General features: G+C 32.3%; 6 protein-coding genes across 6 annotated transcripts in view; 5 read left to right on the top strand and 1 right to left on the bottom strand.

Annotated features, from left to right (window-relative positions):
* SCAMP5 (SCAMP family protein) overlaps positions 1–4,448 on the top strand; it is a 6,595-nt gene extending 2,147 nt beyond the window's left edge. The window contains exons 5-12 of the mRNA XM_020370284.3: positions 1–19; positions 1,276–1,338; positions 1,428–1,521; positions 1,813–1,858; positions 1,958–2,025; positions 2,598–2,646; positions 3,460–3,525; positions 4,190–4,448. The exon at positions 1–19 is cut by the window's left edge and continues 104 nt beyond it. Of these exons, the coding sequence (XP_020225873.1) occupies positions 1–19; positions 1,276–1,338; positions 1,428–1,521; positions 1,813–1,858; positions 1,958–2,025; positions 2,598–2,646; positions 3,460–3,525; positions 4,190–4,222 (438 nt within the window). The 3' untranslated portion in view covers positions 4,223–4,448. The remainder of the gene's footprint in view (positions 20–1,275; positions 1,339–1,427; positions 1,522–1,812; positions 1,859–1,957; positions 2,026–2,597; positions 2,647–3,459; positions 3,526–4,189) is intronic.
* Positions 4,449–8,945: 4,497 nt separating this feature from the next.
* Positions 8,946–12,782, top strand: PRK (phosphoribulokinase). Its single transcript, XM_020371944.3, has 5 exons — positions 8,946–9,617; positions 10,884–10,968; positions 11,052–11,136; positions 11,292–11,536; positions 12,239–12,782. The coding sequence occupies exons 1-5, from the start codon at positions 9,049–9,051 to the stop codon at positions 12,488–12,490; spliced, it is 1,236 nt and encodes a 411-aa protein (XP_020227533.2). The 5' UTR covers positions 8,946–9,048; the 3' UTR covers positions 12,491–12,782.
* A 13,629-nt stretch (positions 12,783–26,411) lies between these two features.
* LOC109809553 (early-responsive to dehydration stress protein (ERD4)) lies at positions 26,412–34,859 on the top strand. The gene is made up of 11 exons (XM_020372892.3): positions 26,412–26,871; positions 27,850–28,002; positions 29,045–29,180; positions 30,279–30,380; positions 30,538–30,657; positions 30,867–30,947; positions 31,119–31,459; positions 32,172–32,417; positions 32,703–33,027; positions 33,539–33,772; positions 34,222–34,859. Exons 1-11 carry the CDS (start codon positions 26,558–26,560, stop codon positions 34,585–34,587), a joined length of 2,418 nt encoding a protein of 805 aa, XP_020228481.1. The 5' UTR covers positions 26,412–26,557; the 3' UTR covers positions 34,588–34,859.
* A 999-nt stretch (positions 34,860–35,858) lies between these two features.
* On the top strand, positions 35,859–40,975 carry LOC109808553 (AMP-dependent synthetase and ligase family protein). Its single transcript, XM_020371593.3, has 6 exons — positions 35,859–37,294; positions 37,582–37,771; positions 38,656–38,801; positions 39,851–39,918; positions 40,260–40,362; positions 40,526–40,975. The coding sequence occupies exons 1-6, from the start codon at positions 36,254–36,256 to the stop codon at positions 40,637–40,639; spliced, it is 1,662 nt and encodes a 553-aa protein (XP_020227182.1). The 5' UTR covers positions 35,859–36,253; the 3' UTR covers positions 40,640–40,975.
* Positions 40,976–42,727: 1,752 nt separating this feature from the next.
* On the top strand, positions 42,728–47,538 carry LOC109809671 (plastidal glycolate/glycerate translocator 1, chloroplastic). Its single transcript, XM_020373044.3, has 7 exons — positions 42,728–43,345; positions 43,831–44,092; positions 44,242–44,357; positions 45,343–45,452; positions 46,211–46,388; positions 46,570–46,699; positions 47,087–47,538. The coding sequence occupies exons 1-7, from the start codon at positions 42,922–42,924 to the stop codon at positions 47,235–47,237; spliced, it is 1,371 nt and encodes a 456-aa protein (XP_020228633.1). The 5' UTR covers positions 42,728–42,921; the 3' UTR covers positions 47,238–47,538.
* LOC109806890 (disease resistance protein RGA2) lies at positions 46,563–55,776 on the bottom strand. The gene is given in 4 exon segments (XM_083066221.1): positions 46,563–49,295; positions 49,505–49,573; positions 50,989–51,094; positions 51,177–55,776. Coding segments are annotated over 3 exon segments (3,453 nt in total). The 5' UTR covers positions 54,508–55,776; the 3' UTR covers positions 46,563–49,295; positions 49,505–49,557.
* Positions 55,777–72,089: the final 16,313 nt, after the last annotated feature.

A 72,089-nucleotide genomic window follows, 5' to 3' on the forward strand; every position in this document is an offset into this window, starting at 1 on the left:
GCCTTTGCTAGTTGGTTAGGTATGACTGCTTAATTATTATCTATTTATTCAATATTTGATTGGTTGGTTACTTAATTGCTGTTGGGAAATATAATTTATTATTATGTCTTTTTGGTTTAGTTAGTATTTAGTAACTGCTTGTAGTTCCACCAAAGCAAAGGGTATACAAGTGTTTCTTGATAATCATAATTTTAGGCAATTTTTGGATACCTAATGCTGGATTGTATACAATGGAGTGGTATAGATTGAAATACAATTACCTTATAATTGATCTGATATTTTATAATGGACTGAATGGAAGTTTCCATTGCATCATTTGGGAAGTGAATGGAATGGTAAAGAAACAATAAATTAATTCTTTCCCATACCCCCCGAATTAGAGGGGAAGAAAAATAGAAATATTGGATGGAATGGAATAAATTCCATCCCATTTCATTTTATCCTACCCTATTCCTCTGCACTAGAGGGGAAGCTAATGCCACCATTCCATTTTATTCCTCTGCATTACATTACTTTCCATCAGTCCAAACATAATCTTAGTAGAAATTGAGGTGCTAGGTCAGTGTTTTGTGTCACAATCATTCAGAGCCTTATTAATAAAATATAATTTTTTGTTCCGTATTTATACCCCTTCTAGCTAATTGATAAAAACTTAATAGTTGTTTTTATCACATTTTGAGTTCTTTTATCTGTGAATGTTTTCAATGTGTTATGAGAACCCTTCTCCCAATGTAGGAGTCCATATTATACAGTTGGTTATTTTGTTCTGTTATATTGATCATTTGGCATTAGCCGTAAATCTGGATGAATTGTGCACAATAAAGTGCTTTTAATGCAAGTTTTCTGACTCTTTTTTGGGAGTTTGAGGAATAACCATTTCATGTCAGGGCTTCCAATTTTATGTTCATTTTGGTTGATCTTATTTTGGGATATTTCATTAAAAACCTTTTGGCATCTTTTGCTCTGCTTGGTTACTTGCTTTTGGATATTGCGAATTGCTGGAATGGAGATATGAAAGTATGGTGTTTACGATAGTCCTGATTAGTGTATTTCGTGATTTAGTTTCTACTTTCTACACAGCTTTTTATTAAATATATTGAAGATATTTTCTTGTGGAGGCATCTAATAAACATCTCTCTTCAACTTTATATATATAGATTTCCACACAAAATCACTCCCTGTATAACTCTTGTTTATCTTTTTCATGTCCCTTCTATTATAAACTCATTTGTATCTAATTATTTTTCTTTTGTTTATAATGTGACATCTCTGCAGGAATTGTTCTCTGTCTAGTTTTTAATGTAGTTGCTGTTATTGTCTGTTGGATTAGAGGCGGCGGTATGCTCCTTCTTCTATGCTTAGAATTCTTCCAACTCTCTAGTTTAATGATGTGATTTGGATCTTAGTGTGAAGCTTACAATGTGCAGGTGTTAAAATATTTTTCCTTGCGGTGATATATGCTCTACTTGGTGTTCCCCTTTCATATGTTCTTTGGTACAGGCCTCTCTATCGTGCTATGAGGTAAGCTATGTTGTTCCTCCCTGCCTTTACAAGCATTTCCCCCTAAATACTGAAGGGTTTAGATCTACTTGGGCTTCTTTTAATTACAAGAAGGAGATACGATATTTAGTGCATGGTAGGGAAAGATTTTTTTCCTAGAAATAATTGCTTATACTTAAAATCTCTCTCTAGAAGCTGGTAAAAATAAGTGATTATTTCTCCAAAATAAGGTGAACTAAACATGCACGTAATACCCAATAACTTGATCATGCATGATGATGGTTGTTGCTTATGATTGTTTCTGATATGCAGGACGGATAGTGCACTGAAGTTTGGTTGGTTTTTCATGTTCTACTTGGTATAGTAATCTGTTATTCTATTACATTATATTACTGGCTTACTGGTGCTGAACTGTTGCCTTACTAATTCTTCTATTAATTACTTTGGCTTGGTGCAGCTTCATATTGTATTTTGCGTCTTTGCTGCGATTGCGCCTCCAATTGTTTTTCATGGAAAATCATTAACGTAAGTCCTATGAGTTGTATTATATATTTTATTTAAGTTCCATGAAGTTTTGATCTTTTTATCTGGTTTGTATCGGGTGTGTAACGGTCAGGTGAAGTATGGTTTAATAGCCAAGTGATCCCAAGGAGGAAGTTTTAAAAGCTTGTAGTTGTGAATGGATTTTTCTTTGTATGATGGGAGGAAGATTACTATATTTGGATGTTTTGAAACCAAATATTCCTTTATCAGCTTGTTCGGGAAAAAACACATGAATGTAAGAAAATGATAGAGTCCTTCCCTGGGGGGAGGGGGTTGAATGATCACTTTATTCCTCATTACATTATGTAGGCATATGCAAGCAATAGAACATTACAACGTGATTATATGTTTTGATGTTTTGTCATATCATTGAGATTGAGATTGAGTTGGGGAAGAAAAAACTGCCGTGGCTCTAAATTGGATTCCTCTTAAATGACACTTAAATACTTTGTTTTTTGTTAAAAGGTAGTTAGATGCCATTTTGTGCGGTTATGCCATGTCTTAGTCAGATGTCTTTGTGAATGTATTAAGTAAGTATATATTTTAAATTGCAGGGGCATCCTTGCTGCAATTGATGTCTTCTCAGACCATGTATTGGTTGGGGTAAGTTGTATCCTATACACGCAGATTGGCATTTATCTTCTTGTTTGTTGAAATTGTTCACTATGTTTCAGAATATCATCATGTAATATTAATGAGCCATGAACATTTTATTTTCTAAGGTTGTAACTAATATAGCAAGCTTTTTGTTGGTCAAATATATTACACAGGATATTTAGATATTTCTCTTCATATTTTTCATGCATTGCTCGAGTATTGGAATTTCACAAATGAGGTTCTTTTGCTGATGTAATATCTGTTTATCAAATTCTTATATTTGGCATTTATATATTTATAAAAATTTAAAGGTAAATACACATGGAGGCTAGTAGTCTTCTCAAGTTGATTGCCCCCTCCTCCTTTATAAATTGTAGTTATGATCATATGTACAAGCCAGTGGCAATAAGTTTCAAAGTTGAATTGAAGTTATTGATTTTGGTTGACTTTGTTTGAGAAATCAAAGAAAATGATAATCATGGACTAACTGGGGGGATTTTCATTAGATGAAGGGATGTAGACTTTTGTGGGAATTGGACATTTATGGAAATAGATTGAGTGCTTCTCAGCTTCTGTAAGGCATGGGTGCTGTGAGCTTGCTGTTGTATTAAGTTTTCATCTGATCAAAACAATCTTGATGCCCTGAACTATCAAAGGATAGGGGGAGAAACATTTGCTCACATTTAGTAACTCGTTGAAGTAGAAAATTTCCCAACGTTTGTTTTGAATTTATAGTCTATAGTGTTGGAAAAGTCGAGCTCCATAACCTTTTGCCTATTCTTACTTGTTTGGACCCATCCATGTTTTGTATTCTTGCAGATATTCTATTTGGTTGGATTTGGCATGTTTTGCTTGGAGGCTCTTCTAAGCTTGTGGGTGCTTCAGGTGAGGGACATTTTCGTTAATTTCTTTCTTTTATTTTATGCTTCTCAGCAATGGGAGAAATGATGAAATTAAAATATTATGAAGATGGACTTTCTTTTTGTGTGTGGATATTTTATTGTTTTTGTTCATGCGTTGTGATCTAGTGTATGTACTCCTATTGTAACAACTAACAACAAACAACAGGAAGTTGCTTTAGATGATGGATGGACTAAAAAGACCTGTTCAGTTTGATTGGTGTTTCTGTGGGGTGGATGGTTGTGTGGCGGTTTTATTTTAGTTCTTTTAACTAGTTCAAGATTTCTGCTTTGTATGTTCTGAAAAATTTCATGGTTCGCTCTTTTCTCTTTTTCATCCCAGATTAGTTTTTGATTTGTAAAATCAATAAACAGTAACTTTTTTAACGGTCTTTATATTTTCAATGCTATATAGACAGGAAGTAAAAAAAAGAGGGGGGAAAACTATAAAAATACATGATTGTTTTGTTTATTTGTGGAGCATTTAAAACTATTGTGATAAAACTCATTTGAATTATAGAGAGAAGAGGGAGGAAATTAAGTTTATCCAATGTTTATTTAGCTATTCTCATGTTAGGACAAACTAACTTTTTTTATACATGTTTAAGATCATTGCTTAATGATTGTTTCCTTCTCTTTTGTTTCTGCAGAAAATATACATGTATTTCCGGGGGCATAAGTGAGACTGTTCTCGGGATTTTGATCCAACGGCTTTTATAATGTCAGTCACTTCACAGTGTGGCTTAGCATATTCTTTTTGTCTATCTTATTTTTCTTCATGTAATATCTTTGTGTGATATTGGTGTTCATTGTAGTGATTGTACCAGGTTTAGTTTGTACGATACTATGTAATGAATTCTGTGAAGTTCAGTATATCTACTAGTGTATTGCCCTCCAGTGAAAAGAAAATTTACTTTCGATAAGCAGATATATAGGGGATTTCCTGTGAAGTACTACTGTTGTGGTGGTAATGCAGTTGTGATGCTCCCAAAGAAGCTAGTCCTCCAAAATTAAATGATTATGATTCCGATTAAGTTGATTTTTACTGGAATTAGAAACCACTTTATACATTATCATGATACTATCCACATCTTCCAATTTATTTACGTTTCCCAAGTAAAGCTATGGATAGTGGAGGGAATGGGAGACATTGTGATTACCAATCCTGTGTTGTTTTGTACTCTTACCCACTCTTAACAAGTGGAGTGATGTTTTAGGTTATTTTATACCAATACTTATTTATTTACATAACTAAAAACATTTTCAAGCTATGCCAATTTATATATAATTGAAATTTATATTAATTAGGTATATAGAATATATAAATTATATTATAATCATATTTTATAATAAATAAATATACTTAAATATATAAATCATACTTTAAATTTATAATAATTGAAACTTATTTAAATTTTAATATAAGTTTATTTTTAGTTTTTTATAATTATTTTAAAAGATTATTGAAGTTAATTTTAAGATTAAAAAAGAGCTATAATGAAAGAGATAAACAATTTAAAATACCAAATACATAAATAAAGATAGAAGAATGATAGTGTTTTATTTTTTGTTGTTGAGATAATTAATAGAATTTTTTTTGATTAGTTATAATTCTTATGCTGGCTGTTGTGAAATACTCATCCAACAGAGAGAGAGTATTAAAAATGTTTGAGTGGTGGAGTCTTTTATTCTTCAAAATTCAAATTATGTGATCTAATTTATAATATAAAATAGACATTATGACATTATGTCAGTTTTTCACGCGTTTAATAAATACGTACAGTTAGTATAAACACATTGTTAGTTAATAAAACCTTTGTTAGTATAATTCTTAAGATAATTATTTTATAAAAACTATGTAAATATTTAAATCAAATGACAACGTAAAGAAATCTTTACTGTAAATGCATACAGTATTTATATTCTTCTCACATTATATTCAACATAAATATTCACGTGATTAAATTCACTTTAAAAGCTTCTTTATGTTTTAACATTTAACCATTAAATCCATGTTATGTTCGTTTCCTCTATTTACAAATGATACTTCAAGGGTAACAAACCAAAGGATAAGGGCAAAACAAAAACTAATACTATACCAAAAAAAAAAGTAAAATGAATAAGCAAATAGGATCCTACCTTTGTGGCTTGTGGAAAGCATCACGCTGTTTACAAAAGTTGACTCATTTTGAAAAGAAAAAATGGGATCCGACTTTTTTTCATTTTTATTGACTCATTTTGTGTCACAGTTTGGTTGTTTGCGTTACCTACGTAAAGGGCTGAGTGGGTTAACCCTTAAAAGTTAAAATGTCCCAAAAAGCATGCACATGTTGTCCATTTACTAAGTACTAATAACCCACAGCAACGTTCTTTAGGTTCTATTTAATAATATTCTACGTGGGAAAGTGTAATATAATATTGCACGAGGCTTATGCTACTAGAATGTCTTGCACCAAACTTGCGTAGCATATTGAGATGTCATTTTTATAATAGTTTCCACTTTCCACAATCGCGTATGCTAAAACCATTCTCCTTGGGTAGTAAACGCCAATGGTTTAGTGTTCGTAGTTAGTTATAATCCAGAATGATTTTAAATTTTAGAACTTGGATTCATTTGCATTTTAAACAATCAAAAAGTTAAAATTGATCACTAACTCTTAGACAAGTCTTTCTGAATCTATAATTATGTTGACATGCAAGGGCCGGCAGTGCGTGTGCAACTGACCAAATTCTCTTCTTTAAGTTTTGGAAAATTGGAAGTCAAAGGCATACTTTGATTGGTTGGAAAATTACCACAATATAAACTCATTATATTGGTTGAACTGAAACATCTTCGTAAACCTTTATTTATTTGTTTATTCTTTTTATATAATCAGAAGGTATAGATTGACCTATTAAATAAGTTTTAGACCTTCTGTCCTTGGAGTCTCTTGGGAAAATATTCTAAGAATTATCTTAATAAAGGTAGATGTTTTTATTTTAGAAATCTTAAATATAGACTTTCAATAATTTTTTCGAAAGAGAAAAAAATAGATTTATATTTTGTTAATATGAGATGTAAATGTAGACTTCTTTTTTATGTGATAACTGTCGTAATATTATATAAGATATGTCATTAATTAAAAATATTTGAATAATAAAAGGAATAATATAATAGGAAATATAACATTAGACTAAATATACACCATTCTTTTTTTAATAGATGACGTAAGATGCAAATATATTCTCCATTAAATTCTCAAATTTGAGTTTTAGAATATGTTTTAGAAGCATTTCAAACTACTTTTATTTTTTAACTTTTTCAAGCTGAAAAGTTTGTAGGTTTAACTATATTAATATTACTTGGTAAATAACTTTATTTTAGTTGTTTCGGCTTGTAGTGTTTTGTGATACACTACTTCAAATAATGTTATAGTTTTTAATTCTTATATTATATTTTCCTTTTACTCTTAAACTATTTATCAAATTTACTTTTTACCATTTAAATTATAATTCATAACATCATCTCACATTATTCATTTTTCTAGTTTGTACTACCAATACCATTATTGTAATGTCTATTATTACTATTAACATCATCATCAATATCACTGATGATTATTATTATTATCATTATTATTTTACGTATATCATTATTAATTATTGTCATGAGAAGTGTTAGCAACACACTTTCTGATATATTTATTTTTAATAATTAGAATTTATTAAAAATTATAAAATTACAATATAATCATTAAATAAAAATGTGAGATCAATCAAATTGTTTTTCAATAATTTTTTACCAATAAAAATGTGTTTAAAAGAACGTGACAAAAAATGTTGTTAGAGTTTTTTTTCTTATTATATTATTATAAATGCTGCTCACTCACTTCATTAATATTATTATTATTACTAATTTTACCATTACTATTAATTATTATTATCACTACTCCCATTAGTTTTTTTTGTTTGACATCGTTAAAAATTTATGTATAAAAATTAAGAAAATAATTGATATTTTAATTTTTTAAAATATTTATTACTTATTTTTCTGTTATACTTATTAGGTGGTTAGAGAAAAAATAGATACATTAGAAATGAATAAACACGTTATTCAGTAAACACACATTAATTATTAAGAGTAAAAATTAAAATAAATAAATAAATAATTTTAAAAAAATAATAATAAAAAAAGAACAAAAAAAAAGAGTGTCAAAACAATTATAAAAAAATAAATAAATAAATAAAGGAAGTACCACTATCACTGTTATTTTGTTATCATCACGATCACCTATCTTTTATCTCACAAGTCTTTTGTTGTTTTCCATTGATCCTATTGCCATCAATATTATTGGTTCTTGTGAGTTATTTTTTCCTTAAACCTAATTTAACCCGGCCATGACTATTCATAGTCATTAGTTAGGCATGTCAAAATGAAAATGAAAATGAAATTCAATTTAAAATTACAATTCTATACTTAAATTTTTCGCTGTTGTATTTCAAATATAAGAATTATGACTCTGAACAAGTTTTAAATTTAACATAATTAAAAATTAGAATTACAGTTCTGATTCTCCCCGCTCCTTAAAATATTTAATAATATCATTTTACTCTTTAATGAATTAAGTGATTGGTAACAACTATTTCTTTTTAGGCTATACCTTCCATGTGCATTGTAGATGGAGACCATGGCCACATAATAGTGATATTATTATTACCTTCACTGTCAGTAGTATTTGACCATGTGGTTCTTACTAGCAATAAAAATTTCACGTTTTGTGGTTATGAGGCATATGCTTTTATACCTCCGCACCTTGTCATGAGTCATGAATGATGAATGGAAGAAATGTGGTCCTTCATCAAACATGGTCTCCAACTTCCACTGGCAAGACTTAACAGTTAACACATGACTATTGATCTAAAACAAAGAAAGGAAAAAAGGGACACACACGTAGCTAGGACTGGTAGAGTCCAAGAGACCAAGATAGAATTGGATGACACGCACTTCACTCGAAATCTACTTCACTCCACACCCCTAATCCCTCATCTTCAAACAGCCACCAACATCATGCCACGTGGCATGTCAAATATCCAAGCCGCATTAACCACTCAGCTCAACCATGTTTCTTTGCATCACATAACCTCATCATCAAATTCCCCTTTTTTTAAATAACTTCAATAATGCTAAAATATCTGGTGTTGCTTTTCTCCTAGTATATTTTCTTAAAGAGAAAAATACTGAAAAGACAAGTATACCCTTTTCCTATGATTGATTTTGATCAAACACTTCTTTTCTATCATTAAAATCACCTCCAAAGTTGTCCAAAACAAGGGGTAGTCACAGAAATCCTTAAACAATAACGCACCATTTTTTCTTTTCCTGCTTAGCCTTTTGTTTTGGTTATAATTCCACCTCATATTTTATGTGTTCCAAACTTCTTCTTGGAATGTCCCCTCCATAATAATCCTCAAACAAAAGCCACCAGAGAGAGAGAGCAAAGCTCATTCTCTTTAGAGAGAGCAAAAAAGAATGGCAGCTTGCACTGTCTACTCAACACAATCTCTGAGCACAAACTGCTCCATCTCAACCCCATCAAAGACACAACATGGTTTTCACCAAAGACAGGTAGTTTTCTACACCACAAGCAGGAGGAACAGCAAGAGGGGCAGCCTCAGTGGCAGCAGCAGGTATGTGATAACATGTGCAGCTGGTGACTCACAGACAGTGGTGATTGGCCTGGCAGCTGACTCAGGTTGTGGTAAGAGCACCTTCATGAGGAGGCTGACAAGTGTGTTTGGAGGAGCAGCAGAACCACCAAAGGGTGGCAACCCTGACTCCAACACTCTCATCAGTGACACCACCACTGTCATATGCTTGGATGATTACCACTCTTTGGATAGAACTGGCAGAAAAGAAAAGGGAGTCACTGCTCTTGACCCTAGAGCCAACGATTTTGATCTCATGTATGACCAAGTTAAAGCCCTCAAGGATGGAATTGCTGTTGAAAAACCTATTTACAACCATGTCACTGGCCTCTTGGATCCACCTGAGCTCATCAAACCCCCCAAAATCTTAGTCATTGAAGGGTTGCACCCAATGTAAGTAGTGTTTCATTAAACTAATGTTAAATCCTTGTTACCTTTTCATGAAACATTTGTCATGACGATATTATCATGATTCAAACATATCTGTACATACATTTCTAACTCTACGTGCTGCTGGACTAATTTTGATGGTTCTTTTGTATTGTATAGTGAATCTTGAGATGGAGGGGATATATGTTACTGTTGTTTGAAATTCTATGAGCTTTGTTTTTTGATTCAAAGATGTGGAATTAAATGTGACACGAGTCGTTAAGCTGATACCTTATCCATCTTTATATGATTGTATGGCTGAGGAATTTGGTAGCGACTTTCCAACCTTCCCATGTTTGGTGGGCCAGCCAACATGGATTCACTGTTACTCTTATATATAGTAACAGAGATATGTTTATGATTCAAATCACGGGGCACAAAATCTTCTTGACTTGGATTCTTTCAAAACGTTAGGCTCATGAAATTAATATTTAGATGGATTTTGACTTATGCTTATTTTTTCCTTACATTTTTTTAATCCCTTTTTCCCCTTTCATCACGTGGAATATACTTTCTCCAGTTTTATCTCTCTTCTTCTTACATCTCACACTCGTATAGGAGTGTAAAAAAACATTATTGTATTTGAATTTTACCTCATAGAATAATTAAACTTTTTATGTCTAAACTGAATAAATGACTATTACATATACTGATCACTCCGCTAATATGGCTAAGTTTCTTGATCATTTTTGTAAAATATGTTTCTCTACATGATTCGTCGTACGTAGTAGTCTTTGTAATTTCTTTGCTAGTCATATAATATTTTATTATAATACTATTTTTTCTTTATGTTTTTCATAACATTAATAATATCATTATACATTATTTATCTGTGTTTCTGGACGAAATGTTGTAAAAAAAATTAAATATAATTTCTCTTTCTGCTTTTGGTGCGTGCGATGACCATGTTTATTTAGTTACTACCCAATCCAAATCTAGTCTTTAAGAATCATTCTGGTACCCAATTCAAATGATTATACTCACCCTTTTTTAATTAATATTTTAACATGATTCAGTAAAAAATGATGATCAAATTGACTAAACAATATAATTAAAGTCTACTAAAATATTACCGAAAAAATATTTTTCCACGTGACACTAAAGTGCATATTTGATAACTAAATTTAGAAAAATAAATATTTATTTTTAAATTTTCTCAAAAATATAATAAAATAAATAACTATTTCTTTAAAACAAGATTGTGAGTTTGAGACTCTTCCTTGCATGCAGGTTTGATCCTCGAGTCAGAGACCTCTTGGACTTCAGCATCTACCTAGACATTAGCAACGAGGTGAAATTCGCTTGGAAAATTCAGGTAAAGATACAATATAATTCAAAAAATTTCCTATATATTCTTTCCATTACTATAAACTAACGATTATTAGACAAATATTTTAGAGAGACATGGCAGAGCGTGGACACAGTCTTGAAAGCATCAAGGCTAGCATTGAAGCAAGAAAGCCTGATTTTGAAGCATATATTGGTATTCAACTAAGATTCCATCTCATGGATAAAAGCCAATCTCAAAAATAACCAATAGTCTTTCAACTTTAACTTATATTTTCCATACTCATGCAACAATTGTGTACGTCATTAAGTGGTTATGTATGAGTTAACTTGTACATTTGTTGTTCACAGATCCACAAAAGCAATATGCTGATGCAGTGATAGAAGTGTTGCCAACTCAACTGATTCCAGATGACAACGAGGGTAAGATTTTGAGAGTGAGGTTGATACAGAAAGAGGGGGTTAAGTATTTTAGCCCAGTTTACTTGTTTGATGACGGCTCTACCATTTCCTGGATACCATGTGGAAGGAAGCTTACATGTTCATACCCTGGCATCAAATTCTTCTATGGACCAGAGACTTACTACGGAAATGAGGTACCAACCCTCTATCCCATATTGTCCAAATCAAAACCCTTTCGCTACACAGTCAGGTTAATTCATCCAAATTTGGACAAAAGAACTAAAAAATTAACTAACTTCACATTATCACAAGAATTGGTAAGGAGAAGACTTAAATCTAGTTTCTTAGGTGTTTTTAGTGTTGTTCTCATGTTAAAATTGAAGTTTCATCTCGAACATTTACATAATAAATGTTTACATTAAGTATCAGCCAATTCCTAAAGTGAAACTCCAATTCTAAGTAATGACCAATACCAAACAAATAACTAAGAAACTGCATATAAGTTTTGACATAACTCTAGAAGAGAGTAACTTTTAATTTTTTTTTTTTTGTTTCACCACGGGTAACCCAGTCCACTATGTAAAAAACTATTTCTACTGTGGATACTGTGATTACTGTTGTCTCAACGAGTTTTTGCACACGACGAGAATCATTGAACACGACAATAAGTTTTTTAAGCTGGTTTAATTATGAATATACAATAATTAAGATTGTAAAATCTGTCATAAAACTTTACAATTTGAAGACAGTCCACTAGATTCTATAAACTAATAGAATTGGAATAATTATGGCATGTTCAAAATAAAAAACTATAGTTTCCAAGATCTAATAAGCTGGTATTCATAAAATGGTTCAGTCATAGAACTTATATGTGGTTGGTTTTGTTTGTGGAACAGGTGTCAGTAGTAGAAATGGATGGACAATTTGACAGACTAGATGAACTAATTTACGTAGAGAGCCACCTAAGCAACCTCTCAACCAAGTTCTATGGAGAGGTTACTCAACAAATGTTGAAGCATGCTGATTTCCCCGGCAGCAACAATGGCACAGGACTCTTCCAAACCATAGTTGGTTTGAAGATAAGAGATCTATATGAACAGATTATATCCACCAAGGCTGAGACTCCAGTAGGAGCAGCAAAAGCTTAGGAACCTGCCATAATATATATACACATGCCATTCATCAATTCTCATTATCATTTTCTTCTTTCATGTTTTCCACTCTATTTCATGTTATTTTCTTTATCGTTATTAGGATGTTCTGCATCATAATCCAAACACTATGTATGTATGTATGTACTTATCTGAGAAGAAAAAGCGAGGCTGAGATTCACTTATGTTGATACAACATTGAGACAATAATTTCCTTCTCTTTCTCTGCATAGTCTGTGCTGGCATTACGCATATATATATACTAATAACCATGAATAATTTTTCTTGACATTTTTCTGTGTGGTTTAAAACTTAAATCAAAGTGAATGATCTTTTGTAATTGTAGGTTAACTTTCTTTTCCACTGACCAGAATTAATTATTTATGCATACCAGGAAAAATGTTCCCTCTCAATTTCATTGAATATCTCAAGCAGAAAATAACAAGAGCGTTAAGTTTCATGGTTCATCCTAAAATAAAATAATTAAAAAAAAGTCTACTACCTTAGGTTATTTATTTAGGTTCATCCAAAAAGAACAAGAAAAATTTTCCCTCTTTCATTGAATAAAAATCAATGAATATTGGGTCAAATAAAAGTCATGGTAGGTCAATTGCAATGATCTTCTAAAAGCAAACAAAAAAGACAGATTCACTATATTGACACTTTTAAAATGGACTTTACACGACTGCTTCATTCAAATAATAATGAATATCAATCAAATTTACACACACTTATATGATTAACAAGATCTAACATATATCTATCATTTCTTTTAGGGGGTTAGACTAATAGGTCATAGCCTTTTACCTGTGATTCTGAGGCTAATTCTTCTTCCGGGCATGTACTTAATCTGTTAGTTGCAAAATTTTAATTTATGACCACTTTTAATTTTGTGGCATAATCAATCATCTTCATAATTATCAGAAGGAAAACAGGACAATTAACAAAAAAAAAAATGTTTTATACATAGAGAAAGAGGTGGCATATCATGAGAAATTTTTTTCTTTTAACAATAAATGAGATCTATAAATTTGAGTCATATAACCATTATTCATTTATGGATTATCAAGATATATAGAAAGAAGAATCATCTATATATACTCCTTGTCTCAAAATAAGGATTGTGTTAGAAGAAAAAACAATTCTTAAAATGAGTGTCAAGTTAATTTTTTAATATATTATAATACCTCTTCTATCAATACCCCTATTAATATTAGTTAGAAAGTGATTGTTATTATGTTATATTGTTTCTAATAAAGAAGATAATCATAAAGATAATTTTATAAAATTATTTATATTTTTATCTATTTATTAATTTTCTTAAAATAAGGATTGTGTTAGAAGAAAAAATAAGTCTCAAAATAAGGATTGTGTTAGAAGAAAAAATAAGTCTTAAAATAAGTGTCAAGTTAGTTTTTTAATATATTAGAATACCTCTTTTCTATCAATACCCCTATTAATATTAGTTAGAAAGTGATTGTTATCATGTTATATTGTTTCTAATAAAGAAGATAATCATAAAGATAATTTTATAAAATTATTATTATTTTTATCTATTTATTAATTTTTCTTAATCTATGTAAAATAATTTAAAACATCACTTATTATGTTACGAAAGGATTTTATTATGCATGTCTACTAATGCTTATAAGACATCTTTTAATCCGTTTCTGTTGTCGCTTACCCATAGTTGAGAACCAGAAATAGAATTCCTAGTTTTGTTGAGAAAGGTATTGCAGTTCCCATTTTTAAATCATATGCAGTTCAAGGCCTTTTTTTTTTCAACTAATAAATAGATGAGAAGGACACAGGCCGAGTGGCAGATGAAGGAGATACAAAGCCTTTGGGCCAAAATGTCTTTATGACATCTCCAATTTGGGCTAAATGATCTTTTTGACAAAAATTATCATGCTACTCCACAAAACATCATTTTTGCATTGAAGTACGAGAGAACAACCGAACACAAGTTAAATATTTGTTTAATAAACTTTTGTTATATGAGCACATAAGTCATAATTTCAATTATAAAATTTATTCAAATAAATTAAAAATGTTATTTTGATAACTTTTCAAAAAACAATATTGAAATAAGTTTTAAAAAAAAACTATAAAAATGATTGACTTTTTTCATAAACACAAACATAAAAAAACATTTATTTACGTGCATTAATTATCAATTTTTCTCGGTTGCTTCTAACATTCTAGCTTCCACAGGTTCTTTCTTTGGATGACATCATATTTTTCAGGCTAGTTTGTAATTACTCCAAATTTGGCGATATGATTTCAGATTTAGCAACTAACCGAATGTGGAAAATACCATAAGATTTTAGTTTGGTGATAACTTGTAAAATTTTACCTTTTTATTGTATAGGTTAGTGGTACAATAAAAATATAAAGAAAGGTGAATTTTATTTTGCCACGTATGACATTATAGTACGATACTTATGAGGGATAGAATGACCATTTTCCTATTGTATATTGTTCAACTTTAGAACCTACTAGGCTTTTCTTTTTTAACAGACTTTTAGGCTGTTTTAGAATCTAATTGTGATGATTGTGATAAAGTTGTTGTCGAAGGATCTAGCTACAAATATTTTGATGCATAATTTGGTGGTAATTGAAAAGATGTTTTTTGAGTAACAAAGAGAAATCAGAAAACTTTCTGCGATTAATGATATTGGATCAAATTATGAGAGGAATACTTGGTGAGGGATCGTTCATCTATTGAGAAGCATTTTATCGAAAGTAACATGTGAAGTGGAAAATATCCGATAGTTCAAGAAGCAGTTAGAAGAAGGTATTGAGGATTGAGACAGGTGACATTATCGTGTACGTCAAAATCTAATTATATACATGTCCAAATCTTATAATTCTATTGTTGCTTTAAGATATTTATTTATAAATAGTCTATTATCATTTTTCTTTGCTCAATAACTTTTACACAAAAGTTATGCAAACACCACTTTCTCCATACAATGACTATCCATTTTTAGAGTAATGTATATGTATTTTACTTAACTTTTATGCATTTATAATAGTTGGTTAAAAAAAATTAATATCTCTTTTATCTTTTTTAACCTTTATCTCAATTATTGTTCTGTCAATTATTCATTCCTTTCGATCTATAACAAAAAAAAAAGATATATATATATATATCATCTTTTAGACAACTCCTTATTATGCGATTTACTTGTTTATACCTTTTACATTATGTTTAATTGTGCATTATATCTAGTGGTGGATCCAAGATCCCAAGTTAATAAGGGATAAATTTTTTGAAAAATAAAATTAATAATAATAATAATTTGTAGAAAGAGCAAAATATAAATGTAATCATTAGGGGTTTAATGAATAAAATTAATAAATGAAAAATACAAAATTTATACATATATACTACTAATTTAATTAAAATAAGGGGTACATTTGTCTTCTTTCAAATTAATTTAGATATATACAGAATTTTTTCCTGTAAAATAAACATCAATGTATATATATTTATACGAGTGTAAAATAATAATAATAAAAATGATAACTGAAAATAAAATAAATATAAAATGACAAAAGTTATAAATGAATTTTGAGGAATATATAATTATTAAGATTGTGTGATTGATGGTGTAAAAAAGTGTTATTAATATGTTTCTGTTCTTAATAATAAAATTCAAAAACTAAGTTTAATTATTCAATTTTAAATTGGTATATTGATATTTTGAATAAAAGAAATTATATAGTGTTAAAAGATTTTAAGTTTAGTTAAAATAAAAAATAATATTTTTTATTTCGAATTAACGACAATTTTAACATTTAGAAAACATTTTAAAATAACTAATATTTTCATTTTTAATGTGTGTTAATCATTTTTTTCTTTTAATTTATATTTTTATATAGATTATTTAATCATCACAACTAAAAGTAATATATTTATTGAGAGAATAAAATTATTTTAGTAAAATTATACTATTAAAAAGTGATACATTTGTATTATTTTTCTTAGTTTATATATAAAAAGTTTAAATTATATTTATTTTATATTGTTCTTGATTTATGTATAAAAATTTTAAAATGTAATTATTTATATAAAAAAAATAGTATAATAGTCATTACTCTATTTAATACTTAATATTTAGTGCTACAGGAAAAGAACTAAATAATAATGTCAATTGTCAACATTAAATATTAACTAAAAGAGTTGCATTATTATTGAGATTTCTAATTATTATCTATCATTCTCCCTAAATTAAAAAAAAAAAATCTTTTGTACTCTAAGGTTATTTGCAATCTTTAAGAATATTCAAACTTGTGAGGTTTAACAAAAAAAAATACTTGCAAGTTACTCTTGTGTTCAAATTTTAAAATTGAAAAAAAAAAACTAAAAACAGTTTTTTTAGGTTATATTAGTGTTATTTTTTAATTAAAATTAAAATGTTATTTCAGAAGTTATATTAAATATAAGTTGCATATCCTCAAAAAAAAAAATTATATATATATATAAGTTACATATTACACTTGAATTTTGATTAAAGAACAACACTAATCACATTTAAAGAATTTTACCTAAGTTTTATCTTATCAAATTTTAACATGGTATTTAACTTTATCATTATCAATAGTATTTTATAATTTCTATATTGTGTAACTTTATAATTTATAATTTGGAGTTTTGAAATTATTCATCACTGTTCTTCTATTTTATTATGATTTTTCTAATTTATTTTTATTGAAATTGGAACATAATTTTAAACATGAACTCCTAATCGGATATCTCTCTAAAATAGTATTAAAAAAAGAAAAACTTATAACAATGGTGTGAACACAAGATTTTCAAGTTCACGTTGAAAAGAAACACAAACACGGTGTGGGTATGAAAAAATGGACAAAGAAAATGGTGAAATTTGTTTGTACATATCTGAACTTGTCGATACTGCTTACTGCGTATATACAACAAAAGAGAAAGAATATGACCCTTCGGAGCATGTTGTCACGGGTCCGACACCGTCTCTTTCATTCACACACTATTTTTACATTTTTTTTCTTTTCATTTTATTAGTTTTTAGTATACACTTCTTGTATATGGATATGGATTCCACTTAGTGTTCTCAATTTTGATGGTTCAAATAATGTATAATATTGTTATAAATCATTTACAACGTTATTCAAATAACAAATTAAAGTTATGTGCATAACAATTAAAATAATATCAAAATAACGTGGCTGTGAATATAGCAGTTTCCTTTATACAAAAATAGGGTTTTAAGAATGATCGGTGATAACAAATTTATTGCACAATTATCAAAATTTATTTTTGTTTTATAATTCTTTTTTATTTGTCACTTTCTTTTAATTTTTAAAACATGAAAGAAACAAAGAAACAGTATATAAAATTTTAAATAAAATATACATGTATACACAAAAAGGAAATTATATATCTCACTAGATGAATATAATTTGAGTATATACTTTATGATAATTTTGATAATATTTATGACGGTTGAATAAGACATTACAAATTCTGAGAAAATTCAGTGGTGACATCTGTTTTAATGAAAAAATAAATAATTTTTTGGTTAAAATGTTATAAGAACAAGTAATAATTGTGTATCTTTGTAAAATGACTCTCTAGAAAGTAATTGATGAAAAAAATAGTTACATCGGATACATTTTGTTATGTCATGTAAACTTGTATCAGATGTCTTTTTAAAATTTGTAATTTTGGTCAGCTCATTAAATATTTATTTATTAATGGTTAAAATTGTAATATTGTTAATTATTTGTGTAATAATTAGTCATGGTTAAAAATGTATGTATATATATAGAGAGAATGATTATAATTACACTGATGCAATTTTTATTAAGTATTACACCGTTAATTTTATATTAAATGTGAATTTTGTAAATCCAACTGTTAGATTAAAATTTTATATCACTTTATATGTTTATATCAAATTTTGTTAAAATTGAACAACAACTTGAAGGTAATCAAAATGTTTATATTTTAGTATATTTTGAAATGTATATATTACGTCAATTTTATTTTATAAGAATGAAGTATCAAATCATCTTGGATTAATATAAAATTTTGTATATATGATCTAAGAGTAAAATACTTTTAATCTAACGGTTGGATTTACAAAATTCACAACTAATATAAAGTTATTGAGCGGCATAATGATTAGTAAAAATTATACCGGTGTTATTATAACCCTCCTTATATATATATATGTATATAATAATAATAATAATCATCCAAACAAACTATAACTCTATGTTGTCGGTGAAACAACGCTACAACATTTAAACAAAAGTAACAATATTATAGTGCCAATAGAATGACCTTCCATGCTCCACAAGCCTCTAGCCTAATCATATATGAACATAATCATCACAGTCCAACCAAAAGGAAAACATATAATAGTAAGTTAGAGTACAATAAAGTAATCATATAACAAGTATAAAAGTAACAACATTTATACTATCCACCACCATGTAAAATCATACGCATATCACCTTATGGTCTACAACATAGCAACACAACAAACATCTCAATGTGACATTCAACAACCTCATAAAAGTAAGCAACTGATGAGCCTAAATTATACTTGTTTTTATACAAGATTCAATGATCAAATTCTTCCATTCTTTGTATCATTGCATTTTAATTGTTCTCATTTTGGTTTCTTTTGTATATGCAGGTATTCAAGTAGAGAATTGAGGATAAAAAGGCCATTGGAGTGGAAACTCAAAGAATTAAGGAGCAGAGAAGGCTACCGCGCTGAGCGCGCCAGAACACGCGCCGAGCGGGCACAAAACAGAGAGAACTCTCAGCCTTTGGAGCTTCACGCTGAGCGCGCAAGTAAAACGCGCTGAGCGCGCTCGAGGCCGAGAGCAATTGGAGCATCAGGGAAAGCACCCGCGCTGAGCGCGCAGCTTAACGCGCTGAGTGCGTAAAACCTAATCTGTCTCCCCAAATGCGTATAAAAGGCAAATTTTGAGGGTTTTCTCCCTCATTCACTCAGGGGCGCCTCCAGGAGCTGTGGAAGGGATTCCCAGAGCTTGGGAACGGCCATGGTGGATCATTCCTTCGGTTCTTCCTTTCCTCTTCCATCTCTATTTTATTTTTCCCCTCTTTGTTTTGAGAGGTTCTATCCTTTGTATTGGGGTTTTGATGTAACCAACAAACTTTATTGTAATCCTTTTGTGTTAATGATATATATATGTTTTGTTTCATTCTTTGTTGTGTATGATTCCATGCTTAATGCTTGCTTTGGCTTGATCACCCTTTGCATGATTTAAGGTTTCATTGAGTATTGGGAAATATCCTTGAAACTAGTTCTGAACATATGCCTAGTGGGAATTGTACCTAGGGATAGGGCTTGACCCATTAGTAGTCTTAAAACCCTAACCGGTAATGCGGGTGGAGGTATTGAGTACTCAAGGGATTGATATTCAATATTTTGCACCTAGGCTCTTTCTCTAAGGAATTAGGTCTGAGTAAATTTATGGTTGACTGAACAATGAATGTAACAAGAGACATAAGATTCACTAGTGTTTGTTTGGTGAAATCAAACCCCCACAACTTCAAGTGTCCATTTTACCATTTCTCACCCCATTTCATTTCTAATTCATTTATTTGTGTTTTAACAATTCCAGTAGTTTTGTTCTTAAATTCATATTCATATTTATTGGGATTGTTCTTAAGTCACAAGTAGCCAATGAATGCTTAGTTTACCTTCTAATCCCTGTGGATACGATATTTTTACTACTTGTACGGCCGGTACATTTGCCGTGTTTGAGTCCGTTGAGGGAAGTAACCTAATCTATAATTATAATAAAAAGTACTTCAACGGAAATTTCAACAGCAACTCACAACATATGATACATCGTATTTCACCCTAACAATGCCATTCAATAATCAATACTATGCAAAACATGTGAACACATCAAAACAACACATCATATGCAACACACATCATCAATACGCATCATCACAGGTTCACCTATAGAGACTTCCTACAACTAAGGTCAGTAATATAAGTAGCTTGGCTCTACCAAACCACCGATCTTTTTACACTAACTAGATTAATAACCAATTGAGATGTCAATCCTTACACATAATTCCTCGGATGTCACTACTTAAACTAGAAAAGTCCAATATCAACATTAAGTATAACATAAATCGGATACGAGCTTACCATGATATTGACATGCATTAACCAAATCAGATATGAAGTTAGCATATTAACTATCCTCGTGATACCATGCACCTCTCCAATAATCAATTAAGTGTTTTAACCCTCAACTTCATAACTTATTCCAACATTAACTAAAGATCTAGAGGATGTTCAACAATTCACTTCAACATATAATGCCTACTCAATGAAGGGTTTTCAACAACTAGACTCGTAGAGCTATACACCAATATCCATACTATGGAATATCTAACTTTCAAGCTCTCTTCTCTAGTCTTAAGTCAATCAATATACCTAAATGTTTGTAACATTCTTAGCATCAACACATCATCAATAGATCAACAATCATTCAACATATCATGCCTAAATGCTTAAAGCATTTTCAACATCAACAGTTCAACAATCATAAACACTTATATATATTATCCTAGATCAATATATATAGAACCAACAATAACTATCAATACATAACATGCAATAAATCCACCTAACTTATCCATGATCACCGTATTATTAATCAAACAACAAGATTTTTCAAAGCAAACCACATTTGATGCTATTTACCTTATGCCCAACACCATTGAGGTAGAGAGCACTTTGCCATGCCCACGCCATTCAACCCATGCCCGATGTAGATGAGGTAGGCAGCCCCTAGGCTCTCACACTTGGTGTGGAAAAACCATGCTTGACCCCATTATAGGCAGAGACAAATCTATTTCTTCACACCCAACATTAATTCAGGTAGAGACAATTTTCTCACCTCACGCCAGATATCATTCAAACTATGCCCGATGTAACCAAGCCAGAGGTTATTCTCTCTTCTCATGTCTGGTCCCATCAATCACGTGCTCAATGTTAGCAAGACAGGGGTTCCTAGGTTACTCAAAAATTGGCTCTCCCTTCACTTGAAAACCAGGAAATCCAAAATGCATTGCAGCAATTTATACATACACATCATCAACAACTCATTTCCAGTCTCATAATCAACATGCAACATGTAATTTGACCAAAACATCAAATTTCACATCAAACATGCTTCGCAACACCAAAAATCCATAATCTACCATTTTTTATTTCAACAATTATAATAGCCACCCAGAAATGAAATTCAACCCATCAATGCAAGTGGAAAACAACACAGGTTGTTGTGATGCAAGCAAAGTCCCACATCGTTCAAACAAGAGGATGCATGTGAGTTTATATACACATAATTGTCTCCATTGGTTGAGAGACCTCAATGTGGAGACATGTGTGTGTGGTAACCCCCTCGGTGCTCAACACAGGCAACAAGATACCAGCAAAGACCAGTCCAGCTTCCTTTACCTTAAGGTCTAAGTGAATTGAGAAAAAAGAATAAACAAATGTTAAGCTTCGAGCAACTCTAAGACTCCACACCAACATCGATTCTTAACTCCAATAGCCTTGAAGCACCAACATAGTTGATCAATAAGGATCTTTTATATTCTCAAGGAGTCTAGAGAAAAAAAAAAGAAAAAAAACTTCACAACTTCTCTTTCGCTAGTATCTCTCTAAAATTTTACGAGAAATAGGGTTATAAGATTCATGTCTCAAAAAGAAATCTTATATATTCCTATCTTCAAGGTCAAATTATATCTCTATTAAGAGAAATTTCTCTAAAACACTTAAAGGATATAGTGTTATAATTTGAGATTAAATTGATGACATGACAATTAATATTTTATAATATTTACACTAAATTTCATTATAGTTTCTATTTTTATCTCATAAAAGTAGTATAATGAAATAAAAATATAATAAAAAAATTAAAAGTGTAATTTAACTTAAATACTATTAAATATTAATTATCATGATATTCATTTAATATTAGGTTATATTTAACATTACAATTTTTGTAACTAATAATGGATAGATAGTCAACTAAAAGAACAAAATTTTGAATTTTATAAAAATAAAGGAGTAAAATTACAAAATTAAAAACTGAGAAACTATAATTATATTACTTAAATAAAATTAAGAAGTATAATTTAAATAATATAATATTAAAATACTTTGAACATATAATGTGGAGGTTATGTTAGCACCATAACGGTAATATAAACCGAAATTACTTGGCAGAAATGATACACAATACAGCTAAGTAATTTTGTCCGAATATTTACTGTATGAAATAATGATGTTATCACGTGGAGACTTCGAAAAGGCTCTTTATAATTCATAAATTAAGATGTATTATTATTATTATTATTATTATTATTATTATTATTATTATATCATATAATATCCTTTTTCACATGGGGGTCGTGAGATTCTCCAAAACAACTACCAAGTTCGACATTCCAAACACTACCTAATAACTTCCCTATATTTATATTTTTATTAATATTAATATATGATACAATTAAAGTATTAAAGTAGTATTAGCTTTAAGAGTAATCCAGTTGCCAATTATCATCGCTAATCACGGTGTCACTGTCACGACTCCCTGCATCCCAAAACACTACCGTTTCGATCATATAATTATCATTCAATAAATACTTTAATTATTTGTCAACTATTTTAATTATGATCATTAAATTTGCTTTCCAGTGTCAATTTGGTCTCCAAAGCTACTAAGTACTAATATTTAGGTCACCTTTTCCTTTTGACAGTGGGTCAGTTCTTAACTATGTATTTTGGTATTCACTAGGGTCTAGGGATATTTTCAATTATAAAACATAAGAAAAGAAAAAACGACTAAAATCAATAAAATTTAATGATAAAATAATTATATTGACAATCTATATAATTTAAAATCTCTATTTTGTATAATATAATTTAATTTTGACCTGAATATGGTTCAGGTCTCTCCAAATATGACTCTATCATTTTAGTTATTATATTTGTTGTCATTTGTAAATTTTGATATTTTGTTAATGTTTTTCTAGTCTTTACCATCAATTTTAGTTAGTTGTGGTTAACAAAATAAATATTATTAAAATGATTAATATATCAAATTAAAATACTTAGATTATTTTTAAGAGAATAATTATATAAGTATTGTATTTATTATTTTATACAAATAAAATAATTACTTATAATTTTTTATAATATTTTTTATTTTGAATATTGTATTTACTTTTTCAATTCATTGATTTACTTTTAATATTGTATCTCTTTTAATTATTATAATTATAATTTACTTAGACTCTTATAAGACACTTTTAATATATTACTTTTAATGTTATTTTTATATTTTAATTTGTTATTATTATTGATTATAATATAATTTATTTTTTAATATATCACAAATAGTAATTTTTTTCCAAAAAACAAAAAATAAGTTATAATCGTCTAAACAGTATAATATTAAAATTAAATTAGCAAATTGAAAATAAGAATAATATTAAAAGCAATAAAAATAATAGATCCTAATATATTAAAATTTAAAATAAACTGCAAAAATTATATTTAACTATTGAGTCAAGACACTTTATTATTATTATTATTATTATTATTATTATTTTTATATATTTTATTTAAATAAAAATAAAAAAGTAAGAACTAAGTTTTGTATACATATTGCAACAGTTAAAAAAAAATTTAAAAGAGCGAGTTCAATACAAATTTTTGTGTTCTAATTTTATTTAAAGGAGTTGTAGTTATTAAAGGAAAAAGTACGAAAACGATAGATCAAAGTATTAAAAAATAAAAAATACTTCCAATTATTAAATGAAAAATTAGAAACATTTTCTTTATCTATTATTATGAATTACTTTATATACATAAATTAGTAAATATATTATTTAATTAAACTATATACTTAAAAATATTTTAATTATATTAATTTAAAATATTAGTTATTAACTTAATTATTTTAATATTATCCTTTTATTTAGTCATGTTATCACTAAACTGATTCCGATTAATAGTAAGAACTAAAAAAAAATATAAAAAATCTGTAAATAAAAAACTTGTAAGGATGATAATGAAGTATAAATGTATTTGTAGAGACTCAAAACATAATGGGATTGACCTAATTGCCGAGAGATTAAAATAATATATACAAAATTATAAATTTTAATTTTAATTTTGTCATTATAACTTTGCTAGATAAAAAAATTGTTTAAAAATACTATCATCGAATAATAGCGGTATATTATCACATTCCTTAATAAAATCCACATATTATATGAGACTAAAATCATTAAAGGATATCATTAAATAACAATAAAATATCTTAAATACTTATTGCCATTCATTATTATATTATCGTATTATTTAAAAGAATTGAATACATATTATATGTCATTTGACTCAATAAATGATGTGAGAATATACCGTTAAATAGAAATAAAAAAATATTACCTTTTTTTTCATTTGAAAATCAAATTGGGTAAACAAAATCACATAAATTTATATACTTTTTTTTTTAAAGTATTATTTGCATTTGAATTGTATTATAGTTTTCTATTAATATAGAAGTCGTATGTGCTTTAATAGTTTTATATTGCCTATCTCTTTAATTTTCACAACATTGTATACTTTCCATTAATTTTGTTTTCATTAAAATGGTAAATTATCATTTTAAAAACATTATTAATCTGTATAGGGATATATTTGAAACCAAAAAAAAACAAAAAAAAAAAAACAGTATGTATTTGCGTACTTGAAATAACGTAAGCCGATTTATTGCCGCGAACATAGCGATTCGCATCATTACAGGAAACTTTCCCGGCGCGAGGAAAAGGCATGGATTAATGTAAGAAACAAAGCAAAAAGATTAGTCCCTTTAATTATATTTCTTTTTCATTTTAATTTTCCTAAAGCATTGACAAAGACAACCACAAAAACAAGACAACAGAATCATAGAAAATCACCACTCCTATGTGAGGAAACAATCCCAAGCCATAGCAACAACACAAAAATACACCACATGCCCCACTTGTAATTCCCCATAAATTACTGTATTAAATGGTCCAAGGCCAAAATCATCATCAATATTTTCACTATGTTTTTTAGATATATAATTAAAATTAAATGTTGTCAAAAACTTTTTTATGAATTTAATATATGTCTCGTAAAAATTAATTCAAACTAGAAATAAATGTTAATCTTTTAACAAGTTGTTGGTTTGAATATTTCTAAACTCTATTCCCTTAAATGTAATATAAAAGAAATGTGATTAAGAGAAAAAATTTCACTAAAATTAACTAGTCAGATTTTCAATAAAAATTAATTATTGATAAAATTAATAAATATTTTATAATAATAATAATATAATTATTAAAAAATATCTATCGAGTTTAGATCTCTCTATTTTTTTAATATATTTTTATAATTTTGAGTGTATAAATGATATAAAATATTAATCATAAAAAATTAATATTTAATATTATTTATACACTCAAAATATAAAAATAGATAAGAAATGAAGAGAAAAAAATGAGGATGAATTCATATCTATTAACATGTTGTCACAAATAACAATAATTTATATTTCTTAATTAAAATATTTAAGATTTAAATATTAAATTTGAATAGATATTAAAAGAGTACTCATATGATCATTGTTTTTTTTTATTATTGAAATTAGTCACTACTTATATAATGTAGTAAAAAAAAAAAAAAGAGTAAGTTAGTGACCCCCTAAATCCTTTCCTATTAGCACATGAAGGCTCCTAGTTGCAAAGTGCTTTCTTACTCATCATAATCAAACAAAACCCAACTCCAATTTTTAAATAAAGTTTATTAATTGAGGCTCAATAAAGTCAAACAACAGCAAAGAACCCAGCTTTTTTTCTCACTCTGCAATAAACAAATTGGAGTTACCAAGAATCAGTTATTCTTTGCCTTCTCATTCTTCTCTTCCTCTTCCAAACCCCATCATCATCTCTCTCTCTCTCTCTGAACTCTTGCAATGGCAACTCTTGAAGACATTGGGGTCTCAGCAGCCATCAACATTCTCTCAGCCTTTGCTTTCTTGCTGGCTTTTGCTCTGCTGAGAATCCAACCCATCAATGACAGGGTCTACTTTCCCAAGTGGTATATCAATGGAGGGAGAAGTAGTCCAAGGAGGTCTGGAAATTTTGTGGCCAAGTTTGTCAACCTCAATTTCAGGACTTACCTCACTTTTCTCAACTGGATGCCTCAGGCTCTCAGAATGTCTGAGTCTGAGATTATCAGCCATGCTGGCCTTGACTCTGCTGCTTTCCTTAGAATCTATACTCTTGGGTAATCCTCTCTCCTTTCACACCCTTTACATCAATTTTCATTTTTTCTATTCAAACATGAAACAGTGAAGCATGTCTCTCTCTATGCTTGGCTTGGCTCTATTGTTGTTTGTCTCCAACAACCACTTTTTTTTTTAATATTTTTTTTATCACCTCAATTCATAAGAAATTTACCATTTTTTTATATAATCTTATCTATCATAAAAATATTTTATTTTTAGTCACAGTCTGTAGTTTTTTTATTTATTTAAAATTTAATATACTCAGTTCTGGGAATTGTGGTTGTTTTGTTGTGTGGTTGATGTGATGCATTGTTACGCAGCGACCATGCTTGCAGAATTGTGTTTTTAACTCTATAAAGTTTTTAACTCTAAAGTTTTTAACTTTAGTCACATTGTCTAGTTTTTTTAACGATTAATTTGACAATTTGAAAACAAAAGGACAGAATTGACTTGCTGTTGTGTTTCTGGGAATTTTGATTTTGTTGTTGTGTAATTGGTGTGATGCATTGTTGTGCAGCAACCATGTTTGGAAAAATTGTTCTACTTGTTAAAATTTCAAGCATTCGGTTCGGTGATTGCATTTGTTATTTTTTATTCATATGCGTTTGATTATCAAAGAGATTCTAGAGTTATGCCGTGTGGTTTTCAACTTTCTTTTTGGTTATGTTATGGCAGCTTTTGTTAAAGCCTTTTCGTGGAAGCTTCGCCTTTTGGGGGTGTAGTCCATGTTGCTACGTTTTCCAATTTTCCTTTTAGCTTCTCTATTTCTGTTTTCAGTTAAATTTTTTTTGTGTTACGTGTGAGGATGCACCTTTTTCTGTCTATCATATTAATACCATCGAGTGAACTTGCGTGGCATGACTTTGAGATCAAAAAATTAAGAGAAAGAAGCGTCTCTTTTTTCAATTTGATGTTAATATTGAAATTACTTTATTGTGTTATCAGCATTCTGACTAATTTTTATCTCTTATTTTCAGCTTAAAGATTTTTGCTCCAATAGCAGTTGTTGCACTCCTAGTTCTTATACCAGTCAACGTATCAAGTGGGACATTATTTTTCCTAAAAAAAGAATTGGTAGTAAGTGATATTGATAAACTCTCAATATCAAATGTTCCACCTAAATCTATAAGGTACGATTGTGTTTTCCCTTAACTCTAAAAGGAGAAATAAGTAAATAAAAATACATAATTTAGAACGTGCTTCTTGAAGTAATGCTTCCCTTGAGGTCCAAGTTTGATGCTTCCTTCTCTAGGCATGCATATGTTACACTGTATCAGGATATCTGAGGAGACAATGAACCATTCCCTTTTCATTTTTTGTTTTTGTTTTAAAAGCTGCTATTTAAAATAATTCCACACTAATCAGAAATTAATTTCTCATCAAAATCTATTAAGTTCTGAAATTGTTTTCAAAACAAGAGTTTTAAAACCCAAAAGACAGAAACTGTTAGGAGATGTATTCTCATCTTCTGTTTTCATCCTGTTCACCTTTCCCTCGATTCCACGCTGTATTCTATGCCTTGCACCAGCTACCACTAACCAACTGTCTGAGCAAACTTGTTTAGTTGCATTTTGAAAAGTAAAGATAGTTTTTGAAAATAGATAGCAAACACAATGATCTGGGAAAATAGAATTTCAATTATTCTACCAAAACAAGTGGCGTATTTAATTGACTGTTTCTTTGTGTTTTCTGATTATGCATCTAAGGAAGTCATTTTACATATATCTCCATGGAAACATGAGATATCAGTAGAACATATACAATTTATTGTACTATGTAATTTGTAATGCTGAACTGCTATGATCTCAGTTTCAAAACAGACTTCTGACATATCTGGCTACATAGTATTAATTTTGTTTCTTCAAAGAGTTCACTTTTAATCATATGCTACTAAAACAACATACATATAATAAATTTTTGCAATATCTGGTAAATCAGTGTCATGGCACCTCGCCCAAAGATACAAGATTTTAATAAAAAAGGAATCATATCCAATCCCTGATATCTAGTATATACTATTTACATATTTTCTCTTCACGTCTCTCTCTTGTTTTGGTTAAATCTTGTAATGTTCATTTTTATGTGCATTACAACCTACATTACATTTTCATGATAGTATTTTTGTGTCACCACCTCTATTCTTTAGCTAACAGCTGTAATTGTAAATTTCAGATTTTTTGTTCACATAGCATTGGAATACATGTTCACAATATGGATTTGTTTTCTGCTTTACAAAGAGTATGATAATATAGCATCAATGAGATTGCATTTCTTGGCCACACAACGCAGGCGTGTGGAGCAATTCACTGTGAGTTGAAACTTTTATTTCATTTTGAATAGACCTGAAAATTTAAGATTGTATCTTATTTCATGAAAGCATCTCTTGGAGGTCCTTACCATTTTTCAATTACAGTGAGGTGTATGTAACCATGCATTATTGTAAGGTTTGAATTGTTTGTCTGATCAGTTTAATTTTCACCTGTTAGCAAAGAAATCATTGGGCACATTCTCATATTATCAATGCTGCTTAAAAATCATTAGTTATTTAAATAAAAGTACTCTCATTTTTTGAGTCCCTCATTGGGCCTGTGAGGTAAGATCTCGGAGAAGATATAACTCTAGCTACCACTTCTGGATCAGGGCTGCCTTTATGTCTTATACCAAAGTTCATAAATGCCAACAAAGATTCTCATTCAATATTGAAAAATGACTATTTAAGCTTTTTGTGCCATCATATGTATTTAAAAGTTTCCGGAGAAAAATGCAATTTACCGAGCCAAAATCTTTTCTTATTTGGTTGTATAATATTTAATAATCTGTAGTTTTATTTATTTATTTTTTATTTAATGGATTATGCTGTCAATGGTTGGGCTTCCTTGTCAGGGAGAAAATTGGGTGTGGGTGTCTTTTGTTGGTATTTTCAGCTTGAATCTTTTTAGGGAAACACAATTGAACGGAACAAACATAAATTCACACTCTGCAGAATAAAGCTTTTTTATTCAGCCAGAGAACCATTCATTTGTCTTTGTTCATCTCTCATTCTAAATATTTGGAGTTTTAGACTACTTGCCACATGTATTATATGTTTTTATTTTTATTTTTTTTATTTTGTATGTAGTGGTTCAATTACTATTTACACTGTCTATTTATTTAGTTTCCTATCCATGATGCTTTCTGCTTTTTGATGATTCTTGTATAATGCATCATGCTTTGATGGTTCAATTTCTGCCTTCTCTGTCTACTTATTTAGTTGCTTAAATGTTTATCTTGGACCTTTTTTTAGCAAAGATGTAACAGTTTTAGAAAACTTTTCATCTTGGTTTGTCACTCCTATGAATGTGGATTTCCTTTCAAATTTATTTTGAACCATCATTTCAAATGTTCAGAGTTTACATTCTTGTTGCAGGTAGTTGTCAGGAATATCCCTCATATTTCTGGTCACACAGTATCAGATAGTGTGGATAGCTTCTTTCAAACAAACCACCCAGAACATTATATTGGACACCAGGTAATGATTTTTATTATATTCTTTATTGGGAAAGTTTATTATTGATAACCTGATCAGGGAATTTATACATGGTGTTAATGTTAATTTGTTTTATTCAAGCATAATTTTTCTTTGCATTGTATGTATCATATTCATTTAGTTATAAATTCATTTTCAGGCCATCTACAATGCTAACAGATTTGCTAAATTTGCAAAAAGGAGAGACAGACTCCAAAATTGGCTGGACTATTACCAGCTCAAGTTTGAGAGACATCCTGAAAAGAGGCCAACCATCAAGGTGTGTAATTGCTAGAAATGAAAGAAGTACAATGAGCCTGTTTGGATACAGTCTATAAGGGTTTTTAGAGCTTCTCCACTGAAACATGAGTATTTTCAAAAGAGAAGCTCTTAAAAACTCTTATAGGCTTGTATCAAAACATGCTCAATATGTGACTTAAGAACAATCTGTGGACCCTGACTCTGACATTGTATTCTTCTCATTTCCAGACTGGATTTTTAGGGCTTTGGGGTGGGAAAGTTGATGCAATTGAGTACTACAAGCATTCAATTAAGGAACTTGATAAGATGGTAAGTCATGCATGTTTCTCTTTTCTGAAGCATGTTACCTTTTTACTGTTATTTCCTTTTTTGTTTTCAAAATTTGTTAGGTAATTTTTTGTGTCATTTATTGAATACATGCACTTCCATTACTTTGGTTGAGGTACTTTAATATAGCTATACTACATATATATTATGCAGATGACATTGGAACGCCAGAAGATTATAAAGGATCCCAAAGCTATTTTGCCAGTTGCTTTTCTTTCATTCAATTCCCGTTGGGGAGCATCAGTTTGTGCACAAACCCAACAAAGCAAGAATCCAACCCTCTGGTTGACTGATTGGGCTCCGGAGCCACGCGATGTATATTGGCGGAACTTGGCCATACCATTTGTTTCTTTAAGCATCCGAAAGCTTATAATTTCGTTGTCTGTGTTTGCCTTGGTATTCTTCTACATGATTCCCATTGCTTTTGTGCAATCCCTTGCAAATTTGGAGGGTCTTGAAAGAGTAGCTCCTTTCCTCAGACCAGTAATAGAATTGTAAGTGTACTTAAATTTGTTTTCAAATATATAATAGAGAAGGTAATTACACTAGAAGTGATGTGCATTGTATATTGTTCTGGTATTTCATCATTCATTGTTTTAGCTTTTTAAGCAGGAGCTTTTGAAATTAACCAGGAATCTCAGTAATAATTCTGTATTTATGTCTTGAAGGCATTGAAATTGACCATTTTACCTTGGTGAAAAACTGATATTCTTCTTTTTTTTATTCTATTTTAGCAATTACTAAACAAGTTGATTTATATTGGTTTTATTAATTAATACATCTTAATGATACACTATTTTCTTCATTTTTTTCTTTTAAATTATAACTTTGCATCTGTGTTTTTCTTTTTCTCTTTTAGTGAATTTTCATTGTAAAATAATTAGTATACATTACTGCCCACATTTGCTAGATGAAAAGACAGGAACATTTATTTGTTTCTAACTTTTATCTATACAAAATCATAGTTCCTGATCTTATTTTTCCACCTTTTTTGTCCATAAATCACCTAATCCACTTGTAGGGTTCACATGGATTTTAAAATTCAATTACAACAATGTTTAAACTAGGTTCAGTTTAGGATTTGAGAAGTAATTGACCTAACAAAGTGGTACTCATGCTTGGATTGACTACTTCATAACCTGCTTCTTTCGTTTAGGCTCAAATGTCTTGTAGTAGCCTCACAAAGATTTTTTTGGCTTTTGGCAGGAAATTCATCAAATCCTTTCTACAAGGTTTTCTTCCTGGTTTGGCTCTTAAAATATTTTTGTACATTCTACCCGCAGTTCTGATGATCATGTCAAAAATTGAGGGGTATATTGCATTGTCAACACTTGAGCGTAAGACAGCTGCAAAATATTATTACTTCATGTTGGTGAATGTTTTCTTGGGAAGCATTGTGACTGGGACTGCATTTGAGCAATTGCATTCTTTCCTTCATCAGTCACCTACACAGTATGTCTTCAATTAAACAAATCTGAGTTAAATCAGAGACTGACTGGCTATATATTTTGTCATTTTGTGTTTAGATTTGCTCTGTACTTGCATTAACCTAGTAGTTTCATATATTTAATGCAATAACTACATAACCTTTTTGCAACTTTATTGAATTTTACACTATATTTGATAAATATTTTCTGATATTTTTATTGCCTCTGGCATTTCTTTTTCTTTCGTTAAAAACCTCATGCATGCTTTCCACGCGACGACTGATCTTGTGAATTTTATTATTGACTTCAGGATTCCTAGAACAATTGGAGTTTCCATTCCAATGAAGGCTACTTTCTTTATGACATATATAATGGTTGATGGATGGGCTGGAATTGCTGGTGAGATTCTCAGATTAAAGCCATTGGTTATATACCATCTCAAGAACATGTTCTTAGTTAAAACAGAAAGAGATAGAGGAAAGGCAATGGACCCTGGGAGTGTGGACTTTCCAGAGACTATTCCAAGTCTTCAGCTATACTTCCTTCTTGGAATTGTGTATGCTGTGGTGACTCCAATCCTTCTTCCGTTCATACTAATCTTCTTTGCCTTCGCATATTTGGTTTACCGTCATCAGGTCAGTGTCTTTGCTAGTATGATCTCAAAACATGCGTCTTTTGCTAAGTAGAGCTTACATACATGATAGCTTTAGGATTTCTACAATTTTGGAATTGTCAGACATTGCCTAATAAGCACCATAATGTTTTCTATCTTCTGTTAATTTACTTGGACTTACTTGCACTCAGCTCCAAAAGAAATAATCATAATCATTCCGAACTGTGGTATGATACATAAGTGCTCACACACAAACCTTATCTAGGCAACTGCACTAGATAAGTTTGATACTTATCATGGGTTGGCCTTCAAGAAATCAAAAGAGAAATAAAAACATGAATAAATAACAATGAGATAAAAGCTATAGCTGTTGTGTCCATTAAAATAATCACAATGTCAAATTTACCTAATTTCTAGAACATGCATGCTGCATGTGAGATGATAATCTGTATGATGGCTCACTAGCTTGTAACATTTTTGTCTGAAAATGCAATGTGTAGTCTAAATATAATTTTGTATGTTTAATTATGCAGATAATCAACGTCTACAACCAACAATATGAAAGTGCTGCTGCATTTTGGCCACAAGTTCACAGCCGCATTATAGCAAGCTTGTTAATATCACAGCTTCTTCTGTTGGGTCTGCTTAGCACCAAAAAGGCAGCTAAATCAACACCTTTGCTTGTCATGTTACCAATATTAACATTTGCATTTCACAAGTACTGCCAGAGACGTTTTGAGCCAGCATTTAGGAAGTACCCTCTTGAGGTAAGATAATATGCACCATGCAATAGGCCAATATTACAAATTGCCAATTAGGAAGTGTTACCAAACCTTTGGAGTAGTGTACGTTTCTCTAAAGGGGCTGTTTGAGTTAACCTCTCAAGAAGTACTTTTAGGGAAGAAAAATGGAAGGAGAAAATGAATAAGTTTCTCCATAAGCTGAAATTAGTTTATGCATAAGCTAATTTGTAGAAGTTCTCTCGTATTAGCTTCTCCAATATCTTATTTTCAATTAATGCATGAGCTAGTTTTAACTTACGGAGGAGCTTATTCCAATTTTTTTTCTTCATATTTTTCTCTTTTAGAAGTGCTTATAGGCCAAGCAGACTCAAACTTAACTTCCTTTTGTTTTTCTTTGAATGTGGCTACATGCTATGTGATTGCTCATAGTTGATGGTTGTATTGGAAACTAATTTCTCATAATCTATATTCAGGAAGCAATGTCAAAGGATTTATTGGAGAAAAGCACAGAACCTGACCTGAACATAAAGGCTTATTTGGCTGATGCTTACTTGCATCCAATCTTCAGGTCATTTGAGGTAGAAGAAGAGGAATTGGTTGAAGTCAGAGTAGATAAACACCAAACTAATGTAGCTAGTGCACCACCAAGTGAGCCTAGTTCACCCTCTCCACCCCATCATCTCGATCAACCATCCCCACCCCATCATGATCATCAACCCTCCCAACCTCAATATGGTGACTATCCAATTCCAAATCCAACTTTACCACCAGGTTATTACTACCAATACCATCCTCCCTCCCCTTCATATGTTTATCACAATTATCAGTACCAAGGTTAGCCTTGAACTAGTGCATACCCATTAACAAGGTTGCTTGAGACCCCTTACTGAAAATTTAGTCTTTCTATCAACTTAGATATGTGTTCTGGTTTTTTAGTTTTGATCAATCCATCGCAAACGTAAATGATCATTTTTCTTTCCTTAAAATGTAAATGCTTTGGTTTCTTCTAAATTTGCGGTGGCTAAAATAGGCAGGATTTACTTGATCAAGCAGCTAGAGATTTCTTTTCCTGGTTTATTAAATGTTTGCCAAATTAATTTGTTCTGAGTAATTGGGTATTTTTTTGAATATTGCTATAATACAGATTCAATTTATGCAATCCTCAGAGTGGTATTCGGACGTTTTAGAAATTAGACGTGCCAGTAAAGAAATGTATATAATGTAATTTAGAATGATTATAATTATCTTAAAAATAAATATTATGTTGTATTATTACATTTAATAAATGTGAAAAAAATTGTTGAAATAGTAATGCATCAAGATTACATGTAAAAATACTTATTTGTCACAAATTAAGGAGAGGAAAATTGTCATGACATTGTGAATGAAGTGATCATAATTATTTTAAGAATAATAATATAGAAAAATCAAGGATTTCGATCAATGACTTCAATGGACCAAGGGGCGATTACATTCTTGTTCTGAGTGCAAATTGCAACAACTTTGTTCGAGTAAAGGTGTTCTCAGTAAATATGTCAAGGGAAAATAAGTAATGAAGAAGCATATTAAAAATCAAATCAAATCGGGAGGATTCTTGTTTTCAATGGATTCAATAACTTTAATTGTTCTCTATGAACACACTGAAATCTATGAGGATATCAAGGAAATTAATTTTATCAACATAACTTAAGCACCCAACACTCCTTCCTTACAATGTGGTTGTGTATTATAAAAAAACGTTACTTTCCTTCGGAAAAATTGTAATAACAAAGAAAAATAAAATATATTTAATTCAAGCCAAATCACAATAACCTTGTACTTTGAAAGAAACTTATCAGATCAATAATTTTTATCGCAAGTTAACCGAAGAATTCCAATTGAAATTTTCTTTTCAATAAAAATTGTAACGGCGATAATAAAAATTATAATTATGATAATAATATCTTCCCACTAATCTCTTTTATTTCTAAAAGTCGAACCAAACAACAAAAATTTATAAAAAAAAATTATCTTTTTAATTTTCTTTCAACTAAAGACTATATTAACAGTCTTTCCTCTCAATTACTAAATATTACCAGAATTTTAAGTTGAGAGATCTAAACCTAATTCTATTTTGACTAACAAAATGTTGGCATTATAAATTTCTAAATGTTTAGAGGTGCAAATAATAATTTAATTATTTTAAGCTAAAAAATTTAGTGGCAAAATTGAATTATTCAATTGTTAACGTTTATTGTCTTGATATGGTTCCTCTTTCAGCGAGAGAAAAGAAGCCGGATTGAAACTCCACATGTGGAGTTGTTCCCGCGGGAACCCAATTTCCGGAGCGAATTAAATTGCCACAAATACCATCTAGATCTCCACTTTTTTTTTTGCGCCGAACATTGATTCCATTATTCCCATTACACCATGTTGTTCCCTATGTCACTCTAGTTGTAGTACTCAAATGTAACCATTCTTCGTAATTTCACTGCATTTCACATTTGCACTCTTCTATCCAAACCAATGGCAGAAAACGTAAACTGCGACATGCCCTTCACTCACCACCCTCATTGGTTCTCCCCAAAAACCGGTATTTACCAAAGCAAACACGCTCCCATGGACCTTCCCACCGACCCTTTTCTCGACCTCGTTTCCTTCGTTTTTTCCCACCGCCATAATGGGGTTTCTGCCCTCGTTGATTCCTCATCTGGGTCCTCCATTTCCTACTCAAAGTTGTTACCTTTGGTTAAATCCATTGCCTCTGGTCTTCACAAAATGGGTGTTTCACAAGGTGGCGTGGTCTTGCTTCTTCTCCCTAACTCCATTTACTACCCCGTTGTGTTTTTGGCTGTTCTCTACCTAGGTGCTGTTGTCACACCCTTGAATCCTCTTTGTAGTGTCTATGAAATACGCAATCAGGTTAATGAGTGTGGTGTGAGTCTGGCTTTTACTGTGCCTGAGAATTTCAAGAAACTAGAGCCCTTGGGGATTCCCATTGTTGCTGTGCCAGAGAATGAGAAGGGTTTGAAGCATGCTCGTTTCTCATGCTTTTGTGAGTTGATTTCTTGTGAGTTTGATTTGCCTAAGAGACCGGTTATTAAGCAGGATGACACAGCAGGGATATTGTATTCTTCAGGGACTACTGGGGTGAGCAAAGGGGTTGTTCTGTCACATAAAAACCTTATTGCTATGGTTGAGCTTTTTGTGAGATTTGAAGCTTCTCAATATGAATACTCTTGCTTGAGGAATGTGTATCTGGCTGTTTTGCCGATGTTTCACGTGTATGGTTTGTCGCTATTTGCTGTTGGGTTGCTGTCTTTGGGTTCTACTGTTGTTGTGATGAGGAAATTTGACATAGATGAGGTTGTCAAGGTGATTGATGAATATAAAGTTACACACTTTCCTGTTGTTCCGCCCATGTTGACGGCTTTGATAACGAGGGCAAAGGGTATGAATAGCTGTAAATTGCAGAGTTTGATTCAGGTTTCCAGTGGTGCAGCGCCTTTGAGCACAGGAGTTATTAGTGAATTTCTCCAAACCTTCCCTAATGTTGATTTTATACAGGTAAAGAACCTTAGAACAAGATTGTCTTATTCAAAGAATGCGAGTCATCTAATTGCTAGAGTCAATACCATGTATATATGTGTCTGTCTCTGTGTGTGATTGTTGTAATAAGCTGAATGTTGATGCCATTTCGTTGCTCGAGTCAATAGGCTCAGTACCATGTGTGTGTCTGCGATTAATATTCACATCAGCAACTACTGCTGGAACATTAAAATTTAATTTGTTTAGAGTAATGTTGCTTCCCTAGATTTTTAAGAATGTGCAGCTGTAAGATTGTTTCTTTTTAGGGTTATGGAATGACTGAGTCAACTGCAGTAGGAACACGTGGCTTCAATACTGAAAAGTTTCGCAATTATTCTTCAATAGGGTTATTGGCTCCAAACATGGAGGCAAAAGTGCTACACTGGAATACTGGTGCATTTTTGCCCCCAGGCAGCAGTGGTGAGCTTTGGTTGAGAGGGCCTTCAATTATGAGAGGTAAAACTCTGTTTTCCGGAATTGGTATGAAATTGAAAACATTAAGCTTATTCATTTATTATGTATAAAATATTAGGTTGCTTCACTAGGAAATTGTCATATCAGTTTCAAAGACATTCTTATTTACAATAATAATTCAGTATCACATTATATTTCATGTACACGAAAAACTTGTCTGAGAAACTCCATTTATGTTTTAGTTGTCTTCCAGTGAGTGATATTATAAGCTTATCTGTTAGTGTTTCTAGCCTTAAATATATGAATGGAGCAAGTAATTTAAAGCATGTTTAGATTCATGTCAATTTTGGTTGGTTGGATGTGAACTAATGGAAGTAACAATTAGTTGCTTTTGCATCAATTTTAATGTGATTCTTGCTTAATCATGGATCATGGATGTGAAACCAAACATGCACTTAGTTTTAGTGGGTGTTTGGGAACAACTTATTTCTCAGAAATAATTGCTTATTTTTTCTTTAAATCTTTATGGGGAAGTGGATAAAAATAAGCGATTATTTCTCAAAATAACCTGAACCAAACACTGATTTACTTGTTTTAGTTCTTACAATCAGATGTTGCTGTCATTGGAACCTGTTCAGTTAAAAGATACCTCTTAATGTCCTTGCCAGTAAAATGTTACAAATAAGTTTCTGTTTATTTAGCTTAGAGAAACGTGAATTAAAATTTCTCTTCAAGGCAACTGGTTAAGTTGGTTGCTTTGACTTCTTGTTTCTTTAATTTTCCTATATTAGAGGTGTGTGTTCCTATTTTTGTTCCTAAATCTAATCAGGCCAAGCCCACATCCACTAATACTTTCTTTTTGGCCTATTTCATTGCTATTTTAATCGAAATAATTTAATTTGATTTTTTTTTACTTAATTTCTCAGGATACTTGAATAATGAGGAAGCTACAATATCAACAATTGACAATGATGGTTGGTTACATACCGGAGATATTGTTTATTTTGATCATGATGGGTATTTACACATATCTGACCGCTTGAAAGATATCATCAAATACAAGGGCTTTCAGGTATCTATTTTTTGGATTAATAATTTTAAATTTTTAATGTAAAAAAGCAAAATAATTTTGATTAAATAACAACCTTTGCTCATGCATATCCACATACACTTATATAAATAAGAAACTGTTCCCTTGAGACGGCTGTAGTTTTTGGTAGGATTGTGGGACATGCAATGAGAGTCTGTAGTTTCAAACCTCACCCCCTTCTCCCTGTTCAGTTTGGTTCTCCCTTGAACAATAAATAAATACATTCAGAAGTTGACAAAAATGCACTCTGTATGGAACTATACCTGTGTCTACTAGTAAATTTAATAATGTACAACAAATACAAATAGGCTTTCTTTATTTAGTGCACAGTGGAGCAGCTGGTAGTAGGCCAACTGTATTTTGAGATAGATTTCGCTGCTTATAAACATCCGACAGAATATTTTTGTTGAGCGCCTAGTATTTGTTTAAGCACTTCATTTACTTGGTAAATGACTAAAAGCATCTCATGTTCAAATGCAAGGGTATAGTACAGTTGTTGTTCAGAGGAACACATGAAATGTTTATTGGATTGATCAAATATAATCCGGATCGTCTTAGAATGACATGAAATATGTAGTAGAAAAATAAAATACTAACTGGGGAATGGTGGATTTTGATATATTTTCAGAAGAAACTGCAAATCTTGTTGTAAAGCAGTTGGATTGATCAAATGTAGTACAGTTGTTGTTCAGAGGAACACATGAAATGCTTATTGGATTGATCAAATATAATCCGGATCGACTTAGAATGACATGAAATATATGTAGTAAAAAATAAAATACTGACTGGGGAATGATGGATTTTGATATATTTTCAGAAGAAACTGCAAACCTTGTTGTAAAGCACTTGGATGCCTAGTTATAAAAGGGTTTACTTTATAGGAGGTAGGATTGTATTTTCCGAATACATTTGTTTATACATTGCACAATTTTCAATCACGGGGAGGATTTGTTGTTTAATATTACAATTTATGTTTACACAATTTGTGTGTTGTACACATATTCTTACACATGGCAAATGATCTGTGACAGATTGCTCCTGCTGATTTAGAAGCTGTGTTAATGTTGCATCCCGAAATAGTTGATGTTGCTGTTACTGGGTAAGGATGAACTCTATGAAACACCAACACTATTTAAGAGTGCTAATGTACAAAATGTAGGACATTGATACATATCTGCATGATACTGGAAGGTGTCAATATTAGAAACATGTCTGACACCTTAAGCAAGAGAAGTATCTTTGTTTATCAGCTCTCAGTTCCCCTGCATGTGTGTACTCCATTTATAAGTTTCAAGTTCACCCTGTTTGTTGGTATTATTTGTTTTTAGAATGATCCAAATATCTATATATGTTTGTGCACATAATAGTTATCCATACTTTTAAAGCTCCTCTCTGGTCATCAAAATATATCATAAGTGTTGCATCACTTTCCATTTTCAGTGCTATGGATAAAGAAACTGGGGAGATGCCAGTGGCATTTGTGGTCAGGAAGGTTGGAAGTGTGCTGTCTCCTAAGCATATTATGGATTACGTAGCTGAACAGGTTCGTCCTGATAACACAGACTTTTAAGTGCTATAATATATCAATTCACATTTATGCATCATATATCAAGGTGTTTCATCAGCTAGCTAGTATTTTAATTATGTTATGTTATGTTATTGTTAGCTACTAAGATTTTTTACCATTTGTAACTCTTTTGTGGAAGGTTGCTCCATATAAGAAGGTTAGGAAAGTGTTGTTCATTAACAAGATACCAAGGTCTCCGACTGGGAAGATCCTAAGAAGGCAGCTGAGGAATTGCTTGACTTCTTACCTATAATGCATTGACAATTTTGGAAAGTGGGTTGTCTTAACACAATTTGTTGAGTGAATCTATTCATACATACGTGCATCGTGAGGGCTACTAAAGGATTGAAGAACACTATGTCACGATATCATATCACCAGAAATTTCTGCCCTGCATATCTCCAAATTAAATGATACTCGTATACTGATTTTTTTGTTGTTGTTCTTTTACTAGTCATTGTTGTATCCTATGTTGAAGAAATAGACTTCTGAAAGACAATAGTGGAATGATTTCATTGCTTTAATAAATAAATAAAAACTAAATCGCGAAACCCGGCATTCTATAAATTTAACTCCCGGGTGTTTTCAATATTATGAGGTCATTCTAGTAATTGTCTTACTTTAGGTTTGAACTTTAATGAGTTTTCTCTGATACTGTCTTTGTTTGAATTTCAGTTTAACCATTTTAACTAAGTATTAGAATTCAAGTTCTTTTTTAATTTTTTTTTAATCCAAACAGATTTATGTTACTACATCAATCTCTCTCTCTCTCTTATAAGTAAAATAAAATAAATGATAATTGCGATACTTTTTATGGATTAATATTGTTAAATTAAAAATTAAAAGGCTAAAATTGCATAACTGTAATAAGCACTAAAATTGCACACGATTAAGTTTACACAATTATTATACTTTAAGGACTAAAAATGCATTTAAACTTAAATTAAATTAATATACAATGTAAAAATCTAACTCGTCTCTAAGTGCATGATTAACTAATATGAGTTATTTTGACTTAACTAACGATTTTAATTTCAAAATTTGAATATAAAATTACATTAAATACTTTCACTCATAAGATTAGTGAGTCTAAGTGCATGATTAACTAATATGAGTTATTTTGACTTAACTAACTATTTTAACTTCAAAATTTGAATATAAAATTATATTAAATACTTTCACTCATTTATTGACTCATAAGATTAGTGAGTTGAGTGGATTGAGTTATAAAAGTTAAATAGTTAATTATATCAATAGCTATCCTACAAAATGAATTAAACATTACTATATCTCACTCTTGTTAAAAAAATGCAAATAGTTAGTTCTCAGATAAGACAAGTTGGTTTGTTGATTAAAATTAATATATGCAATTTTTATTTTTGGTTTCAAAACTATCTTAATCAATGAAACACTTTACAATTCAATTTAATTCTTAATTGGGTAAGATAATGGTTCAAAGGAAGTGATCAATGTAATGTTTTCAAAGATTTTGCATTTTAATAAAAAAAATAGTCTATTTGCATATGTAAGTTAAATGAATTTCATTTACTTGTTGAACTAAAAAAATGTATTTTATAAGAATATTTTTGTAAAAAAGAATTAATACTTAAGAAAATAGATTGGGTCTTTGGGATAAATAAAAATAAATTAATTTGAAATTTTTTATCATACAAAAATAATCAAAGGTAGTATTTAATAAGTTAACAAATTTTACAAGGTTTAATACATTTTTTGATTTATGAACTTTTGAGAATTTTGAATTATGTCTTTAAACTAAAAAAAATTATCATTAAATTATTCATATTTTTATATTTATTTTGCAATTTAATCTAAGGTTAGAAATTTTTTTAAAATTTATAAAAATTTTCAAAATATTTTTTTTTATATACTTATACTTCACAATTATATTAGATTATTATTTTATATGATATAAAATATTATCATAATTTTCATAGGCAAAAGATTAAAATCTTAATATATATATATGGATGATGACATAATACAATAATATGATATAACAATTCAATTATGAAGATATAAGAAATATTATATCAAATTTTATGTATTATAAGTGAATTTCTAGTTTCATAGACTAAATTATAAAAATAAAAAAATACAAATATATATGTTTTAATCTAAAGACTTAATTAGATTCTTTAAAAATTCAATGAACAAATAATTTTTGAAATCATTTTTATTATCAATACACACAGTGAATATATATTTTAAAATAAATACAAGACACCCCACACCCGGACTAAAATATCAAGAAAATACAGGTGTTGTAATTTCAAGAACTAAACTAGTTTTCAAATTACAATCATTGAGTGGGATAGTAACCAGTCGCAATTTCCATGGCAGGGATATGTCCACACGCTCTTTTAGGAATTTGTCTCTCTCTTCTTAATCAACATCCTTGACCCTTGTCCTTCCAACCTTAATAATTAAAAGAAAAAAGTTATTCCTTTTGCACACTCATTTATTCAACCACCGTATCAATCCAAGGAATTGGACTCAATTCATGCTTCTTAGCAAATGGGTACCCCGGAAATTTGCAAAAGTGAAGAACTTTGCACAGAATTGCTCCAGTCCCAAAGTGGGGGCACTACCAATGAGTCTGTGACCCTAACTTTGCGTCTTCAAGTGTTTGGTGTGCTACATTGGGTTGTTTCCCTTGGCCTCTTTCTGGCCATGGATTTTCTCTTGAAAAAAGCCTTCGTAGCAGCCTCGATTGAGTTCCCAAGTGCCTTGTTTGGGATGTTCTGTATTTTCTCTGTTTTGATTATTCTTGATTGTGCTGTTCCCTCTGCTGCTGTGGCCATGGTGAAGTTCTTTGAACCGGGCTTTATGTTCATTCAGAGATGGCTCCCTTTGTTCTATGTTCCCTATTTGGTTGTGCTGCCCCTTTCGATTAAAGATATTCCAACTCCTTCTGCCATCAAAATTTGCCTTATTATAGGTACACATTACTCAACAAGCTCTTATTGTATGAAGATGGTGTTTCAATTCATACACTCTTATGATGATGCATATTCTATATTAGAGATCCTACATCCACTAATGAGATGACCTTAATAATGTATATAAGTAAGAATTAATCTTTCTCAAGTTTATGTTAGGTTGATAATTCACTTTTTTAACATGATATTAGAGTTTATAATAGCTAGTGTCATTGACATTATCTGATCATCTGTTATGGTCGTTATTAGATTACCTACAATGTTAGCTCTTGACGTGAGTGAGTGGTGAGCAGAGTGTGATTAATATGAGCTTTTAAAAAAAGATTTAACTTGATAGATTTTAGGTGAGAAATTGACTAGTGAGTAGCACAAAATTGTTTTAGAAATGTTTTTTTTTAATAAAAAATTGGAAAGTGAATCAAACATGCCCTAAATGTTTGTTACGATTTCATGATGAGAGTTGAGACTTGTTAATCTTGTGCAGTTGGAGGATGGCTAGCTACACTTTGTGTGGCTGGTTTGACCGCTATAGGTGTAAGGAAAGCTGTGAAGACAGAATTGTTAGATGCTGAGCCGATGGAGAAGCCCTCTCCATTTTCTTCCATTGAAGTGTGGGCATGGACTGGGGTTTTCCTTATATCATTTGTTGCTTCATTGTTTTACCCAACATTACTGGGGACAAGAGCCATAACATACCTTCCGTTCTTGCTTGCGTCCACAGTGTTAGGCTACATGATTGGTTCTGGGTAAAGGTTCCTTTTCATCACTTCATGTACACATTGAAAATTACTATTTACATGGCTGTTTCTGTGGACAATTACTTATTCTCATGGAACATGATATGCATTTTATAATATAACTATAGTTTTGCCTTTTCTTGATATTTTGTTTTCAGATTGCCATCAATTGTGAAGAAGGTCTTCCATCCAATAATTTTCTGTGCATTATCTACTGAGCTAACAGCAGTTGCTTTTGGGTTTCTTTCCAAGTCAGGGCTCGATGCTATTCTAGGTATAAATTAATAATTAGAAGTTAAATATTCAACTCTATATATTGTATACGATTATGAGCTTGTTTGCTTTAGATAAAAATCACTGCAAAAGCTAAAATTGAACGTTATGAGGCAAGTTTTATGAAAAGAAAAAAAATCCTCCTTTTGCCCAAACATTGTTCTGAAGCACTTGCATGGTAATCCAAATGAGCACCAAGTTGTTCTTTGGTTGCCAACTTTAATAAGGAAATATAAATTTCTATTTTGACTATAGATATCTTATGAGTTATGCTTTAATATGTTCTTAGTCCTTTTAATTTTGGCTATATTTGTTTTTGATCCTTAAATTTAAAATTGATTTTTATAATCTTCTGATTTTAAAAAAAATTATTTTAGTCTCTCTACATAAATGTTTTTAATGAATCTGTTAGACAAAACTCTACTATACGAAGCCTACCTACTCTGCCATTGTTAATAAAAACATCATATAAAATCCGGTTGGTGCTACATAATTGACTGAATCTACTTAATTTGTCCCTATCAGTGATATTATTGGGGGATCCTAGTGATTAAAACAAGTTTTTTTTCTTTCTTTTTTTGATTTAAATAACAAATACTACAAAGATCAATTTTAAATTTGAGAGACTAGAAATAAATTTATCATAAATTTAAGGGACTAAAAACATATTTAAGCCTATGAGTTATTATAAGCATTTGAAGTCTTTTTCCATTCCAAGTCAAGTTCAAATGTGATTAATCATTAATTAAACTTGGTATGACAATGGATTACTAAAAAAATGACTCATGTCAAGTTAATCTTGGGCTAACCTCACTTTATTTGGTTTGATTTATGGTCTGATAACAACATTAATGTAAAATTGTGGCACTAGATGGTTTTTCCTTTTATTTAGCTGAGTGTGGTGCAAATCTTTCAATAGACACTAACATCTATGTAATGACTCGGCTTCAATATAAATTTGTTGATTCTTTTTTCGGCATTCACAGGATATTACCTGACAAACTCATCGTCTAATCCCGGAGCTGGTGACATTCTAATGGGATTTTTGGGATCTGTTATTCTCTCATTTGCCTTCTCTATGTTCAAACAAAGAAAGGTATCCATCTAGAGTTGTAATTATCACTACATAAATCCTATAATGCATAAAAAAAGTAAAGCAAATAGAAACAATATATTCTCATTACTTTGCAGGCTGTTTCTTTTGATTTTTCTCTAAGTTAGGCAAGTTGCTGTCAACCTTATTCCTGGCCAATGCTTGATATGCTATTACTGAGTCAGTGAGTTGTAAATAGTTAACGATGTGCTATAGCAGTTCCTTAAAGTGAATTGTACATATTCTTCATGCCAATAGCTTTTCTCCCAATTTGCCCCCAACCCCTAAAAGAAAAGAATGAAAATGCTTAGGTGGATTAATGATAATGAGTTCATTTTAACAGATCTAATAAGCATTTGAAAACTTGAGAACAAACATAGAAAAATTTAATATTACTATTATAATTGTACCATGATACTTGCTTCAATGAGTTCAATCTGTTCTTTTCAGTTGGCCAGCCTGCTAGTTCAACTCTTTACATGTGGCCAGGCAGTAGGCATTTCTTTTATCTGTTCCTTGTTTCGAAATTAGGTTAGACCTTTATAAGGTTTATAGGATAGTCATTTGCAAATTACATCATAGAGTTTGATCGTACTCTGCATGTCTTGTTTTTCTGTGCACCAAATATTTAGATTATCATCCATCAGCATGATATGTAGCCAAAGTCCCAAATACAAAACATGTCTTCCTTATCCTTTTAATTAACAGATAATGGTTAAAATCCATTAAAGCATTACTAATGATTTATCTACTGTGTTCAGCTTGTAAAAAGGCATGCAGCTGAGATTTTCACCTCTGTCATCATCTCTACTGTGTTCTCATTGTACTCAACTGCCCTAGTTGGACGTCTAGTTGCTTTAGAACCATCTTTAACTGTATCCATTCTACCAAGATGTATAACAGTGGCATTGGCTCTCAGCATTGTGTCTTTTTTTGAAGGTAAGTATCATGTTTTGCATAGCTATTTATCATAATCATTATGCATCAAGTGACTCTACATTGGAACTAATGCAATAAATGTAGAAAGGTTACTTAGTCTGAATCTGAATTCCTAATTTGTTTATGGTCTACCAAGCAAAAGAGAGATTATTTGATCTGTGAAATTTTGCCATGTTGGCAGGTGCCAATGCATCTGTCACAGCAGCAGCGGTTGTGGTAACTGGTCTGGTTGGAGCAAATTTTGTGCAATCAACACTAGATAAACTTCGACTTCGTGATCCAATTGCTCGTGGTATAGCAACCGCATCTAGGTATATTCTGCAATTCATAGATCATTCATTTGACTTAGATATCATCATAATGAATAGTCTTAGCAATAAACTCTCTAACTTATGAGAGATTATTAAATAAGGTGTAAGACTCACCAAATTTTATGATTTTTAATAAATAACCAATAAAAGAGAAGGAGTGCATTCAAAAGAGATGTCAGAAAGTATGTTTCTAGCATTTCTCCCATCATAATTAATGGTTGTTGAGATTTGACCGTAGTTCAGTACACTTTGTCAAATTTAGTTGAGTTGTAGTTTGGATATGGAGAAATAGTATTACTTTAGGAAACATGGCATTGAGGTAGATAAACTATTTTCTTCCCCAAGCATATATGCTTAATTTCCTTTCTCTTGAATCAATTTGTACAGTGCTCACGGGCTTGGAACAGCAGCTTTATCTGCCAAGGAACCTGAGGCTCTCCCATTTTGTGCCATTGCTTATGCTCTGAATGGTATATTTGGATCTATACTTTGCTCAATTCCAGCAGTTAGACAAAGCTTGCTTGCAATAATTGGCTGAAATTGTTGGCACCTCGATGGCTCGATCCATCTTATACTCCTAAGGAGGGCTATGCAAGTGTATAGCAATATTAAGAATCTGTTTTTGGTGCAAAGCAATGTTTAGTAGCACCATTTCTTGTATTATATATAGGAAGTAATAATACCACTGCAAATCTTGTATATTTTAGAATTCATATCTTGGAAGTAAGAGTTCCACACTATAGGGGTGCTTTTCGGCAAGATTGGTTAGTTCAACATAATTTAATGTCATGTAACATTTTAATACATCAAATAGAAAGTGTACTTCTCTTGTCTGGGCATGATTGTATAGATGAATCAACTTGATGAACTTTGTTTTCCCTGCCATTCTTCAAGATGTAAAATGGGGCCTCAAATTTTTAAATTATATGTACAAAATATTGAACATTAAATTATATTCAGAAGCAAAAACTTTGAAAGATACTATAAATTTAAAACTAAAGCATAACTTGAAATATTAAATATTGTAGAAAAGGTAAACTCTTTTCTAAAAGTATGGATAGCATAGAAGTTTTAATTATTCATGTTACCATTCATTTCGATAGAATGAAAACTTTCGAAATTAAAGTTAATAATTTCTTTTGTCGTCAAATGTACTTGAAGAGATTGAATAATTTAGTTATTTCATCAATAGAAAAGCATTTAGTTCTAAAATTTGATTATACAATTTTAAAGAGTGAGTGTTTGGATTAATTGTGAATAATAAATTATTTTAATATTTGATTGTTATTATAATTATATGAAATAAGTTTCATGTTTGGATATTTGTAATATACCAACAGTGTAAACGTTTTTTTTATATTGTTATCTTATTATGAATATTATATGATATGAAATTATAAAATTATGATCTTTGATTCACATGGTAAAAAGACAAGCAAGATTGCTTCCATTAAAAAGTATATATAATTTCTTTAAATTAAAAATAATATAAAAAGTAATTTTGCATGTCTTTACTCAAATGGTAAAAGACGGGCAAGATTATCAATATTTTTGTACATGTTAAACTTTAAATATTACTCCTTTAAATAAAGAGAAATGATTAAATTACTTAAAAAGTAACTATTGATAAAGTTATACTACTCAATAATTTATCTTAGATTATCATAAATTAAATGTTTAAAATGTAAATATTAAGTTTACAAATTTTTTAAAATTTTGAAAATTATAGTACATTTCGTTTATAAATTTACATTAACTTATAAAATATTTTTATGATTATTTATCAATTTGAATTAGTGAAACGAAATATCAAATAATTTTTAAATTTTTTTAAAATTTATAAATTTGATTCATGTATTAAAAACCTTTAATTTAACTCAATTCTTTTATATTTTTTATAAGTTAATTGTTAATTTAATTATTTCAAATTTCTTGAAAATATATCACATACATTTACTTATCAATGATAATTTTAAGGTAGATAAATAATATTTATTTTTAAGACTTAAAAAATTTTAGAAATATCACATACTAACATAATAATATAATATCTCTTAACATAATAACACTTGAGAAGATCACTTGACCTTTTAATAAACAAGTAAGTAATTAAAAATGAGTACATAATAACAATAACTAAAAATAATAGTTTTAAATTTTAAAAGATAAAAAAAAAATGACAAGAACCAAAAATAAAACTTGTTCATTTTACATGGACTAAAAATATATTTAACTCAAAATCCTCTTACATTTTTTGTAAATTATTTTTTAATTTTATTATTTCAAATTTCTCATAAATATATGATATATATTTATTTATAAATATATAGTGTTGATAAGAACAAGTTCGTCAAGTTATTGTTCTTAATAGAGCTAACACATGACGGATGGGAATTAGAAATAAATTGGTAACATGATTGTTCTTAAACGTAAAATAGAATAGAAAACAATTACACAAGTTGTCTCAATTACTTGGACTTTTGATGAATTATAGATTGATATCCTAATGAAATGAGATTAGATCCATGAAGTAACAGTAGGATAGATGGATGCCCATTGTCCATGTAAGCCCGAATTTGGGACTAAAAGACAAAACCTGTACAACACATATAAAAGGGAAGGTTCAACAATCTCATGTTAAACAAAAGACATATCAATGTAACTATGCTTTTACATACTTTAAGTTCTTTTTGTTTTACAAAATTACATACTTGAAGTTGAAACTAATATCATAACAAAGAAATGTAAAATACATGCAGAAAGTAGCCAGTTGCCCATTTGGAATTGATAGAGATTCTAACATACCTTTCATGGCCGTGTTACAGTCTGCCGGGAATACTTATGATAAATAGAATTCACTACCACCAATCCCACCTGAAAGTAAAATCATGGTTACAGAAAGTAAAAGGTAATGGATTGAAACCAACAAAAAAAATTGAATACAAAGGAACAGTTATTGGTCAATCACATCACATTAATGATAGAGTGGGGAAAGGAATTAAGTGGTGTGTAGTAGAGCATTGTTGTTTAGAGTTACATTAATCTCAATTCTTAACCTTATAATTTTATTTGGTACCTAAAATGATTCTTCTTCTCTGTAAATGAAATTGGGTCTGCTAGTGTCGTGTGCGTTAAAGTTACTGTTGTCAAACAAAAGCTTGGATACCAAAAGTCCACTAAGGATGAGATTTTAACCTAATGATGAAGAAAAATACTCTATAATACACTTCCTAATTCTCTTCTCCACTAAGTTATAATCTCTTTTAAGTTATGAAAGGATATAACAAATAAAAATAAAATATGAAATATGATAAATGTGTGATAACACATGAAATAATAAAAGGTGATTTTTTTTAATGTAATCTATAAAAAATATTGTTGTGATATAAAAAAGATGTTAATTTAATTTTTGTTCGATCTTCTTATTTCTTTTATTTATGCTTGTGTGGTAAGGTTTATTTGGTTATCTTTATCTTCTTTTTATTTTAATTTTTATTTATTTATTTGTTATAATTTTTTTTTACATTTGTAAGAGTGATTTGTCTTAGTATGACTTTTATGAAGATATGAGTTTATTTTTTATAATTAAATTTTTTTTAATTATTATTACATTCATTATATTTTTTAATATGTATTTATATATTTATTAATCTTTATATATTAAATATGAACCTTTATCTTATGTGAGATTGTTTTTAGGAGTTATTTTTTTTTTAATAAGAGAGCTTGTATGAATTATTTTAACTTATTACCTAATTCGCTTTTTATTTATCATAATTATTTATAAATTAAATATTAATATTTTAAAATAAATTATTAATAAATATAAATAATTTTTTTTACAATACAAATGATTATTCATAAATCTAAAATATAACTTAAATGTTTAAAAATATTTATGTACATTAATTTTAAATATAGTTTATATATTCAAATATAATATTTATTTATTAATTTATTATAAAATTCAATTATATAATAAATATGTCTATACATTATACAAGTTAAAATACAGTTATATTTAAAAATTAAAATTTTAAATTAAATTCGATACATATTTAGTCTATATAAAATAAAATTGTTTTAGTTTTAATTTTTTATTTTAGTTCATTCAAATTTGTATTATTTTGTTTCGGTGCTTTTAATTTTTTAGTTTGATTATGTAAAAAGTAAAATAAAAAAAATATAACGATATAAATATCTTGATTAAATTTGAAATTAGATCATTAACCTTTTAATAACATATTTTATTTAAAATAAACAGCTTGACAATTTAGGATGTAACTTACTCAACAATCCTGTCAAATTGATCTATTGGAGTATTATGTTGCCAAAAGTGTATAGCAGAGCGCATTCCAGTCGTGTTGCAAGCTGTCCATAAGGATTGAATTCTGTCTGCATGCAATATGCAATATTTAAACATAAATCATACACACTCTGCATGTTTAGGAGACAAAGAAAAGGCTCATGAATTTACCATAATATGTGGGTTCTCTGTTAGAGAAGCTAACCACTCCTTGATGTGGAATATGAGCTATATATTGCCAATCTTTTCCTGTTTCCCTCTTGCACCGCTTCTCCAGCTGAGGGCAGCAGTCAATATATAATTCACTCAAGTTGGTGAGGTATTGAATGCTACTTGGTAGTGACGTCAACTCCGAGCAATTGTAAATCATTAATACACTCAAGTTGGTGAGCTTTCCAATGCTACTTGGCAGTGACCTCAACTCCCTGTTTCCAGATATTTGTAATTCCTTAAGAGAAGTCATGTCTCCCACCCACTCTGGCAATGAACTACATTCGCTTAAATACAATCGTTGCAGGGAGGGGATACCTTGAAAGCATTCTAGTAATGTACCGCTAATCGTCACTTCCCGAAGAGCAGTTAGTTGGTTCATGTTGCTTGGTAGAGTCACCACCTCTGGACAGTTCAAAACACAAAAATCCTCAAGACAAGCTAAATGCCCCAAACCTTCACATAACCATTTTAATTTCTTACACCCATAAACTCTCAATCTTCGAAGACAAGTTAGACCTTGCAACACATGTTCCGGAAAAGACTCCAGTTCATCACAATATTCAATGACAAGTTCCTCTAGTGCACCAAGCCTGCCAAGTTGTTCCGGTAGTACCTTCAGTTTGCTAAAGGAGACAATGCTGAGGGACTTAAGACAAGGCAAATTTCCAACAACCCCTTCCATGAAGGAACCCTCGTTCTCAATCTCACGGGCACGAAATTTCTCAACAGATGGAAGACTTGGGAATTGAAGTTTGGGGACACCTTTAATACTTAATTCCCAAAGACGAGGGAGCATCTCTACTTCTTCATCTCTCAATATCCTCTCCAAATTTGGTAAATCCTCCATCACGAATGTCTCTAACGATGGAAAGGCCTTCTCCTCCACGCCATCATATGATTCACTATCTATGTAATTCACATCTTTCATTCCATATATGTATAGCCTTTTTAAATGTGCTAGCTTACCAAGTGGGGGAAGCTCCTTACAGTTCACGCACTTGTACAGTAAAACGTTTACCAAGTCTTTCAGAACCCAAGGGTTTCTCATCCATCTCGATAATTGTATTCCTTTGTATCCATTCATCCCAAAACTTTTGAGAGTTGAGGGAGGTTCAAGGCCTTCTAGTACTCGCTCAGCATTAACATTACTACCTTCTGAATGACCCCACGACAAGTATAAACGATTCAGCTCCCTCTTACTAATCAAATTTGCTTCTTTAGCATTCCCTTCACTTGGGACATTCTCCAGGCCTTTGATGTGCAGCTTGCCTCCCAACTTTAAGCCATGTAACTCTTCCAACCCATATCCTGACTTTGAACCCACAATGAAACTACTTAGTGTTCTTAGATGCCTTAACTTGCCCATTTTGGGAGGTGTCACTAGTAATGAGACACATCTATTGATCACAATATGTCTTAAATCTTGTAATTGTGTCAGGTGTTTGGGCAACCTAAGAAGGTTGTGACATTCTTCTAGTTTCAATATTTGCAATTTCTCAAGCCTACAAATAGATCTAGGCAAGCATATGACATAACTCCCATGCAGATTTAAGTACCTCAAATGTGTTAAATCCATGACAGGTGACACTTGACGAGAAGATATCTTTAATGCTCGGAGACTATTGTTTAATGGCAACAGAGGAACATTTTTTTTGTACCAATACGAGTCATCAAGAAAAGTCCGCAAGGATTCAACTCTATCCAAGGAAGCCTTATTGACTGACTCTGACTCATTACGTTCTAACAAGTTTAAATGGTGAACTTTGTTTCACAAATGAGTCAACTTTTCTGACTTATAAACCACACATTCTTCACCCACAACGAACTGTGCAAGATCATGAAATAAATCATGCATCTTGAAACTTGTAATGATACCAAACTCATCAGACTTTGCTTCTTGAAAAAATGATCTACCGTATAATTTTTTCCACACCTTATGACCAACATCATCCACTTCTAAATTACCTTCAGGTTTAATAAACCCATTAGCCATCCAAAGATGAATCAGTTCTTCTTTGACAATATCAGAACCTTTAGGAAAAATAGCACAAAAGGAAAAACATCTCCTTAGTGATAAGTCTAAATTAACGTAGCTCAGTTTCAAAGCACGCAGGATAGAGTTTTCCCCACTTGTGAGACAACTTTCCTCCTTTATATCCCAAATCTCACTTTCCTTTATGTTCTGCCATTGTTGTACTTCACTTTCACCACGCAAGAGGCTTCCCAGTGTTTTGATTGCAAGGGGTGAACCAACGCATTTCTTCACTATATATTTGCCAATTTCAACAAGCTCTTCACTCTCTTCTCTGTCATATCCAAATGCATGATGTTTGAACAATAACCAACTGTCATCATAGGATAATTCTATCAAACGATGAACACGGAACGCTTCCATGATGGATGCAACTTGCTCAAGCCGAGTGGTGACCAAAATTGTTCCCCTTGCACACTGCAACACCCCCTTCAACTCCTTCCATTTCCCTTGGTCTTCGTTCCACACATCATCAAGAACAAGTAAATACCTCTTGCTCTGCAGCACTTCTTGAACCTTTTTCCGCATTGCTTCTAAAGTATTGAGGTTGGGATTTTGTCCAGTGGTGTATTCTATGATGGCTTGCAGTATTGTCTTCATATTGAAATTATTAGAAACACAAACCCAAATGGTCAAGTCAAAATGTTTACTTACCCGGGCATCATTGAAGACCTGCTTGGCAAGTGTGGTTTTCCCAAGTCCACCCATACCAACTATGGTATAGATGGAGAGATCTTGGCTGTTGCTTGCATGCCCCAAAAGAAACTCCACAATTTGCTCTCTGTCTTGGTCTCTACCATAGATAATGGGTTCAGTAATGACAGAGCTAGTTTGGCGCCATTGATCAACATCCTCTCCTTGCTTGTCAGTGACACCAGTACTTAATTGAAACATGCTCCTTTCTTCATGAATGTCATGAAACCTTTGGGTGATGTCTTTCATCCTCTTGCCAACATCACGACGAAAGAGAATGTCCTTAGGGTGGACACGAGATAAGCATGAACTTTTTGAGTGTATTGAACATTCATCCAAGATATCGTCCAACACATATGCTGCATCTGTGAGTTTCTGAAGCCAATCCTTCACAGCATTGCTTGTGATTTGCTTTTTCTCAGCATCTTCGAGGACAGCGCGGATTGCAGTGAGATAGCTGGAAAGCTTCTGAATCTGTTGGTCAACACCCAAAATGGTTGCAAGATCATCTTGGACAAAAGATCTCAAGTTTTCAATCACAATTCCTAGCAAAGCCTCAGCCATCTGCAGAAAGATCTAGATTGAAAGAAACCTGGGCGTTTATTCTGATTCTGGAGAAGGAAAAATGATGAGAGTAATGAATAAAAACTTCAGTAGGAAGATGCTTTTGAGGGGAAATGCTACGGCTAAGGTGAAGTGTTGGGAAAACTCGGACTTTCCCGCTTCGTGGAGTTAAGATAGGCACTTAGAAATTAAAGGTAGTAATGGGAGCATACGAGTTAAATTCTCCAATATGGAGATTCTTCCACTATGCAAAAGAATAGTAGGATTACAAGAATGTAATTACAAAATTGACTCACTCTATGGTGGCACACTCAAAACTTGAGACTATCTCTCTTCTCTCACAAAGAGGCTTTCTCACTTTCTCACTCTAAGAAGTGGATTCACTCTTGGCTTGGATTGGATAGGAATGAAGCCTCCTACCCCTATTTATACTACTCCACCTTCAAAATGAATGGTGGGGATCAAGGGTTGAGATTGGTTCTCTAGAATGTTCCACACATTCCAGGAATCTCTACTCCCTTCTATATCCTTCTATACTCTTCCATAAGGTTCCGGAAGGCTCCACACATCTCTAGAATGTTCCAGAGGGTTCCACACTATTCCACAAACTTCTAGAGAATTCTACAATTCTCTAGGATTCTCTAGAATGTTCTAGAAAATTCTATACTTCTCTAAAAAGCTCTAGAATTTTCTAGAACCTCTCCAATTAAGGAGGGATCCTAACAAATCTCCCCCTCCCGACTTAATTGGGGGGCAGTAGTAGACTTGCACCTTGACAGCAATCTTCAAACTTCTTTGTCGGTATTACCTTGGTCATCATGTCTGACCAGTTCTCGTCTGTGTGAACCTTGTCAAGATGCAATTTCTTTTCCTCGAGGACTTCTTGGATCCAATGATATCTTGTGTCAATATGCTTTGTGCGGGAATGAAATGTTGAGTTCTTTGCTAAGTATATTGCGCTTTGATTATCACACTTTAACACATACCTTTCTTGATCTACTCCCAGCTCAAGAAGCATGTTCTTCATCCACAGCATCTCTTTGCAAGCTTCAGTAGCTGCAATGTACTCCGCCTCTGTGGTGGATAATGCGACACACTTTTGCAGTTTTGATTGCCAAGAAACGGCATCTGTGTACCAGCCAAGTCTGCATCTGTGTATCCCTCTAACACAAGTTTCCCTTTTCCAAAGCATAAGCATCTTTTGGAAGTTCCACGTAAGTATTGGAGGATCCATTTGACTGCTAGCCAATGTTCATTCCCGGGGTTGGCTAAGAAGCGGCTGACGACTCCAACTGCATAGGTGTTAAGTCTCAATTTTACCTCTTTTTGGATGAGACTTATTGAACGAATTCCACTCATCCTTTGAACCATTACAATATAATTGTTCTCTTTTTGGTTCATTTTGTGTGCAGATATAACTAACCCAAATTCAGCTAACAATACCTTAATTCACCTCATTTTTTGTGCAGGTATTGAGCTAGTGACTTGAGGATTGAAGACTCTTAGGATTGGAAACCTAAGAAGCTAAGGAGCAGAGAAGATGTTCTGCGCCGGGCTCAATATAACCCGCGCTGGGCGTGACAAAAACAGAGTATTTCATCTCTGCCAGTTATATTGCGCCGGGCGCAAAAGGAATTGCGCCGGGCTTGTGTTGAGACAGAGAGTGCTTGACTTCTCTGGAAGAACTTGCGCCGAGCGCGAAGAATTGTGCGCCGGGCGCGGAACCCTAATCTGATCTCCCAGGCTCGTATTTGAAGCCATTTTCGGGGACCTTTCTCTCCATTCTCACATTAGGCGCCTCCAGGAGCTGCGGAAGGGATTCCCAGGGCTTGGGATCGTCCGTGTGCGGATCTTTCCTTCGGTTCTTCATCCTCCTTTCATCTCTATTTTGTATTTACCCTCTTTGTTGAGTGGTTTCACCGATTTTTGTGGGGTTAGATGTAACCAACGTACTCTATTGTAATCTTTACGGTTTTAATGATATATATACATGTTGTTTTATTCTTTGTTGTGTTTGTTTCTATTCTTAATGGTTTCTTTGGATTGATCACCCTTTGCATGATTTAAGGTTCCATGGGTATTGGAAAATAACCTTTGAAACTAGTTCTGAAACATATGCCTAGTGGTGATTGTATCTAGGGATAGAGCTTGACCCATTAGTAGTCTTAAACCCTAGCCCATAATGCGGGTGTAGATATTGGGTACTCAAGGGATTGATATTCAATATCCGCATCTAGGCTCTTTCTCTAAGGGATTAGGTTTGAGTAAACTAATGGGTTGACTAAGCAATGTATGGAACAAGAGATTAAGGATTCATTAGTCTGACGTTTGGTGAAATCTAACCCCCACAACCTCACAATACCATTATCCCATTTCTACCCCTTTCCATCCTAAAACTAATACTTTTTATAGTTTTAACATTCCAATAGTCATGCTCTTCAACTCACATTTACATGACAAACTATAAATTGGAATTATTCTTTAGTCACGAATAGTCAATAAATGCTTATTTCACCTTCTAATCCCTGTGGATACGATATTTTTACTACTGGAGTGGAGCTGCTGATGCAGACGGAGCCGATGATGGTGGAGCAACCCCTAAAGATGATGATGACCAGACCCCATAGAGGGAAGTATAGGGAGCCTACCTTAGTTTACCTTTGTCTATTGCAAATTATTTTTTCTTTTAATTTCAGTACTTTAACTGTTTTTATATTTAGTTCTTTTTTGGTAATTACTTTTGTTGGTTCTTTTGTGAATAGTCTGCCTTAGCATGGTTTTTAATCTTGTTGATACTTGTTTTGCTTGTGGTCAATTCTGGATTATAGTTTGCTTGATGTTTATGGTGTGTGTACCCTAGACATTTTCAAGTCACATTAGATCTTTAGTTTATTACTAGTTGCATACGGGTTTCAATGTTGATCATAGAACTGAGTTGAGTTTGATAGTTTGTGGATGCATAGCCGGGTGAGGTTTGAGCCTAAATACTGACGAGTGAACTACGCTTATGTTACATGATAGACTTTGCTTGAGTTTCCCTAGTGGTTTGCTTATGTTGTGCATTTATATGATCAAGGCATTCACATTTTCATATTTTGTAACCATCTAAGCCAAAAAGCCATTTCCACTCTTCACTTGACCCATACCTTTCTAAGCCTAAACACCACACCTTCCACTTGTCCTAAACCATAAAAAAATTAACCATAACCCTTGCTTTGGTTAAGAGAGCAAACTGATGACATCAAATAAGTTTGGGGGAGTTGAAGAATGGGGAATTTTGGGAAGAAGAAAGTATGTGGTCAGCCATTACAAAACAAAATAAAAAAATAAAAAAAAAATAAAAAAACAAAGCAAAACAAAAACAAAAATATTAAGATGCAAAAATGTAAATATGCATCTCATAAAGGCTAATGGCTTGGATCAGGTAAAGGGCATGTGCCAAATTGTTGTAATGGGGTATGGAGAGGGACATCATTGTAAAATCTTATTTGCTCTCTTAAGCTATAGCACCTTCAATCCTTGAAAAACCATAAAATTGCTACCGCTTGACCCTGCTTGACCCAGATTGCCCTGATAAAGACCTTGTGATAAGTGTCTGCATTTGTTTTACCACTGGTTTCATTTGGAAACGAAGAGCAAAGTTGAATTATGTGGCGTGAGTAGTAGACTAGAGAGAAACACTCACCCTGATACACCAGTGTGCATAGAGAGAAACATTTTCCTAGTGAGGATGCATACACAGATAGTCATTACTCTTCTCAGCTCTTTGATCTCTTTTGAAACCTTTGTTTGCACCTTGTCATGTTCTATTGCAATAATTGTGATTGGAAATTCATCTGAGGTTCATACTTGCGAAAAGAAAATACAAGCGAACTAGGATGTAGAATTTGACTCACTTGCATTGCTTGTTATCTGCTAGATTAATTACCTTTTGCTTGAGGACAAGCAAGGTTCTAAGTTTGGGGGAGTTGTTAAGTCTCAATTTTACCTCTTTTTGGATGAGACTTATTGAACAAATTCCACTCATCCTTTGAACCATTGCAATATAATTGTTCTCTTTTTGGTTCATTTTGTGTGCAGATATAACTAACCCAAATTCAGCTAACAATACCTTAATTCACCTCATTTTTTGTGCAGGTATTGAGCTAGTGACTTGAGGATTGAAGACTCTTAGGATTGGAAACCTAAGAAGCTAAGGAGCAGAGAAGATGTTCTGCGCCGGGCTCAATATAACCCGCGCTGGGCGTGACAAAAATAGAGTATTTCATCTCTGCCAGTTATATTGCGCCTGGCGCAAAAGGAATTGCGTCGGGCTTGTGTTGAGACAGAGAGTGCTTGACTTCTCTGGAAGAACTTGCGCCGGGCGCGAAGAATTGTGCGCCGGGCGCGGAACCCTAATCTGATCTCCCAGGCTCGTATTTGAAGCCATTTTCGGGGACCTTTCTCTCCATTCTCACATTAGGCGCCTCCAGGAGCTGCGGAAGGGATTCCCAGGGCTTGGGATCGTCCGTGTGCGGATCTTTCCTTCGGTTCTTCATCCTCCTTTCATCTCTATTTTGTATTTACCCTCTTTGTTGAGTGGTTTCACCCATTTTTGTGGGATTAGATGTAACCAACGTACTCTATTGTAATCTTTACGGTTTTAATGATATATATACATGTTGTTTTATTCTTTGTTGTGTTTGTTTCTATTCTTAATGCTTGCTTTGGATTGATCACCCTTTGCATGATTTAAGGTTCCATGGGTATTGGAAAATAACCTTTGAAACTAGTTCTGAAACATATGCCTAGTGGTGATTGTATCTAGGGATAGAGCTTGACCCATTAGTAGTCTTAAACCCTAGCCCATAATGCGGGTGTAGATATTGGGTACTCAAGGGATTGATATTCAATATCCGCATCTAGGCTCTTTCTCTAAGGGATTAGGTTTGAGTAAACTCTTGGGTTGACTAAGTAATGAATTCAACAAGAGATTAAGGATACATTAGTGTCACGTTTGGTGAAATCTGACCCCCACAACCTCACAATACCACAATACCATTCCTTACCTTTTCCACTCACAAAACAATATTTATTTACAGCTTTCATTCCAATTTCACAACTTTGAATCCACTGCACAAACTATGAAATTGGAATTATTCTTTAGTCACGAATAGTCAATAAATGCTTATATTACCTTCTAATCCCTGTGGATACGATATTTTTACTACTTGAACGGCCGGTATACTTGCCGTGTCTGAGACCGTTAATAGAATTTAACTGACTTCTAGATTTAAACAAAAGTGTTTTAACGGAAATTTCAACAATAGGCGATATCTGGTCTTGTGCATATCATCGCATACATGAGACTGCCTACTACAGATGAATATGGAATCTTCTTCATCTCCTCCATTTCTCTCTCACTTGTGGGACTTTGCTTCGAACTCAACCTGAAGTGTCCAGCAAGTGGTGTGTTAACTGGCTTACATTTGTCCATGTTAAATTGTTCCAACATTTTCTCTATGTATCTCTCTTGGGATAGCCACAACAGTCTCTTTGATCTATCACGAGTTATTCTCATCCCAAGGATTTGTTTAGCCGGTCCCAAATCTTTCATGGCAAAACTCTTGCTTAGATCTTTCTTCAAAGCAACTATCTTTATGCGATCTTGTCCAATAATCAACATATCATCAACATAGAGTAGAAGTATGAGGAAGTCGCCACTTGCATACCTCTTTATGAAGACACAATGATCGCTTTCTGTCTTTTTGAATTCATGTTCTACCATGAAGGATTCAAACTTCTTGTACCATTGCCTAGGTGCTTGCTTAAGGCCATATAAACTCTTCGTGAGGCGACACACCAAATTTTCTTTGCCCGGAACTTTGAATCCTTCGGGCTGCTCCATGTAGATCTCTTCCTCTAGGTCACCATGAAGGAACGCCGTCTTGACATCGAGTTGTTCAATCTCTAAATCTTGAGTTGCTGCTATGCCAAGGATAACTCGAATGGATGACATCTTTACCACGGGTGAGAATATTTCTTTAAAGTCAATACCTTTTTCTTGACCGAATCCTTTAACGACCAACCGAGCTTTATAACGAGGCTTTGTGTTGTTATCTTCGGTTTTGATCCGGTACACCCACTTGTTCTTTAAGGCTCTTCTCCCCTTTGGCAGCTCTACGAGTTCATAAGTGTGATTCTCATGCAAGGATTGCATTTCTTCTTGCATGGCTTTCCTCCACTCTTCTTTATGAATATCCTTGATTGCTTCTTTATAGCTTTGAGGCTCTCCCTCATCAGTGAGCATAACATACTCCTCAGTGTTATACCAAGTGGATGGTCTTCTTTCCCTTGAGGAACGCCTCGGCTCTGGTGCTGGTAGAGAACTAGATTGAGGATCTTCCTGAGCTGGTTCATCATGAGTCTCCTGGTTGCTTTGCTCTAACACAGGCTCATCTTCTTCAGGATCATTGTCTTGATGTTCTCATTATTCTCATGTTGAACTGGAGTGAGTTCGGTACTCTTATTACTTCTCAATCTTGGCTTCTCTGAGTTTTTAATGTCTTCGATTGTTTGGTCTTCGAAGAATACAACGTCTCTACTACGGACCACCTTCTTATTTATTGGATCCCATAGCCGATAGCCGAATTCATCCTTGGGTGAGCGGAGATAGATGCACTCCTTCGTCTTTGCATCAAGCTTTGCTCGCTCATCTTTGGGGATATGAACAAATGTCCTGCACCCGAACACTTTGAGATGATTGTATGATGCCCTTTTGCCCGTCCAAACTTCGTCTGGGATGGCACCACCCAAAGGGACTGATGGTGTGAGGTTGACAATGTCAACTACAGCCATTATAGCTTCTCCCCAAAATAACTTGGGTAACTTAGCATGAGAGAGCACGCAACGAACTCTTTCTTCGATTGTTCTATTCATTCTCTCAGCTAGCCCATTTAATTGCGGTGTCTTGGGTGGAGTCTTCTCTAACCTAATGCCATGTTTCTTGCAATAGGTTTCAAATGGACCTCTATATTCACCTCCATTGTCAGATCGTACACACTTGATCTTTCGTCCAGTCTCACGTTCTACCAGAGCGTGGAATTCCTTGAAGGCATCAAGTACTTGATCCTTTGATTTTAGCAAATGCAACCACACCTTCCTTGAATGATCGTCAATGAAGGTCACAAAGTATAGTGCACCCCCAATGGATTTCTCAGACATTGAGCACACATCAGTGTGTACAAGGTCGAGAATGTTCTTTCTCCTTGCGGGCGGAGAAGATCTTTGAAATGCAACTCTATGTTGTTTTCCAGCTAAACAGTGAGCACAAGGATCAAGTGATTTACCTTTCACATTAGAGAAGAGTTGCTTACGAGCGAGTATGTGAAGACCCTTCTCAATGATGTGCCCAAGTCGTTTATGCCAAACCTCTATGTCATCAGTGGTTATGTTTACCTCTCCTTTGCAAAGCTTAGCTTGCATTACGTACAAGGATCCTTCTTTCTTTCCTCGAGCCATAACTAGACTACCTTTGGTGAGCTTCCACTTTCCTTCACCAAAGTAATTCATCAGACCAGCATCATCTAACTTTCCAGCAGAGATAAGATTGAGGCGCATGGCCGGGACATGCCTCACATCTTTCAAGACTAGCCTACATCCGGTGCTCGTTGTCAGGATGATGTCTCCTATCCCGACGATCTTGCTTCTATCTTGATTTCCCATTTGAACGGTACCAAAGTCACCACTTTGGTAGGATGAGAAGAAACTTCCATGAGGAGTAACATGGAAGGAAGCACCAGAATCCACAATCCAAGAGCTATCATCATAAGCAATGTTTAGGATGTTACCTTCTCTAATGATATATAACATATCTTCTTTAGATGCTACGGCAGTGGTAGTCTTTTCTTCTTGCTTCTTCATTGGGATGACTTGGTCTGGCTTGACAGTACCTGCCTTCTGATCTCTCTTGAAAGACCGACACTCCATTTTCCTATGACCCATTCTTCCACAGTAATAGCATGTAATCTTCGAGCGTGATTTGGATCTACCTCGAGATTGATACTGATCTCGGCTCTTACTACGTTCACGAGTCTCATTCTTTCCCCGGTTTTCAATGATATTAGCCTCGGGATGGATAGACTCACCTCGTTCCATTCTCCTCGATTCTTCTCCAAGAAGGCTATCACTAACAGCATCCATAGTGAGCTTTCCTTCAGGAGCAGAGTTACTAAGTGTAACTACTAGCGTATCCCAACTTTCCGGTAAGGAACTAAGGAGTAGAAGGGCTTGCAACTCATCATCAATCTTCATCTCAATTTTGGTTAATTGATTTACAAGCCCCTTGAAGTTATTCAAGTGCTCAATCATACTATGACCATCCTTATACTCCAACTTCACCAATCGACGAACTAAATTGGCTTTGTTACGAGGTGTTTTCTTTTGAATCATGGACTCAAGCTTTGCCCATAATTCATAAGCATTTGTGTATGTAGAAACATGCTCAAAGAGAGATTTGTCGATGTACTTACGGATCATAGCAACGGCCTTCCGATTCAATAGCTCCCATTGAGCATCGCTTTTGCCTTCCACCTTCTCTTTATAGATGATGGGCTCCTGCAAATCCTTGCAGTATAAATGATCCTCCATCATTGGCTTCCAATATGAATAATTATTGGCAGTAAGCTTGAACATGTCTCCATCATGAGCAACGTTGTCCTCCATCTTGAACTGCACGAGCTAATGACAGCTTTTGATGAACCTAGCTCTTGATACCACTGTTGGGAAAACTCGGACTTTCCCGCTTCGTGAAGTTAAGATAGGCACTTAGAAATTAAAGGTAGTAATGGGAGCACACGAGTTAAATTCTCCAATATGGAGATTCTTCCACTATGCAAAAGAATAGTAGGATTACAAGAATGTAATTACAAAATTGACTCACTCTATGGTGGCACACTCAAAACTTGAGACTATCTCTCTTCTCTCACAAAGAGACTTTCTCACTTTCTCACTCTAAGAAGTGGATTCACTCTTGGCTTGGATTGGATAGGAATGAAGCCTCCTACCCCTATTTATACTACTCCACCTTCAAAATGAATGGTGGGGATCAAGGGTTGAGATTGGTTCTCTAGAATGTTTCACACATTCCAGGAATCTCTACTCCATTCTATATCCTTCTATACTCTTCCATAAGGTTCCAGAAGGCTCCACACATCTCTAGAATGTTCTAGAGGGTTCCACACTATTCCACAAACTTCTAGAGAATTCTACAATTCTCTAGGATTCTCTAGAATGTTCTAGAAAATTCTATACTTCTCTAAAAAGCTCTAGAATTTTCTAGAACCTCTCCAATTAAGGAGGGATCCTAACATGAAGAGTGTGAAGTAGTTGAAAACGTGGTGCATGGATGATTCATGAATTTGACCGGTGATATAAGGTTTCGCAACTTATTAATTTTGCAAAGAAGTCCTTAAATATTTGCGAGAAGAGTGACAGCTTCAGTCCTAGTACGTACCTTGTATCGAATTCCAGTGTCCCTATAAACCTCTGCTATGCATGTTTTATTTTCATTATAAATAGTGACACCGGAAACAACTCTCTTACTCCTATCCATTCTCTTATTTTAGTTACCGGAAACCGGAAGCAATCAATATCACGACGCAAATTAAATTCAAAACATAGAGGGGTTAACTTATAATTTTAAAATCTTGGTTTCCAACATAGAGGGTTTATGCCTTTATTTTTATCCTACTTTACATGTCAAAGGAAGTAGCAAGTTGCATAGTGGTAACTTTTGTGCAGATCCTTTTTAATAGGACCCACAATTAAAAGTAAGGCCATCATGTACTAACTTACTTTAGTTCAAGGACCTCTCCTATCATGTACCAACTTACTTTAATTAGCTAAAGGACCTCTCCTCACTTTACTTCTTCCAATAAAATCAGTATAAAATGTGACTCACCATTTTTGTTAAGAAATAATTTCTTTTCCTAATAAGTCAAAGTTATTGAAAGTTAGAGAACAACATGTTCAATGCCTTGTCATGTCCTGTTAAGCAAAATGAGTTTAAAAATCTAACCAATTTTGTTTAATAATTAAAAAAGTTATATACACATATATATAATATTTATTAAAAATTTAATAAATAAACTTAAATTTTTAATAATATTTTTAGACACCATAAATAAAATAGAAAAACTCAAGCATAATAAAAATGAAATTTTCAATTAACTTAAAAAAAAGTTATTGATAAATAATTATAGATTTCGATTTTTAACTTAAAAAATGACTCAGACCATGTAAAATTTAACAAAGTATAAAAAATTTAAACCACCTAAAATTTATTACTATTATTTTTATTTATAGTATATATAAAATTTATCTATCTTTTATAATAACTATGATTAAAATAATTATATATTAGTAAGATCCTTAACATAATAAAGCATAGTAATAATAATGCATGGATATAAATATTTTTTTAAAAAAATTATCTTATAATATAATTTATTAGAATTTAAAGTATTATTATATTAATTTTGTGGTAATATTATTTTTATTCATTATATATTTTTTAAATATATATATATATATATGTATATAATTATTTAAAATTTTAGGATATTATTTTATTTTTGTTAAGAGATAAGTTCTTTTCCTAATAAGTCAAAGTAAAAAATACAAAATAAAAAATAATGTTGAATGCAAACATATTCATATATTATAAAATCAATAAATTCACCCTACTCTGTTTAATAATTTGAAAGATTATATATTTTAAAAATAATTATGATATAAAATAAAAAATTTAAAACATTTTAAATATAGATAATAATATTTTAGCGACTAAATTATATTTCTAGTCTGTTGTCTGATTTTTATATTTATTTTAATTTTTTATTTTTTAAAATATTTTTTTTACTCATTAAAAATCTTAGAAAATAGAAATTAATAATACAAAGTAAAAGTATAACACTAATAATAATTGTATAACAATATTTTATTGTGGTTATAGAATTTTTAAATATTATTTAAAGAAAATTTTTTTATTTTAGTTGTCCAAAAATAAATATCATTTAAATGAAAATACATCAATTTATAGTACAATGCATAAAAAAATGAAAACAAAAATTAAAATTAAATAGGAGAGAGAAGAGGGTGGATAGGAAAGAAAGGGGGGAAAGGAAAACAGTTTAAAGGGGAAAAAGATTTCGGAAAAGTTGAGACGTATACGACTTTCTAATGCTACTTTATGCTAATAATAGATTTTATGTTTCACTTGTGCAGAGTCCATCGTCTACCAACTTACTTTACCTCAACACCTCTCCTTTGATTCTTAATTATTACTATCAAATGTGACTCACCATGGCCTACCTTATCTTCATCTCACTTTACAATAAAGTATTATTATTATTTTGAGTATTCTTATTATTATTGTCGAGGAAATTGAAATATTTTATATTTTTATATTTATTAAAAATTATTAATATTTATTGAATTAATTTGATATTATATTTAATTTTTAAATCTTAAGATGTTAAGTTCAAGGTTTAAATTTAGTTAATTTTTAATATTATTTTTTATTATTAAAAAATTTAAATGTGAAATAATCTAAAAATTATATACACAAAAATAAGATATTTCTTTTATAATAGGTATAGATTATTATTATTTTGAATATTATTATTATTATTATTATTATTTTGAGTATTAATTTTTGACTACTAATAAAAAATAAAGAAAGAATTTGTTGTTTAAAAAAACTAAGTGTTAAAGGACAAAAATGAAAAATAAGTTTTTCGTTTTGCTTATTGTGAATGTCTCTCATTCATTAAAGTTGAGTGTTGATTATATATTAAGATTTTTATGGTATTGATAGTAACATTTGAGATATTTAGTTGAGTTTGTAATATTAAATATGACATGATATATTTGTAGATTGTGGTGTTGAATAGATTTAAGTTTTAATTTAATGATATATTTGTAATCAACCTCTCAATCTTTATATATTAAACACAAATATTTTTTATGTATAAGAGCATTTTTAAGACTTTTTTTCAATGAAAGGGTTTTTAGCAATCAAGGATGAGGAATTTTACAAATTCAAGGAATTTTAAATTCTTGGTATTTGAATTACTTTGATTTCAATTTCTATCATTCTTAAAATATTTTATTTGGATAAGTCAATTCAAATTTCTTAAATTTTAAATTATTAGGTTGAGTATGATAATTTGATTCCAGCATGATAAAATTGATTTTAAAAATATATTTATATGTTGAAATTTTTATATTAAATTTTATAAAAATAAATATTAGCTAATTTTTAAATATTTAATAATTTTAAAAATTAATATTAGATAATATTTAAAAATTTAAAAATATTTTTGAATATTCAATTATTAAAAACATGAAGAGATAAGAGATAAGATAAAATATATAAATGAAATAAGCAGAAAAAAATGAAGAATTTCAAATTCTTACTTTTTTGGGAAAATTTGAAATTTTCTTGTTTCAAGAAATTTCATAAATGCTTGAATTTCAAATTCTTTATAAATTTTTCATCCAAACAAAGTATTTCATCACAAAGAATTTAAAATTCTTCAAATAAATGAATTACTCCATTTAAATTTCCCATCCAAACACACTATTACAATATTTATTTAAGTAATCAAGCTCTCAACTTAGGTATATTAAACATGAATGTTTTATTGTACAAGAGCTAGTTAATTTTGTGAATAAATCTATGCATCCATACAATAATAAAGATGTATTAAATATGTCTTTAACCCTTAAATTTAGGATAAATTTAATTTTTAATCTCTCAATTTTAAAATGGATCTTTGTAGTTCATTTAATTTCAAATTTTTTTTAATTAATCTTTTAAATCACCAATAACATATTTGAAATTAACAAATAAAAAAATATTTTACAAATAAATATAAATAAAAATAACAAAATTAATTATGAATGAGTTAAATAAATCAATGTTATATTTTTCTCAAATTTTAAACTACAGTTATTTGAACAAATAAGTTCAATTTGAGTGTTGTATTACTTCTGGGCATGCCATATATTTCATAAATCCCAACCATATCCATGAAGACTTGCCATTGTCACCTTAAGTGCAATAAAATGAATGAGAAGTCAACATTCCTAAGTGGATCTCCTACCACCAGAAATCAGACTTGCGTGTTTCATACTTGGTATCTGTTTTGATAAATATTTTTTTTATAAATTAAAATTATGTTATACATATTTTTTATTTATAGTTTTTTTAAAATTATTTTTAATTTATACATAAGTTAATTTTAGTTTATAGAAAAATTTAATTCAATGTTTCTGTTTATCTTTTTCTTTTAAAGTATTTTTTGAAAACTTTTTATCTAAATATGGTTTAGTATGTTGAGAATCCAAACAGGAAGCTGCATATTGTTTAACATCTGCAACAATTCCCTCTCATGAGAAATGGTAACTTATTCCATATCTGCATATTCCTTACCCATATGCCATATCTGCCCCCAAATCCCTTTTTATCACTCATCATATTTAGTTTTTCAAACTATAGTCTCTTAAATTTTAATACGTTAATTCACGGAATAATTAACATACACTCAGGTTCGATTCCTATTGATATTAAAATAATGCTTGTACTAGTAGGCACTTCTTCGGTCAGATAATAGGTCGAAAGGAGTGCCTGAACCGATAAAGCACCCCAATTAACACCCCTTCGGTAAGATAAAAGGTCGAAGGGGGTGCCCGAGCCGATGAAACCCCCTCCCCTTTCGGCTAAAGGTTGGGCCGAACACCTTAGCCACCGCCAAGGACGAACCAAGTATCCTTTCGGTGTTAGGCCAAGCAGCACTTCCTCGGCCTTGGGGTAGGCCGAACACCCCTTCGGCCCTGTACTTGGCCGAGGACTTCAACAAAGACCTGCTCATGAAAAGAAGTGAATACCCAACAAAACCTCCTCGGCCCCAAGCTAGGCCGAACACCCCTTCGGCCTTGTGCTTGGCCGAAGACCCACAAAGAAGGAATCTGAAACTGTTCAAGAAACCCCTCGGCAAGGAACTTAGCCGAACAACTCCTCGGCCCCAAGCTAGGCTGAACACCCCTTCGGCCTTGTGCTTGGCCGAAGACCCAAAGAGAAGGAGAGCTCATGATAAACACGTGGCAAATTACATACTTATTATGCACTAATTACTAATTACCATGCCAGATTAAGAAGAGATTAAGGTTGATTACATATTACCTATCTCTCAAGACTGAAGGCCCACTGTTAAGTCTCAATTTTACCTCTTTTTGGATGAGACTTATTGAACGAATTCCACTCATCCTCTGAACCATTGCAATATAATTGTTCTCTTTTTGGTTCTTTTTGTGTGCAGATATAACTAACCCAAATTTAGCTAACAATACCTTAATACACCTCATTTTTTGTGCAGGTATTGAGCTAGGGACTTGAGGATTGAAGACTCTTAGGATTGGAAACCTAAGAAGCTAAGGAGCAAAGAAGAGGTTCTGCGCCGGGCTCAATATAACCCGCGCTGGGCGTGACAAAAATAGAGTATTTCATCTCTGCCAGTTATATTGCGCCGGGCGCAAAAGGAATTAAGCCGGGCGCAAAAGGAATTAAGCCGGGCGCAAAAGGAATTGCGCCGGGCTTGTGTTGAGACAGAGAGTGCTTGACTTCTTTGGAAGAACTTGCGCCGGGCGCGAAGAATTGTGCGCCAGGCGCGGAACCCTAATCTGATCTCCCAGGCTCGTATTTGAAGCCATTTTCGGGGACTTCTCCCCCATTCTCACATTGGGCGCCTCCAGGAGCTGCGGAAGGGATTCCCAGGGCTTGGGATCGTCCGTGTGCGGATCTTTCCTTCGGTTCTTCACTTCCTCTTCCATCTCTATTTTGTATTTGCCCTCTTTGTTGAGTGGTTTCACCCTTTTTGTGGGGTTAGATGTAACCAACGTACTCTATTGTAATCTTTACGGTTTTAATGATATATATACATGTTGTTTTATTCTTTGTTGTGTTTGTTTCTATTCTTAATGCTTGCTTTGGATTGATCACCCTTTGCATGATTTAAGGTTCCATGGGTATTGGAAAATAACCTTTGAAACTAGTTCTGAAACATATGCCTAGTGGGGATTGTATCTAGGGATAGAGCTTGACCCATTAGTAGTCTTAAACCCTAGCCCGTAATGCGGGTGTAGATATTGGGTACTCAAGGAATTGATATTCAATATCCGCACCTAGGCTCTTTCTCTAAGGGATTAGGTTTGAGTAAACTTATGGGTTGACTAAGCAATGAATTCAACAAGAGATTAAGGATACATTAGTGTTACATTTGGTGAAATCTGACCCCCACAACCTCACAATACCACAATACCATTCCTTACCTTTTCCACTCACAAAACAATATTTATTTACAGCTTTCATTCCAATAGTCACAACTTTGCATTCACTGCACAAACTATGAAATTGGAATTATTCTTTAGCCACGAATAGTCAATAAATGCTTATATTACCTTATAATCCCTGTGGATACGATATTTTTACTACTTGAACGGCCGGTATACTTGCCGTGTTTGAGACCGTTGATAGAATTAAACGAATTTACAAATATTAACAAAAGCGTTTCAACGGAATTCTCAACACCCACCACGCCCAATTGTGTCACTATAAATACACAGGTGATGTGACATAAATGAGGTACGTTATTTATCCAATATAAAAGCACTTATTGCTCTACACCGAATACTCACTTGATCGTTGGAGTGCCTTTGCAGGTACCCTCCCCACCCCTCGGAGATAGTATTCGGTCGGCACGAAGACTCAGAAGACCAAGAAGGAAGAACGACAAGAGGAGTGTTTCTATGCAGGAACATTTTGGCGCCCACCGTGGGGCCGAAACCAAAACGGTTCTCGACCCTGAAGCAAGATGGTAACTACTAGAAGTCAACAGGAGAACGTAACCGAATACCCTTTCGGGATGCCCCGAGACACCATCGGACGACAAACTAATCAGAACCAAGATGGGATGGAAGAATCGTATGTAGACCGGTCTCAACAACCTAATCCGTCATCGGCCATCGAGCAGCTGAAAGCCGAAATGATGGAACTCAGAAGGCTCAGAGAAAAGGACGCTCACGAACTATCGACCCTGAGAAGAGAGAATGCCGAGCTCAGGAGCGATAATTGGACGTGGCACCCGTCGCACAGTACACACAATCACTCAACCCGAGATCAAGGCGAGTCCTCGGGATGGTACAAGGAGGCTAAGGTCCCTCAGCCATCGGGCGGACCAACGACAACACAAGATCAACAACGCCGACAGGGAAGAACGCCCTTTACTCCAGACATCGTGGGAGCTAGATTACCGGACAACTGGAAGAACTTAGCTCTAGAAAAGTATGACGGAACTAGCGACCCAGAAGAACATCTAGACGCGTTCGTCACACAGGTCGGCCTGTACACTGACGACGATGCTGTCATGTGCAAAGTTTTTCCCACTTCACTAAAAGGACCAGCGTTAAACTGGTTCACAAGACTCCCACCTGGATTGATTGATTCCTTCACAACCTTATTATCCCGGTTCGCGATACAATTCGCTACAAGCCGTCCGCACCAACTCACCTCGATCGCGTTGGTCAACATTCGCCAAGAGAAGAAAGAACCTCTTAGAACTTTCATGGAGAGGTTTGGAAAAATGACACTATCTATTCGCGATTTGGACCCAGCCGTTGCCATGCATCACTTAACCACGACATTACGACCTGGGCCATTCGTCAATAGCTTGTGCAAAAAACCACCCCGAGACCTTGACTACCTGAGACAAAGAGCCACGAAATACATGCAGATGGAGGAATTGGCGGAATTTACAAGTCAAAACCGACCCAACTTGTTTCTCGCCAAAAAAGAAAGTGAAGGAGTTTCCCAGACCTCGTCCCCGAGACACCACCGATCGAGAGAAGAATAACAGAGGTCCAAGGTACATGCAATACACGCTGCTCAACACTAGCAGGGCCAAGGTGTTGGAGCAGGCGTTAGCCACAGAAGTACTAGCTGTTCCTCGAAGAGCTATGACCCCGCCTCACGCCGACACATCCAAGGCGTGTCAATTCCACCGGAATAGAGGACACACTACTGAAGAGTGCTCTGCCCTTCGGGATCGTATTGAGGATCTCGTTAAAGCCGGACATCTCCAAAATTTTGTTCGAGGAGATAACAGGAGAAACAATTATCGTGCTGGCAGGGAGGAGGGCCGAAAAGAGAATCGAGATCGAGCACCTCACAGCAACCGATCCCTAGAACACAGCAGGTCTCAAGAAAGAAGCAGTCAACAACGAGACCGGAACCAACCCAGGAGAGTGATAAACACCATTGCGGGGGGCTTCGCAGGAGGAGGGAGCTCTTCGTTGGCCCGAAAAAGACACCTGAGGGCGATCAAATCGGTTAACTCCATAGGACGGGCAGCTGCAATTCATATGCCCCCTATCACATTCACCGACCAAGATTTTCAAGGCGTCGATCCAGTGCAAGATGATCCCATGGTCATCAGTGTGGAGATTAACAACTGTATTGTAAGATAAACTCTTGTCGATCAGGG

Source organism: Cajanus cajan, chromosome 11, assembly GCF_000230855.2.
Source record: "Cajanus cajan strain Asha chromosome 11, NIPB_CcT2T_4, whole genome shotgun sequence".
Taxonomy (NCBI): Eukaryota; Viridiplantae; Streptophyta; class Magnoliopsida; order Fabales; family Fabaceae; genus Cajanus; species Cajanus cajan.

Excerpts from the sequence above, each read along its gene's own strand:
- PRK (XM_020371944.3), top strand. The coding sequence starts at position 9,049 with ATGGCAGCTTGCACTGTCTACTCAACACAATCTCTGAGCACAAACTGC. Across the intron at positions 9,618-10,883 it reads ATTGAAGGGTTGCACCCAAT|GTTTGATCCTCGAGTCAGAG; the intron begins GTAAGTAGTGTT and ends CCTTGCATGCAG. Across the intron at positions 10,969-11,051 it reads AATTCGCTTGGAAAATTCAG|AGAGACATGGCAGAGCGTGG; the intron begins GTAAAGATACAA and ends CAAATATTTTAG.
- LOC109809553 (XM_020372892.3), top strand. The coding sequence starts at position 26,558 with ATGGCAACTCTTGAAGACATTGGGGTCTCAGCAGCCATCAACATTCTC. Across the intron at positions 28,003-29,044 it reads GTTCCACCTAAATCTATAAG|ATTTTTTGTTCACATAGCAT; the intron begins GTACGATTGTGT and ends TGTAAATTTCAG. Across the intron at positions 31,460-32,171 it reads CTCAGACCAGTAATAGAATT|GAAATTCATCAAATCCTTTC; the intron begins GTAAGTGTACTT and ends GGCTTTTGGCAG.
- LOC109808553 (XM_020371593.3), top strand. The coding sequence starts at position 36,254 with ATGGCAGAAAACGTAAACTGCGACATGCCCTTCACTCACCACCCTCAT. Across the intron at positions 39,919-40,259 it reads GTTGATGTTGCTGTTACTGG|TGCTATGGATAAAGAAACTG; the intron begins GTAAGGATGAAC and ends TTCCATTTTCAG. Across the intron at positions 40,363-40,525 it reads TGGATTACGTAGCTGAACAG|GTTGCTCCATATAAGAAGGT; the intron begins GTTCGTCCTGAT and ends CTTTTGTGGAAG.
- LOC109809671 (XM_020373044.3), top strand. The coding sequence starts at position 42,922 with ATGGGTACCCCGGAAATTTGCAAAAGTGAAGAACTTTGCACAGAATTG. Across the intron at positions 44,093-44,241 it reads GGCTACATGATTGGTTCTGG|ATTGCCATCAATTGTGAAGA; the intron begins GTAAAGGTTCCT and ends TTTTGTTTTCAG. Across the intron at positions 44,358-45,342 it reads AGGGCTCGATGCTATTCTAG|GATATTACCTGACAAACTCA; the intron begins GTATAAATTAAT and ends CGGCATTCACAG.